Raw genomic sequence first — 72,089 nt, 5'->3', positions numbered from 1 at the left:
CAAATAAGGAATTTGTTTTATCTTAATAGATTATTAAAAACCCATTTAACTAGACGATTCATCCAAATATGAAATCTCTAATGATAGATTATTAAAATACCAAAAATCTAGACTTAAATAAATTAGATGATTGATCCAAATATAAAATATCCCTCGAAACATTAATTTAAGTTTAAAAACTCCTAAAACAAAGCAGCTTACTTACAGTTTATTGACATGTATGCTTATCCATTTCCAAAGGACAACACAGTTCGATTACAATTTATCGACATATATGCATACAATTCTCAGGCAAAGAGAACAGTTCGATTACAATTTGTTGACATATATGCATACAATTCTCAGGCAAAGAGAATGACTGAGTTATCTTTGTAGTAAATGATAAGAAAATGGGACAAATAACTAACTCTAAAATGTTTGACTTATGTTTGTAGTTTTTACTTCATATATACAGATAATACAGTATCAATTGTAGCCATGCTTTCAAAGGTGCTTTATAAAAGGTTGTAAAAGTTTTCCTAAATGTTTTCAAATAATCCATCAAAAGTATAGACTTTCTCCATTTTTAATGTTAAAGCAACATTTGATGTGCAGTCTGACAATGCTCATTTTGATTAAAGAGCATTCAACATCTGACTTGGGCCACTGGAGGCTTATTTTGGCAAGTATGGATTCTGTGGTTAACAAGAGATATATATTTCAGAACTCAAAATAACTGGTTATACACTTAGATGGTGCAAAAGCTATGTTATTTCCCTATAGAAGGAAAATTACCCTATAATTCTTATTGGTATAAATTCAAGGAGATCTTTCACCTCTTGCACAAGCTCTGGAGACTCTACATTACATACCACAACATCTCAGAAACTGGTCTGTGCAAGGTGATATTTGAAATTTTATATGCCTCCTCTCATATGCAACTCACAATTTACCATTATTGGCTTGTTAACTACACTGCCATGTTTCCAAGTAGGGTCTATAGGATTGCTACAACCTCTCCTACCTGTGCATGCCATTTTCAATTTTTTAAAAATGGAATGAAACCCTGGAAAAACAAAAAAATCAGAAAACAATCCTAGCAGCTGCTACAAACTAACCCAAAATCAGAAATAAGATGAGTACTAGAAATTTAGATTGAATGCTTAAAAAAACCTGGAAAAATTAAATACCTGTCAACTACGACTGACAAGTTTTCGATTTTTTTTTTAGGTTGACTGTAATATATTGTTGTTGACCATGTTTTGCATTTGGACTTGCTTTTCAGGCTAGTACTCTTTAAAATACTCAGTGGCAAGTTTGACCCACAAGTTCGTGCCAAGCCTATTTGACTTGCTAGTATTCCTGAGTCAGGCGAGTATTTTTTTTATTTTTAAACGACGGAGCAGTTGATAAAATGACGAGTAAATAAATCTGCATTTCACAAAAAATCAAGAGAACCAATTGTTCAACAGGCCTCAGCAGATATGGAACGACATAATTAATTGAATTCAACTAAAATATGCAAACACCAAATGGTTTTGATGGTGTAGAAAGACAAATCGGCATAAAGGATCTTTGTCTTTCCAGTCAGTGATGGTCTCACTTTACTGGTAGCAGTGTTCTTGCTCTATTGATCCTACTGGACCTTGACCTGGATTTGCCCTGAGTTCATGGAAAAATTGAGACTAAGATCCGAGCTCATGGATTCATTCGCATCTGAATATAGGGGACCCACGCTACTTCAAATTCAATGTAAATTAGAACACCGGGGTGACTTTGAAGGCTTAGATTGCTTTTACTTGGAAAAAAAGAAGAAGCAATACCAGAAATTTGATGGCTTATATTTAGAAAAAGAAAGAGAAAACCAGGTGACTTTCACAGCTTAGATCGCCCTTAATTACGAAAATAGAAATCAAATGCCAGATGATTTTAACAACTAAGATTATATTTATCAGAATAAAAAAGGAACACCGAGAGATTTTGAGAGAGTAGATTACCTAGCAATAGCATACAATGCAATTCAAATTGGAGTAAAAGAAAATGAAGCATTGAGATGGGTAGGAATTTTTTTCATAGCAAATTTTCCCCCATTCATGAAATCATATGTGGAATGGAGATCTTAGCTTGACATTATTTTTGACTGACTCTAGAAGTTGAAGCTCACACTTTGTCAATAATAATCGAGCCATTTCATCAAACAAGCGGTTTGCTATCACTCAGCCTCGATCTATTGGATGGCCGCTTAGAGGTCGGGTAAGACCGCTAGGGTTTACTGCAGTGAAAACATTAAAAACTAATAGGTATATTGGATTTTGGTTCTAGTTAAAAAGCTATACCAGGGCATGATGAATGTAGAAGGAGGCCTGCGATGCCCTCGGCGAGACATTTTCCCCGCTTCTTCAGCTGTACTCCATGACCCACACGATGCCGCTGAATAAATTTAAAAACATTATAAATTAATTTACGAATACCAAACTCTGCAATGTTGCAGACGACATTAATCCCAGACATTGAAATTCACGCGTTCTCTCACATAGGGAGACTACAAGTCTCTATTATCTCCTGTAAGGCCAATGATATGCCAACAAATTTATACGTAGTTAACTTCTGACCACCTCTAGAGTTCATAATTTAAAAGAGCAAAAGCTAGTTTCTGATTGGTAAAGAGAAAATGTTTTAATCACAAATTAAACACTGCCCCTCCGCAATAGTTCCATGGCAGGAACTAATAAAGTCTGTAAGCATCTTAATTTCTTGGTCGGCTGACAGCGCTTTCTTTAATGGCAAATTCGTATAAATCCAGAGGAAAATTGGAAACATAAGTACAATAACAGAATTTAAGTAACATCTGAGTCGACTGGAAGCCTTAGTCACAAGCAAGTCTTTCTCTTGGTAATTAAATATAAGTACCAACAACACACAAGTAGTTAATGCGACTCGTCGCCGGCTACTAAGGGAAGCATTTATCGAGGGCACTAACAGAGATTGAAAACATTCCACGCAGCTCACTAGTTCGCGACGGTATTTTGAGGACACAAAATTTATTATCCTTGAGTATCCAATCTGATGGAAAGGCGTAATACTTGTCCCGTCTGTAGAACTCGCTTAGTCCATCCGATAAATGGAACTCAAAATTCTCAGAGCGAGGAATTCGTTACATCCACAACCTCTAATAATGGCTAGCTTCTTCTACTGTTTAAATCTTTCTATTTTAATTATTAGTTAATGCCAGTAAGAGGTATACTAATGGATTTTTAAGATGGAATATCATCTAATTTATTATTTCGCACATCTGGTTGGAGAGGAATACTTAGATTTTGTTAATAAATTTATAGTTAATTTTTTATTTTTTATTGAAGGATATGTATATTAAGTTATGCCTCATTTAGCATATATATATATATGGGATGGATATTTCAAATTTGTCAATTTCAAAAGGAATAATATTGGTTTTATAAAAAAAATTATATAAGTTAAATCTAGGTATTAAGACAGTTTGTAAATGTTATATGTGGATAAAAAGTTAGAGCCAACACAAAAAACAATTATGGTTGCAATAGTAATGCTGCCTAAGAAACGGTTTGCATGGTCATATGTTGAATTAAGGGAATATAGGAAAAACTTCATTAAACATACCATTTTCTTCTATCTTAATGGAGAGACTATTAGATAGAGAAAAAAAAATACAATTTGAAGATAAGAAAATATGGTACCAGTAATTAAATTATGTATTTTTTAAAAATCTATTCTTGTTCCACATGAATATAAATATGGATATGAAGATGTCCATGCATTTGAAAAATATAAATATAAAATTACATGTTCATAATTATTCATTACCAATTCGGGACAATCTATTCCAAGAATTACTATTTGGAGTTTATTTTGAAGACTAGTGGATTTTTAGGGTATAATAATGTTGTTGGCAAAGATTCTAAAAAAATAAAAATAAAATATATGAGTTGTTCAGGAGCTTGTTTATATATATGACAATAATATTTGAGTTTAAATTGAGAGGTATATTTTTTAACGTTAATGGACATCTCCTTAATTGGTTTAATTGATGAGATTACTACCATCTCTTAATTACAATTTGCTTCAAGGATAGAACTTTTAACACCCCACTTCACACATAGCTAATACAATCCTAAACTACTACATTATTTTCATTCATAGATGGTTAGATAGATTGAGAAATTATAAATGAGATGAATTTACGGTAATATGCTTGGAATTACCTAGTAAATTTGATGAAAAAATGATAGAAAATAATTTGATTTATTATTGTTGTCTAACTATGCTTGTGAATAGGTAAGTTTGAAATGATGGTGAGCGGGAAGTGAAGCGCAGGGAGTGGGAAGCGATGTGTAGGGAGGGTTTCAGGTAAGGAGAAGGGATTGGAAGAAGCGGATGACCCAAACAATGGAGATGTAGAGATTACAATGGAAGTTATGTTGGGCTTGGCTCCTATGGCTCGCACAATGGAAAAAATAGTCTTGGAATGGGATTTGTTAGTGGGGGTGGCTTCAACGCCCTTTGCCTCTGTTCTTGGGTTTTCTCCTCCACTATTGGAGAGGGGTTTGGTTGTGTGGCAGGATCCTCTTTGGGCCTTATATTGCAAACTCAAGTGGTGTGAGGATCCGAAGCTTCTTGGTTATGCTTTGGTTGGAGTTTTGGTGTCCTCTTATAATGTGTTGGGGTTTTATCCTACTCGAGGGTTGGAGTTCTCCTCTCTTCCTTTGTTGGAGGCTTTACTCTTCAAATATTTTTCTATACCTATTTTCTCCTCTTTTCTTATTCTTTGGTCTGGCCATGGTGGGAGAGTCTTTCGTGGATGCGTTTGGGTTTCTGCACATGAGGAGGAGTATGAGGTAGAAGATGGTAGAAGATGATGAAGATGGAATGATGTTTGTTGTGCTCGGCGAGGTCTGCTCGCCCCTGCCTATCATGAGGCCAAGAGTTCATTCTTTATGCCTAGTGGTGGCAAGTCCTTCCCGGTGTGTTCTCCCTCTTGGCCTGGTTTCTTGTTGCTTTGCTGGTTGTGGAAAAGTTGTTTGGGACCCAGGTGGAGCTTCTGGTGTGCGGATCTTCTTTCAGTTTTTGGTTTCTCCTCTCCCCTTGGTTCATCTTTTTGCCTTTGGGAGGGTTCTACTACTGTAGGGAGCCTTTATGAGGGATGTCCACTTGCCTTTCTGATGTAGCCTTGTTGGATCTCTTCTCGATGACAGTGTGTGATTTTCTTTGCCTATTCTTTTCAAGAGGTTTTCTAGTGACTTTCAGGCTGCCATCTTACTATTTCTCTTAGTTTGTCCTATTTAGTTGGACCATTCTTCCATAGAAGGGAAGAGTTATAGGATGAGCTTTGTGGTATGGCTCCCACTGGGGGTTTTGGATGCCCTGTTGTTCGAGGTTGGGTGTGTTTTTCTTTCTCTCTCCTTGCTACTAGGTTTCTTCTCCTTTTCTCCTATAGAGGTGGAGATACTAGTGGAACTCATCTGCACGGTGTCTGTTTGGTTTAAGCCTCTTTTTCTGCTTAAGTTTCTGGGAGCCTTATTAAAATCCTATTTTGTTGCTAGATCTTATTTTGTGGTTTGAATCTTGGCTCTTTCTGCTGATGGTCTTCATCTTCTTAGCTCCTATTGAGGTGGATCCCTGTCCTATAGAGGTGGAGTGGTTATGGGAGCCATTATAAAATTGATCTCAAAGGTTAGGGATGCCTTTCAAAATCCCCCTTTTTTAGGCTTTTTCTATATGCTTATCCTTTTGGTGTCTGTTTTAGGTTGTGGGAGACTTTAAAACCCACAGGCGGGATCGATTCTAACACTTTTGAAGGGCCTAGTCTTGCCAGTTGTTGTTTCTGGTTAAGGATGGGTTTTTCTTTTGGTAGCCTGAGATCTATGTTAGAAGTTAAGGGAGCCTAGGAAAGCCCTTCTTTATTGGTTTTGGGTGCCATTTTGAAACCCAGGTTGAAGGTTAGGGGAGCCTTTCAAAACCTTATGCGTCCAGATTGTGAATGCATGATTATCTGTAATAATTTGGTGTTTCAAAGGTTATGGGTGCTTAGAATCACCCACGGTATATGTTGAAGGTTAAGAGAGCCTTATTAAAACCCTTGTGCATGTGATAGGCATTGTCTTTCTCTGTATAGCTAAGGTTGGGCTTCTAGTTGTTTTATGATTATTCTTCTTGGCAACGTGATATTGTGGGTTCCAAATCTTGGTAAAAATTGAGAGCTTTGAGTCCCTTCAAAACTTTTTGTTAGGGGTTTTGGGTCTTCGAAAAACCTATTTTTTCCTTAATTAAAAAATATTCTTATGAATGTGTTCGCTATGTTTTCGAACATAATGAGGACTATGAGAGAAAGGATAAACAATTATTCCTAATCCATTTCCTTTTCGAGAAGTTTTTAATTTAACTATATTTCTACTTAGAAGAAAATAAGGTTTTATTATTTCATATACTTTGTTTTATGAAGTTTGTCATTATCAATATTTAATGTGAGTTTTTGAGTCAATTTTATCTTTAAATTACAAAAATAGACCACTAGGGTGCATACCCTTGAGGTGGGGGCCCATTGGGCATGCAATAAAGGCCCTACTATTTGATTTCACTCTCCAAAAGTCCTCATTAAGATAAGTGATTAATTTAGAAGATAGATGAGTTGAGGGTACCAATTCCACCCTTGTTTTGCAAAATTGATATAGAGATGAGCTTGCATGGTTAATCTCTAATTTAAAGGGAATAAAATCTAATATAGGATTTTGATTGATTCAAATATGTAGGATCATGTTAATTCTTGTAGTGGTGATGTAAAAATTTGGATATTGTGTTATCTTTGGCTATGTTGTAGTATATGAGAAGAATTCATGAATTTGACATGGGCCTATGTAATAGTTTTCATGTTGATGGGTATTGCTAGATCCCACAAGATTCATGATGCCTTTATGGTTGGGTGGAGAGAAAGTGTATGTTAGTTATTTTCTATTGCAATACATCTAATAATAATTACATGTCTTTTATTTTAAAATGATAATTTGAGAGATACTTTATGACGTTTTGGTTGAAAATTTTATTATGTAATAAAAGAGAAAGCTTACCTCTTTGGAATATTTTCTTATATGCACTATTCAATGTTTTCCTTGCAGTTAGATTTTATGCATTCAAAGAAATTTATTGTGTAATGAAATTAGAATAAAAAATACAAAGATTTCTTTTGTCATTTGCAAAGGAGGAAAAGTAAAAGTTCTATTTATTTACAATAACAAATTAAATATTTCCATGCATTCTATTCATAAGCATTGTGAAAATGAGGAAAATTTGGTTTTGCATGAATGGTTAATTCTCCTAATTATGAAGTATGCTAAGCCTCATGAGGTTAAACCCTCCTTGGTTTTGAGAAACCCCAAAACCTTAGTTAGGCAGGATGTGCATGATGTTTCAGATACGGATTTTGGTTAGGAGGAGGGTGGGATTGCCATGGACTAGAATGACATCTATGTATCGGATGACTCTAAATATAAACCCTTACAGGATGAGGGTCCCCCACAGATGCCCACTCCTAGTACTACTAGTAGTAGGAAAAGAAGAAATCCACCTAGATGGGCAACGAAAAAGTTGAAAACCCCTATTTCTCAATCCCAAAATTCAGGCCTGCAAAATCTTAAAGAGTAGAAGATTGGGAAAATGGAAGAGACTCAATAAAAAGGGGAGTCTGAAAATAAACTCGATAGTCCCCTTATTGTGTACCCCAATGAGCTCCTAGGTAATTCATTTTCCAACCAGAAGAAATGTTTTCATTGGGTTTTTGGTGAAATTAATTTTTTAAAATAGGAGATCAAAGATATTATAGACTCTTTCACTAATAATCCATCACCTGATAAAATCGATAAACTCTTGAAGCTGACCCAAAAAATTATGAAATATATCAAGGTCATTAAAAGAGAGTATGAGGATAGGATTGATAGGCCGGAGAATGATGTTTAGGATTTAAAGGGTTAACTAAAGGGTGTGGTGCAGATTAGTAAGGAGGAAATGTATAACAGTGCTGAAGGACTGAAAAGAGTGAACAAGAGTATTGCCATCCAAAAAGATCAACTGATCAAATCTGACTTGTCCTCAAACATCAACTTGGACAAGAAGATCCAGGATGTGTAGACCTCTACAGAGCCCTCTACTAGGACCAGGAGCAAAAAACAAGAAAGAGGGAGTTTGAGATTTATCATGGAAGAACTCCAAGAGTTCAACAATAGGAAGATCCAGAAGAATGTCGAGCTCATGAAGGATCTCAATTAGTTATTTTTGGCTTGAGTTTTTTGCTTGCGTTGTGTTTTTTGTTGTTAAACTCTTTGGGGTGCTTCCCTTGGTTCTGTTGATGTTTAGAAGTTGTTTAGACTCTGGTTTAACTCTATTTTTTTTTGGGTGGATTTGGGTTTCGAGTTCCTGTAATACCCATTTATCTTAATAAAAAATAAATTAAATATTTTCAGGTTGAGAAATTAACATGATATAAATCGATCTTTATGACCTACATGTGAGAAATAATTAGTGTAGATTAGGAAAATCAGGATGATCAGAGAAATCAAACTAAAACATAATCTAAACATAAATCACAAACTTTACAATCAACAATGCTAATATATCCTAATCCTACCAATAGAGAAATTGAAGTAAAACATAAAAATAAAATGTAGATATCACCATTCCTTCAATGTAACTTTACTATTCTTTCTTTCTCCTCTAAATTCATGTCGCTCTCATCAGGCAAGTGAATGTATGAATATAAGCAAGGTGATTGCAAGGATAACTCAAAAGTGTGAATCTATGATTAAAGAAATTTTGACAAATTGATGATGTTGATTTCTAGAAGGCTAAGATGCATGAAAGTTAGATTGCTAATTTGATTGAATGAAAATGCATGAAATTTAATTGAATTGATTGAAAGAGAAGTCCCAATTTATAGAAAATTGGACACTCGTTGGACTGACAATATCAAAAATATTTTTAATTCGATGAATGAATTTGATTGAGCACACGAAGAGCTTCCATTCGAGGAAGGATGAAGGAGAAGAGGAACAAGTGGAGAAAGAGAAAAAAAAAAGATTTTTGAGGATGCATACCTCATTTTTTAATTTGGAATTAAGATATAATGACATATTTCCAAAAAGAGGGATTTTCAAAATTAAAGAGAATATTAGGGAAAATCTCATAAATATCTAAGATGTTGTTGCCATTTTGAAAAATAGGATGATAATTAGGACAAATAAATTAAACAAATAAAGATATTTATTTAGCTATCACATATTAGTTAGTTGATTAAATAATTTAAACAAATTATTCAATTATGGGAGATAGAAATTGAACATTTAATTAATTAATTAAAATTATTTAATTAAAGTGTGAAAGTGAAATTAATTAAACAATTAAATTATTTAATTAATATTAAAAGGGAGATGGTTAAATGATGAAAAAATAGTAAAAAGGGGCTTAATTAATTAAACAATTAATTAAATGTAAAAAGGGGGAATTAGTCAAACAGATGTTCGAAGACCTTAATTTGGTCAATTTAAGTAAATTAGGACAATTTGGGAAAAATTGGAATGAATTTGGAAGGTTCAAACATAAAATAGAAATATTTGAGTGAAAATGGGAAAATTAGGTCAAACCGGGTCAATAGACAAAAAGGTGATATATGTGACACCATGGGGCAAAATAAGTGGTCAAAATTGAACCCTAAAACAATAATAAAGAAAAAATGAAGCCAATGGGAAAAAAATAAGAAAGCGGGAAGAAGGAGGACCACAAAGGATGCTGAAAAACCTAATTGAGATCTAGTGGTTTAGGTAAAAAATTGGCATCACTCGATTGAGAGGGGAATGAAGCAACAACAAGGGGACAAAGCTAAGGAAAAAAAGAAATCATAAACTCAAAATGGGAAGAAAATGAAATGATCTGGATAGAAAATGGAAAAAGCAAAGCACTAGGATCATGCAAATAATAAATATTATATGCACAATTAGGTTAAAAATGGAGAATACAAATCATACCAATTTTTAGTGTCTACATTTTTCCACTCTTTGAGTCAATGTTATTGAGAATGTCATTTGAAAGAAGATATGAAAAAAATTCATACTCGAGTAGACCTCCTCGAGAGATTTTTTATATATAAAAGAAATGAATGATCTCTTGAAAGAAGAGAAGAATGTTAGATGAAACAGGAAAAATGATGAAAGATCAAAAAGTTAGTAAGAAACAAAAAGATTGGTTAGGTAACAATTAGTAATGATGAAACCTTGCTTTCATAAATGTACCTTACTTTTAAAGACCTTTATTTCATATGGTAAGTGGATACATCACATCGTGCCATATAAGGTCAAATAAATGATGTGATCCCTTTGTAGGAAAAGCTGAAATAGAATAGACAAGGAATGTTCCAATCCATTCTAAAATGAAGGGTCTGTGTGACAAGGGTTGAGTATGTGTGATAGTTACAAAGTGAACGTACCACTACAAACACTTGAAACATACTTTCCCTAGAATGCCATAACAACATCCCATAAGAAGAAAACAAAAACAAAAAGATCATAAACCATCCTGGCCACTCTCACCACTTTTGGATATCCTTGAGTAGCATAGGAACATGATCAAAGATAGATAAATGAAAAAAATAAAGACTCACTAGACCAAGTGAGTCAACAACCATTCTTATCTTGTTGTCAAATTTAATAGTTTGTCTAATAGGATGGTCATCATGTCTAGTTTTAGGAATGAAGTACCCCGTTTAAGACAAACATTGTCTTCTTTCGAGTATATACCACACCCTATATAAGACACATGATAGTTGATAAAGGACTAAAATGTTGATTGATTAATTGTTGATTGGATTGATAGGTTGTCTGTTGCTATGTGATTTGATAAGCATAGTGGTTTACAAGTTTTATATCCATGTCTACTCAAATGTCTACCTATAGCAAAGGATAAGTTCATTGGTGAAATGAAAATGATTATATTTTAGAGTTTTGATTATTTTGAAATGTTTAGGGGTTTCTTTTGTATTTGATTTTTTAAGTGATTTCTTCATAATGATTTTTTTAATATTTGTTTTGGATTTTTTTTGAAGGAAGCTATTATTTATAACTAATATTATCTCAATATCACATTTATTATGCCAAGTATGAGGAATCCAAGATTCCAATATTATCATAGAAAATTGGATACATTTGAATTTATAAATTAGAGCATGGTTTCTTAGGTAAGAAACATCCTACATTTGCAAGAATTGTTGGATACAAAAAACTTCATGATTGTGGCCCCTCTCCAAACATCTATTAATTATATTGACTTGTGGTGTACCACCTACTTATAAAGACTGTGTTGTTCTTGCATACATACCATGAGAGGAAACTCCCTACCCCAAAGAACATAAAACCACCAAACTTGAAGAAGCTCATTTCCCCTCCATTATAATCAGAAACACAAATTAGCAAAATATCACACAACAATGTAAAGACCCCCACAAACGAGCCAACAAGAACCAAACTCGTTGAAGACGAATTCATGAACCCTACAAAAAAATCATAATCTTATGAGATTCCAAAAAGAGATTTCACAAAAAACCCTACATAAAAAATGCCTTAAATTAAATGCCCCCTTACTGTAGTAATGATCCACGAATAGACCCCTGAAGTAGACCCCTTAACAAAAAAACAAAAGAGGAGAATTAATGAGTAGGGAAATCCCTAGCCCATGCAATTTAGAGGATATTCACTATATTTTCTTCATTCATTCATTCTCTCTCCCATCCAAATGATTATAAAAAAAAATATATAGAAGATAACTCAAAAGGTATAATTTTTCCTAAAGGATTCATGATAAATCCAAATGCTATTATCTACAAAGGCTTCAATCCTATAAAAGAATGTTGAATTGACCCTTAACTAAACAATATTAAACTAGATTTGTTTTGTTAATCTAACATTGAGAAAAAAAAAGGTCAGCAACATAATTAGGGTTTAATTACAATCACTAGTTGGGGCGAGAATAGAGCTGATGCATTCTAAGAATTTTTCCTCACAATAGCAATCATTGTTAACACTATTGTCATGATAGAGCTAATGAGAACAATATTGCACATGTTTCTTATTAGAAAAAATTCTAAAATAAAATTCTTCACAAAATTAGTTGTATATCACAATTCCTACAATTTCACAAAAGATGAAACCATGCAAGGGTTGGGTTAGTGGTAGGAATTTAAAAGGACTCAGAATGAGTATATGGAGTAATGATTTTTTTTATGGTTCGCAAACGACAAAAGATTCTTACCATAAAACTAAATTGCAAGCAAGCAATCATCTATATATCACTCTCTGAATTTGTATAAGACAAGTTTAGTAAAATAAATTGTAGGAAATTTATAAATGATTTGATTTGTTAAAAAGAAAATTTATTGAGGGAAGAATACTACTCTCTCATGCCATTCATTTAAAATGCTAAACAATGGGATCCCTATCAATGTACAAGTGACTCTAAGAAAACTTCCTTGCCTAGTCAAATGATTGCAAATTGATCTCGACCTACCTAGGACTGGCGTAATGCTATGTCTATTTGGATGCCTCATGTGTATGAGATAGGGCCTTTTTGTAGGAATAATTATTGTATGAGTTTACCATTATTTTTCTTACTGGTTGTTTTGAAAAGGAAACAAATAAAACAGAAGGAAAGAAAGGTTGACCATTCCTTACAAACTTGTTGCCCTACTTCCTTTGTTTAGTACATACATAGATGCTATGGAGTAGATTAGAGAAAATATTTATTTTACTAAATTGATTGAGGGATGATTTAGAAGAATTTTTCTACATTACAAGCTTGCATGTGTTCACTTTAGATTAATGTGTTGTTGTACCATGGAACCCTCCGACACCTTCTAATTTAGAAAAAGGAAAAATAGAATTCAAATTGAAATTATATGCAAATGAATAGAAGATATATCTACAAGGAGATTATGGCATAGGGCTTGAGTCAAATAACTGTAAGATTCTCGTGAATGAGCTAGGGCTATTCTAAGAGCTGATTTCTCTTGTATATGTAAGTCAATTTTTAGATCTATTCTACTCTATTCAGCATTTGGTGCTCCATCAAACTCACCACCAAAAGGTTGAGAAGGGTCTTGCCATGGAAAGGGTTGTGGGCTTCAATTTTGGAGATAATGCACCTCAAGAGTACAGTGTAGGGCATGAGGTACAATGCGGAGCATGAGGAAACAGGGGAGAATTTACTGGAAACTTAATGTGTCCTATTTTATTTCAGATCTTCGAATGCACCTACTTCTTTTGTTGCTTATTGCTTAGCTCAAAGATTTTTCTATAAATAGTTCCTGGCATAAGCCTTGTCTCTACATGTAGTTTTTAGAATAGTTATATATTGTTGAATATGTAGCTTCTACATGGTATTAAATTAGAACATTCTTGGTCTGCTAATAGTTCCACAGATTGAACAATACTCTATGAGTTAGTTTCATGTGGTTCATCTAGCTCTTTCTTTTGTAGTATTTTCAGCTAGTATTTTTTATTTCTACTAAGTAATATAGTTTATGTCTTAATGCTTTGCCCTTTAAAAAAAAATTAAAAAATGTTGATATTCTTTTCTTTTTTTTTTGGTGAAATGTATTATTTGTAATTTTTATACTTTTTATTTAAAAAGGACTTATATACATAACAACTAATTAGATATTCTATGTGCATCTACGTTAAAGATTAATATTTCTTAACATCTTTAAGATAGGCCTCTTTCAAATATCTATTCTAATATATTCACACACTTATAATATATGTATGTATTTAGCTACTAGACAAGTAATCTTATGGTTATTGATTGAGCTTCTTGAAAACAATCTTAATAGCTGTTTTTAATCATAAAGAATATTTCTATAATTTTTAGCCTACGCGTGTTATTCTTGATATATACAACAAGTAAATTGAATTTCAAATATGTAATTATTGTCATATATGCAGTTCCTAACACATACAATAAGAAAAATATGTTTTGATCTTCCACCCTTATTCATATATTTTAACCTCCTAATTATCTAATCTAGGACAAACCATATATATATAACGGTAACAAATTAATTCAAAACAAAAGATAGTAAAATTGGCAAATTAGGTTAATGAATTTTAAAAAATATATATATATTGAAAGAGAGCATAACTTGAAATGTAAGGGTTTTAATTTCTTGGTCGGCTGGCAGCGCTTTCTTTGATGGGAATATATCTGTATAAATGCAGGAGAAAATTGGAAACAAAAGTACAATAACAGCATTTAAGTAACATCTGAGTCGAGTGGAAGCCTTAGTCACAAGCAAGTCATTCTCTTAGTAATAAATATGAGTACCAACAACACACAAGTAGGTATCACTGCTAACCAGCGACTAAGGGACTCTATCGACTTTATATCGAGGGCACTAACAGAGCTTGAAAACGTTCCAGACAGCTCACAAACTCGCGATTATCAATCATGGACCACCTATTCCAAGAATTAATATTTGGAGTTTATGTTCATTATTCATGGATTCTTAGGGTATAATCATGTGGTTTGGAAAGATTCTAAGAAACCCAAAAATAAAATATATCACTTCTTTAGGACATTGTGCATATATATGAGAATAATATTTGAGTTAAAATTTAGAAGTATATTTTTGAATGTCAATGGACCTTTCCTTAGTTTCCTTAATTGACAAGATTACTATCATCTCTAAATTACAATTTGCTTTGAAGATAGAAATTTTAACACCCCACTTCACATATAGCTAATATAATCCTAAATTGCTACATTCTTTTCATCAATAGATGGTTAGGTAGATTTGGAAATTATAAATGAGATGATTTTATAGCAATATGCTTGTAATTACCTAGTAAACATTATTAAAATGTGATAGCAAATAGTTTGATTTATTATTGTTTAACTATGTTTGTGAATGTATTCAGTATGTTTTGGAATGCAATCAGGACTAAGTTTTCAGTTTAGCAATTTTTTATTTAGAATAAAATAAGATTTAATTATTTTGAAAATATTGGTTTTTGAGGTTTATCATTGTGTGTCTTTATGTGAGTTTTTTAGTCAATCTATATCTTTCAATTACAAAAACAAACCCCTAGGGTCTATACCCTTGGGGTGGTGGTCCATTGGGCATGCAATAAAGGCCCTAGGATTTGATTTCACTCTCCAAAAATGCTCATTAAGGTAAGGGATGATTTTAGAGGATAGATGAGTTGAGGGTACCAATTCCACCCGTATACCTCATTTATGAGGGAAGAGTTGGGGAATGGGGTGTCATAGTGTGTGTCCCCTCTTAACTGAGAAAAAAGGCCCTTACAAAGAAGTGGAGGGGAGTGTGGCAAGTGACACCTTTCCTATCCAAGTATTCGGTTTAAATATTTTTAGATCTTGTTGCAAAAATAAAGGATGAATTATTACACATTTATCCATTTTCAAGAACTCTTGTAGGAATTTAAGAACAGGGGAGAGATTTCAGAGGGTTCTTGGCATAAGAGATGGAGGCCACTAATGTGTAGGCTTGGAGACATAAGTCTTCCCTACTCTTACCCTTTCTATTTAAGTTTTACAAAATTGAGATAGAAATAGTTTTGTATGGTTAATCTCTAACTTGATGGGAACAAAATCTAATATGGGATGTTGAGTGAGTGGAATAGTTAGGATGGTATGAATTCTTGTAGTGGTCATGTAAAATTTTTTATATTGTGTTATCTTTGGTTATGTTTCAGTATATGAGAAGAATCCATGAATTTGGCATGGGCCTATATAATAATTTTCTTGTTAATGGGTATGAGTAGAGGCCACAAGACTCATGATGTCATTATCATAGGGCGGAAAGCAAGCATTTGTAAGTTATTTTCCATTTCAATGCATCTAATATTGATAACATGGGTTGCTTTCAAAATGATAATTTGAGAGATATGTTATGATATTTAGGTTGAAAATTTTATTATGTAATAAAAGAGACTTTACCTCTTTGGAATGTACCCTTCAATTTTCCCCCTACAATTAGATTTTATGTGTTTGAAGAAGTTTATTGTGTAAAGATAGTAGAATAAAAACTAGAAATCTTTTCCTTGTCATTTACAAATGGGGGAAATGTAAAAGTTCTATTTTTTTTACCGTAACAAATTAAATGTTTTCAAGATGAGAAATTGACATGATATAAACTTGTCTTGATGACCTTTTTGTGACAAATAGTTAGAAAAATAAAAATAAAAATAAGAATAAAAAAAGACAATTCAAAGATAAAACATAGCATAGTGGTTTACATTGTTTAGAATAGTTGTTTTTGATTAAAGGAAAAATAGGTTTTGAAGGGACCCAAAACCCCTTACAAAAGGAGATTGATTTGGACTCGACAATACATTAAGCCAAAACAAACCACAACAAAAAAAAAGCCCCATAGCTAAAGATATTCAAGAATAACCACTAAATGAATTTGAACTAAGACGAGTGGGAACAAAGCCAAGAAAGGGAATCGAAATAGACTAACCCCTCCAAAATGAAAAGTTGCCTTACAAATAAAAACATATGCATGGAAAATCTGTACGCAGTATGAGATCCAAAAGGAGATACATCGAGCAATAAAAAAGAAACAGCAAAATAAAGTTCGACTGCCCTAAGGGGTTTTAACAATAGGCACCCCCAACCTGGAGAAAACAACCATCATTAGTGTTTCCCTTTGGATTCCCTCTTTTGGGATCTAAGGGTCATGTCAAAACAAAGAAAAGAGCTTTGAGAATATTTTATTTTAACCAGAATCCATCCTTCGTCAACCTTAGTAGCCTTAACTTGCCAATCCAACGAATCCAAAGTAGGAAAACTAGTGCCCAAGGAGAGGCCATCAAACATCGAAGATCCAGCAGGACTAGTAGAGCTAGGGCCGGGCACATCCCTGGAAGAAGAAATAGACAATGGGATAGCTCTAGAAGATGCATCATAAGAAGAAATAGGTATAGGAGTAGCTCCAACAAACATACCATCCAGAATCCCAACACACTCAGATGCAAGGATAGATCCAACAAGTAATATATCAAGGCCACCAGATGGCTCTAAAGGAGTCAAAGAAGGAACACCATTTGAAACATCAGCAGAAGGGACAACAACAACAACAACATCCACTGAAGGAGTATTAGATCCCATCCTAGGGACCAAGGGGAAAGATCCAGCAGAATCGACCATGGGTACTTTAGAATAAATTTTGCACAGGAGTTTGAGTTTTGAATTTTTAACCAGCGAAAAAATATTGAGGGTAGGTTAGAGGTGGCCTAAATAAATTAATTATGTTCCCAATGATAATAAATGTGTGATTTTTGTTTAGGGATTTCAAGGAAGATGTATTTTACAAGTTTTCTTGATTTGTGTAAATAATGACTTTATGAAACATGTTAGCTATTGGCATACTTACATATAGTCCAATTAAAATTAATTAAGTTTTTACTTAGGAAATTTATTATTATTTCATTTATCAAGTGTGATGTGTAAAAAATATTGAGACAATTATTTCATGTACATTAGCCACTTGTTGACATATGCCAAGTATCCTCACAAGTGTCTAATGTTTGTACAATTAGTAAATTGTTTTATCCATCTTGTCTATCTCATCTACCTTTCTAATATATGCAAGTTTCTCTATGTAAATTATTAACAATCTTATTGTATATGATAGATATTTCTATTTTTACTATTTTCCTTTCAGTTATATAAAGTTTTTGTGCATTCTAATTCTTAGTAAATCCCAATCTCATATTAGAGAATTGCTTGCATATTTCTTCTTGTATCTAGGACATTTTTCACAAACCTCTAGAAGTGAGTGTCATAAAGTAAAATAATTATCACTGATGAGTCAAGAAAGTTACAGGTTACAAAAAAAACTATCCTTTGTTTGGTGAAAAATCGTATGTTTTTTTATTCCACTTTTTGTCCATATACAAAATTATATGTTCAAGAGACATTTATTTTTACAAAATTATAATTGATATAGAATAAAAATATATATACAGCACAAATCTTCCCCTTGCCAATTTCTTCAGTTGAATTAAAAATCCATATTTGGTGGAAAATTTGTCCCATTTTAACCTACTTGTAGGTTTTGTGTTTGGTTGTGAGCACATTTCAGTTGGGTATTATAATTATGTTTGTGAGTGTTTAACCATATCTAGGTAGATTATGGTCTATTTAGCATCTTGTAAAGCCTTTTCTATATTGAAAGAAACCAAAGTCAATGTCAATAAGGTGTTACTACATAATTCAATAAATATAGTTGCTAGTGTTTTATTTTTGGTCACATCTCACTCAATTGTTTTCTCATTTGTGGAAGCAGTGTGCTTCATAGCCCTATATGTCCTCCTACATAGGAAATCACAAAATTCCATATTAGATTGATTCATGTTTATGTGGGTCTCCATTGACAACAAGATCTTGACCTTTACATACACAAATTGATTGTAAATTTTGTGCAAAAATTGGAAGAGTATATTAATAGTGTTGAATTGATTATGCAAGTTGTGAGTAGGAGAAAATGTTCAATCAAGAGTTAGATTCTTTGTAACATCACTCTTGAGACATTGAAAGGTAGAACGCAATAAGAAAATATCTTTCATCACCTTGATTATAATATGTTGTTTTCTATCCAGTGTGGAGCAACATTCACATAGCAAGCCCTCTATATTCAATGATTTGCTTCACTTTTCTTAAACTTTGTAGCCCAAGAGCCACTCATGCTTACGTGTTCCATATGACTCCATCACTTGATAGCATTTAAATTTATTCTTAGGCATTTAGAGAGTCACATACATTCATCTAATATTTGCATGGTGTGATAGCTTATATTGATTGTCTATGTAATTGTTTTTAGAGATGATCCCGACTACCTACCATATGACCTACCATGTCTTAAATCCTTTGTATGCACATCATATCTGCAACAATATTTAAGAAAAAGATCGAAGGAAATTTTCTTTGGATTTAAATGGATTATCGTTTACTCCTCCAACTTGACCACTAATCTCTCTACAATTTCTACATTCCTTGTAGGTAGTCTAGTAAATACTATTTTATGTTTCCTTTTTGTCCACCATATGCAATATAAATTCTATATAATTTTTTAAGGAAGTCTTGAAAATACTATTTTACATATACTGTCTTTTTGTCGACCATTTGTTATGATATTTTTTTATAATATATGATGATGACTTTGTTCTACACTATCTTCCATGGCCAACTTTCTAGAGTTGTAAGAGGATATGAGTCTATTTGTAGTTGTGTTTGAATATATGAGAAGCCACTCAATTAGTCATATTGATGTAGTATTAAAATTTGTCCCATTTCAACCTACTTGTAGGTTTTGTTTTTGGTTGTGAGCACATTTCAGTCGGGTATTATAATTATGTTTGTGAGTGTTTAACCATATCTAGGTAGATTATGGTCTATTTAGCATCTTGTAAAGCCTTTTCTATATTGAAAGAAACCAAAGTCAATGTCAATAAGGTGTTACTACATAATTCAATAAATATAGTTGCCAGTGTTTTATTTTTGGTTACATCTCACTCAATTGTTTTCTCATTTGTGGAAACTGTGTGCTTCATAGCCCTATATGCCCTCATACATAGGAAATCGCAAAAGTCTATATTAGAGTGATTCATTTTTATGTTTGTCTCCATTGACAACAAGATCTTGACCTTTACATACACAAATTGATTGTAAATTTTGTGCAAAAATTGGAAGAGCATATTAATAGTGTTGAATTGATTATGCAAGTTGTGAGTAGGAGAAAATGTTCAATCAAGAGTTAGATTCTTTGTAACATCACTCTTGAGACATTGAAAGGTAGATCGCAATAAGAAAATATCTTTCATCACCTTGATTATAATATGTTGTTTTCTATCCAGCGTGGAGCAGCATTCACATAGCGAGCCCTCTATATTCAACGGTTTGCTTCACTTTTCTTAAACTTTTAAGCCCAACAGCCACTCATGCTTATGTGTTCCATATGACTCCATCACTTGATAGCATTTAAATTTATTCTTAGGCATTTAGAGAGTCACATACATTCATCTAATATTTGCATGGTGTGATAGCTTATATTGATTGTCTATGTAATTTTTTTTAGAGATGATCCCGACTACCTACCATATGACCTACCATGTCTTAAATCCTTTGTATGCACATCATATCTGCAACAATATTTAAGAAAAAGATTGAAGGAAATTTTCTTTGGATTTAAATGGATTATCATTTACTCCTCCAACTTGGCCACTAATCCCTCTATAATTTATACATGCTTTGTAGGTAGTCTAGTAAATACTATTTTATATTTCCTTTTTGTCCACCATATGCAATCTAAATTCTATATAATTTTTGAGGGAAGTCTTGAAAATACTATTTTACATATGTTGTCTTTTTGTCGACCATTTGTTACGATATTTTTGTATAATATATGATGATGACTTTGTTCTACACCGTCTTCCATAGCCAACTTTCTAGAGTTGTAAGAGGATATGAGTCTATTTGTAGTTGTGTTTGAATATATGAGAAGCCACTCAATTAGTCATATTGATGCAGTATTATAATTTATGTAGTATTATAAGAATAATATGTTTATAATGTATTATTCATGTTTCATCAATACAATTTTGTTTTTCAATTTGCATTCTATTTTTTTCAAATGTATTATTTATTAAAATATCTTTTCTGAATTATCCAAAATATTTTTCAGACATTAGTGAGAATGTCTTAATTTTCATGCTTTCATTGACCATTTCTTCTATGAGGTACATAATAGTTTATCAAGTGAATTTTTCCCATACAACAATATCTCTCTTTCTTCATCATTTTCAATAAAGATGAAGCATATTATGGAAAACATCTTATCAATGTTTTGATTTAGATTTCTTATTAACTTCTAGCTAAAAAAATTATATTTAGTATTAGTCTTTTTAAAAGAAATTAATAATTTAGAAATCAATAATGCAATTTTATAAAAATGGATTTCACTAAAGGAATAATTAACTTGACTTGTCACCTCATAATAAAAACAAGATATTATGATGGTTATAATAGTCCTCAATATAAGATGAAAGATGATAGAACTTGTCATGCTTGTGATAAATAACATAGATCTCATTATCAATGGTAATAAGTTTGATTCAATGACTAGTTCTTGTCAATCAATTATAGATAGTGAATGATTATAACTTGTCATGCTGAAATAAGTAACATAAATTTCACTATCAATAAAAGCAATTATAGTATAATTACTAGTCTTTCTCATTGTCAAAGTATTCGAATTTTGATGTTGACAAATATAAAGAATATTACTAATGTGATCAAAACCATTTCCCTTTTTTTTAATATTAAAAATTATTTTCATAATACATTTTAAATTATTAACATCAAAATTTAATTGTACAAAAACATATTATTTTGAAAAAATTCAAAAATGGGCGATGGTGCGAAAAACCTTTAAGTGGCGACGGTGGTACTGACTCGGCTAAATACTTGGCGACTGTGGAGGAGGTTTCCCTCCTCCACATGATTTGATTTCTCTATCTCTACTCTCCACCTGTCATTCTTTGTTTTCGCGTGCTTTCTTCTTTATCTGTCTTTTCTTTTAGGGTTTATTTCCCCCATGTTTGCATTTACTCCTTCTCTGCATCGACTCTCCTTATGGAGTCCGGCTTGGATGGTGCATTCATTGCACCATCATCGCTTTCTCCTGTTGCCCTCTCTATCTCTCCTAACCCTAGCACCTACAACCATGGACAACTCCCTCCCGCTGGGTCGTCGACCAATTACAAGGATGCCGTGGCAAATCCTGCTCAAGCATTGCCTGACTAGGCGGTCTTCATGGCAGCTGGAGATCGCGGTGAAGGATCTGGTTTGGGTAAGACCCCTCACGATGACCTTGACTCTTCTTTCCTTGCTCCTAGTGAATGTCTCCTAAATGAAATCATTTCTGAAAAGAATAGGCTAATGGATTGTGCTATCTTCTTTGCTGCTATTGAGATAGATAAGGTTCCACCCAGGAAATTTTTGGATGATTGGTTTCATAACTTCTGGAATAATAAATTAGGATTTTGTATCTCCTTCTGTTGTCAGATCCAGAAGGGTCTTTTTGTTATATTCTTTGATAACCACTCAATGCAGAGTGAAGTCTTGAAAAAACAATATTGGGCTATTGGGAAAACATCCTTCCGTGCCCTTGGTTGGACCCCAGAGGCTATCTCAGAAGAAATTTTGGCTCTCTCGAGCCCTAGGTGGATTCTGATTAAGAATGTTCTGCCTTTTCTATGGAAATTTATCCCTCAAATTGTGGATTCGATTGGCAAAATTGTTAGAATGGACAATTCGTCCAGACTGGTTGCTAATATGGATGCTAGGGTTCTGATTTCCTTGAATCCTGGAATTGATATTCCTAGCAACCTCAACTTTGTTATACAAGATGAAATTTTTTCGTGCCCTATTGAGATCCTAGGTGGATTGAATGCTTGCTTCCTCTGTAAAAGAGAAGGGCACCTACATAAAAATTGCCCGATTGTTCTCAAATCAAAACCCCACCCTAAACCTAATCCTTCTCCCCTTCATTTTGTCACTGGGTCCCCAGGAGATGACTTTCAGTTGGTTGCTGGAAAATCAAAAAAATGTCGGAGAAAAAACACCCCCATATCTGATAAATGCCCATCTGCCAGGAAATCAAAGACAACGGCTAAGAAACAGGATATCCCTGAGCTTACTATGACGACCAGAGGCTCTGCTGGAAAGACCCATTCTAGCTCTGTGGTTAAAAGTATTGTTCAAGCCATCAAGGATGGTGTTTGCTCCAGTAGGGATACCATCCTTGGTTCAGGCCTTGCTAGGCCAGCATTAATGCATGGCCTTCTAGAGGTCGTTAATGACGTTCTGGTAGAACCTCCCGCTAATGGTGGTGTCAGTACTGGTGTGAACATCCCTACGATTGAATCATAGTTGAAGGAAATTGGTGACGAGTTTGTTATTAATGTCATCCCTGCGAATCCTAATGATCAAGACTATTCCTCACAAGTGCCATCCTCCCCGCTTGACTGGCAATCGATCCCTAATAATATGAATATCCACAATAACTTCTCATTGATGGAGAATCTTTTTGATGATGAAAATGACATCCCCCTTCCCCCTCCTAAACTGAAAGGTAGACCTACTGGCTCTAAAAATAAGACCCCCCCCGCCTCTAAGAAGAAACTGGGGAAGCATGACCCTCACTGTCAGACTCTTGGCTCATCTGGAGCACAGAACTCCGACTCACCTAATTTACCATGAAGTGTGTCTCCTAGAATATCCATGGTCTGGAAGCACCAGACAGAAAGCACATCATTAGAAGATCTCTCAACCCTGTCAACTCCATAGATTTCCTCATGCTTCAAGAGCTCAAGGCTACTTCTATTACTCTTGAGATCAATTTAGATTTTATTTGGAAGGACTTGATTAAAATTTGCACTAACCACCGCAAAGGTCGAGGAGGAGCAACCCTCCTCATTCACCCCAACTGGGAGCCCTTCATAACTTTACAAGGTGCCTCCCCCTGCAATAGAGCTGCTTGGGTTATCATTAAACATAATAGCTCCATATTCGGGGTTTGTTCTCTGTATGCCCCCAATGATCATAGGGAGAGGGCCAAATTTTGGCAGTTCCTAGCCTCCCTCCCTGATGTGCCCTGGATCTTTGGTGGGGACTTCAACATGATTGAATATCCTATGGATAAGATTGGTGGTAATACCTTCTGTTGAAAGGCTGATGAAAAGCCTAACTGGGATAGCTTTAAGCATAGTATGTCAATATGATGAAGTATGAACCAGTATGTTGACGTAATGAAGCTTGATGACTTTAGGATCTCTGCCAATAGAAAAATCTCTGAATTCATCAGAGAACTCGTGATCCATCACACTTGAACTAGAAGATTATCCAAATCCTTTCACATCTCCAAGATATCATCTTTGACTATCTAATCAATCCTGAATTGACAAGTCTAAATCCCATTCATTCAACCTTTTCCTGCAAGCTACAACTGGTGCCTCCAAAATCCCTCCAAAATTCTCATTTGAAACTCAGTCACAGATCTCATCCAACTTGGCAAATTGAATGGTCATTTCTTGTTGACTTAGCACTTTGACTTTCCATCTTTATCCGTGGACCCAAAAAATCTTTATTGAAAAGTGTCATATCATCCATCGACCAAACTAAGTCAACAACCTCTCCATAAGTCTATAATCTCCCTGCAACATCCATCGTGGAAATATGAGGGGAGTCTGATTTGTTCAATCTATCACTTTGCATACTGCTCATTAAGTCTTTCAGGACTTAAAATTTGAGCACTTTTTATCTTAGGATAAAACATCTCCATTCATTCTGAGCACGTGAAAATTGATGGGGCTATTAGTAGACTGACCTTTACCACCTGCAAAGTGGTATCACAATGCTTTTCAAATAGTTACACTACTAAGCCTGCCGGTTTCCGCCAATAACACACGACACAATCTCGCGATGTCGCGGTCATTAAAATCTTTGCATATTTGATCACAGGGAAGCGCTAGGAATTGGATCCATCCTATTTTTAACAAATGGTCAGAGTACTTAGGGTTCTTCGGACTTAGGAAAATACAAGCGTGGGCTTAAATATTTTAAAAGGAGACCGGTAATAGGAATGTTATACACATGACTTTGGGAAATTATTATTTCACAAACCTGTTGATCATCACCTTTTTTAGGGAATAAGATGGCTCGGCTCATGGAAAGGGTACCCACGACTTTAAGTGGAAAAAAGTAACAACAAAATATATCATTTCTAGGGTTTTCTTCACAAAAAGTAAGAAGTTTTGATAAACCCTAAACTCTAGACCTTGGATCGTTCACAAAGGATACAAGTAAAACTTGAAAATCAATGTTTTGAGCTCAAAAATTAAAAATTTCATGCAATAAATTTTTAGAGATATCAGTGGCTCTAGTTGGGGACACTCATTTTACAAGAATGAAGCAAGAGACTAGAATCTTTGAGTTGAAGTAGATCAACTACAGGGCAGACCAAAAAGAAATTACCTGGATAGGGTAACTTCAATAGAAAATAAACTACACTACCAAAGCAAACCTAACTAATTCTCATGGATAACAGCTACTTTAAGAAAAGTAGAACCTCCAAAATTGTCCATGAACAAGCAATAAAAGAGGGGATTTATTTATAATTCCATTGGGCATAGAGTCAAAGAAACTTACTCTACCCCAAAATGCTTTGTGGCCTGTGGGATCAAACCACATAGGATGGCCCAATGCCATCAGCCAATGTGAATCAATATTTTCCCCTGTCAAAAATATAATTCTCTTCTAAAAGCATCAAATATAATCTAATAACATAAGTGGAAAACCATTTTTCAAACTTGCTGGCTATTTTTATCTGTCCACTGTGATTAATTTTATCACTACAATTACTACTCAGAATATGAAACTTGTGCAATGATATAGAGTATTTGTCATTTTGTGAGTATCCGTCCAAGCTATAATTGACCTTCTAACCGAACAAAGAGATAAAATCAACTTCTTGGAACAATCAATGCAGAACCTTAGGGAAAGGCAGAATGACTTTGAAAATAGAAGTGGTACCGAAAATGAAAACCCTGGTAGCAATCAAGGGAATATGGTGGGTAATAGAAAGGAAAATAACATATTGGAACTCTCCAAGGACTCAAAGAAAAACACCCCTCCTAAGTTCGATGGGAGGCAAATTGGTGAAGGAGCTGAGAATTGGCTAAATGAAATGGAAAAGTATTTTGAACTAAGAGATTTTAGCAAAACAACCAAGGCTTTATGGGGTTCCTATCAACTCACAGGGGAGGCAGCTAGTTGGTGGGCCAACACCAAGGAACAAAATGGGTATAGCAGGGATACAGTCACATGGGATCAATTTGTTCACCACTTCTGAGATAGGTGGCTCCCTCAATTGTTCTTTGATGAGAAGGTGACAGAATTCCATAATCTACATCAAGGGCCCCTATCCATTCAACAATATTGGGATAAGTTTGCCAAGTTACTTAAATATGTACCTATGTACTAGAAAGATGAAGAAGGCCAAGTAAGGAAGTTCATTCTAGGGCTAAATACCAACATAGGGGAAAAGGTTGACATTCATGGACTCAAAAACATGAATGAAGTACTTGAAAAGTCCCTAAGGCAAGAGAGGAAGATTCAAACACTGGCAAGGTGGAACTATAATGGGAACCACTCATTTAAAAGGAAATAGGAATTCAATGGAAACACTAATTTCGACAAAGGTCAAAGGAATAATTCTTCCGAATGAAGGCCACCTCCTAATCAATATCAGAGGAATGGAAATAATAATAATAATAATAGGGGCAATAATAACAGAGGCAACTATAACAGGAATGACTAGCAGAACATGGTAACTTATCCACCCAGGGTCAATGAAACAAGGAATGATCCCCCTAGCAATTAAGGTAGGAGGGGTCCTCCAGGTGGATGCTTCATGTGTGGGGGAAACCATTTTGTTAGAGAGTGCCCCAGGATGCAAGGGCAGATTAGGGCCAATCAAACCCAACAAGGGCCCCAACAAAGGATTCATGCAGTAGTTAGGAACCGAAGAGGAAGATACCAGAATGTTCCCATGGAAACTACAGGTACACTATTTGAACAACCAATTTTAATTCTAATTGACACTGGATCATCTGAATGTTTCATCTCACTTGAATTAGTAAGCAAATATGCATTAAAAGTTAATCAAATGGAGTAATCATGGACGGTTCAATATGGGGATAAGGCAACTAGGGAAGTAACTAAGTGTTTGCCGAGGGCAAGGGTACAATTTCCTGAGATTGAAACAAGGGTAGATCTCTATGTGGCACCCCTAGGATTATATGATGTAATTATTGGAATGAGTTGGTTAACAAACCATCAAGCTAATGTAGATTGCTATAACAAAGTTGTTGAATGTTTGGATGATGGGGGGAAAAAGGTCAAAATCCAAGGAAAGTTTAAACCAATTAATATAGAAACCATATCAGCCATGCAATTAAAGAAGGAAAGAAGAAGAGGAGGCCAAATCTATATGGTTGAAATTGATGAAGGAAAAGAGGAAAATACACCAACCTTTGAGAATACCCCTTGCTTAAAAGAATTCAAGGACGTTTTTCCAGAAGAATTACCAGGCTTACCCCCTAAAAGGAAGTTTGACTTTTCTATTGAAGTACTCCCAAGAGCTGAACCAATATCAAGGGCACCTTACCGAATGAACACAACTGAATTACAAGAGCTCAAAATTCAATTAGAGAAACTCTTAGCTAAGGGATTAATAAGGCCAAGTGTATCACCATGGGGAGCGCCAGTCTTATTTTTTAAGAAGGATGGAACCTTAAGACTATGCATCGACTATAGGATGTTGAACAAGGTCACAATAAAGAATAGGTATCCCTTACCTCACATAGAGGATCTTTTTGACCAAATGAAAGGAGCAGCAGTTTTCTCAAAGATAGACCTCCAGTCAGGGTACCATCAACTCAAAATTAAGGAGGAAGACATTCTGAAGACAACTTTCAAGACTAGATATGGGCATTATGAATTCATAGTAGTTCCTTTTGGTGTAACCAATGCCCCAGCTGCATTTATGAACCTAATGAATAGTGTACTCCATGACTACTTGGATAAATTTGTTTTGGTATTTCTAGATGACATATTGATTTACTCTAGGAATGAGGAGGAACATTTTGGGCACCTACAAATTGTTTTGCAAAAGTTGAGAGAACATAAGTTATATGGGAAACTGTCGAAATGAACCTTCTTTGAGGAAAAGATTCACTACCTTGGGCATATAATATATAAGGAAGGAATAGCAGTTGATCCAGATAAGAAAGGCAATAGTAGAATGGCTGATCCCTAAAAATGTTTCAGAGGTAAGAAGCTTTATGGGGCTAGCAGGGTACTATAGGAGGTTTGTGGAAGGATTCTCTAAGATAGAAAACCCCATCACCTCATTACAAAGGAAGGGTAAAAGGTTTGTGTGGACAGAACAAAGTGATAAGGCATTTCAAATTTTGAAAGGGAAACTAACTTCAGCACCCATTCTAAAGGTACTAGATCCGAATGGACACTTCACAGTCGTAACAGATGCTTCTATTGAAGGTTTAGGAGGAGTACTTGTCCAAGATGAAGGGGTAGTAGCTTACAAATCTAGAAAGCTAAAGACTCATGAATTAATTATGCACCCCATGACTTAGAGTTAGCAGCGATTGTGCATGCCCTATAGAAATGGAGACACTTCTTACTAGGGAAGCCCTTTGAGTTAAAGTCAGATAACCAAGGACTAAAGTACATCTTTACCAAACCCCACTTAAATGCCATACAAAGAAGTTGGTTAGAGTTTCTAACTGAATATGATTTTGAAATTGAATATATTAAGGGGAAGGAAAATAGAGTGGTAGATGCCTTAAGTAGGAGGAGACACTTGATGACTATAACAACATTCAAAACTTCTTTCAAAAGGCAAGTAATGGATGAACAAGGACATGACCCATGGTATGAGAAAGTCAAATTGACTCTAGAATATGATCCAACCGATCCTAAGATTGGAGGGTATACATTAGACGAAGATGGGTTGCTCAGATACAATAATAGAATCTATATTCCTAATTTAGGGAATTTAAGAGAAGTAGTCTTGTCGGAGGGTCACAATGCCCCTTATTCAGGGCACCCAAGAGTTAACAAACTTTATGCCGATCTAAAGAAGTTATACTTCTGGCAAGGGATGAAGAATGACATTGTCAAGTATGTGGCTAACTGTTTGGAGTGTCAAAGAGTAAAGGCAGAACATAGACATCCAGCCAGATTGTTATAGTTACATGATGTACCTCAACACAAGTGGCAAGTTATTAGCATGGATTTTGTGCAAGGGTTACCCATGTCACCTTCTAGGCATGATGCAATAATGGTGGTAATTGACAAACTCACGAAGGTGGCACACTTTATACCAGGGAACCTAACGGATGATGCACCTACCTTGGCTAGGCGCTTTGTTAAGGAAATATTTAGGTTGCATGGAATACCAGAGAAAATCATATCAGATAGAGATGCTAGATTCACTTCAAGGTTTTGGACCACTCTTCAATTAGCTCTAGGAACTCAACTAAATTTTAGCACTGCATACCATCCTGAAACTGACGGTTAGATAAAAATGACAAATCGGATTATGGAAGACCTACTTCGCATGTATTGCATGGACCAACAGAAGAAATGGGAAGGGTGCCTACCCCTAGTAGAGTTTTCTTACAATAATACATATCAAACATCTTTGGGAATGGCACCTTTTGAAGCTTTGTATGGTAGACCATGTCAAACACCTTTGAGTTCAGATAGTCTTGAAGATAGAATAATTGTTGGACCAGAGATGTTGAAAGAGATAGAGAGGAAAACTAAGGAAATTAGGCAAATATTGAAGGAAGCCTCAGATAAGCAGAAAAGTTATGCAGACAAAAATAGGATACTAAGGGAGTTTGAGGTGGGAGAGAAAGTCTTCCTAAGGGTTAGGCCACACAAGAGCTCCAGAAGATTTGGGAAAAAGACTAATCTTTCACCTTGTTATATTGTACTCTTTGAAATATTGGGAAGGATTAATCTAGTTGCATACTGGTTGGCCTTGCCTCCCCAATTGAGCCAAATCCATGATGTCTTGCATGTATCTCTTCTTAAGAAGTATGTACCTGATGAGAAACACATTTTGAATTGGGATGCTTTACAGGTCCAAGAAATGGGAGGAATAATGATAGAGCCATTCAAAATCTTGGAGATGCACCAGTGCCAGTTGCGCAACAGAGAGGTTGATTAGTGAAAAGTACAATGGGACCAGTATAATGAAAAGAATGCCACGTGGGAAGATACTAAGGAAATACAGCAGTTGTTTTCTTTTTTCTTTTAATCATGAACTATAGTGCATCAGGACAATGCACAAATTAAGGGAGGGAGGATGTGACAACCCTCCCTTATCACTTTTGGATTTAAAATACAATTCTATTATACTTTTGATAAGCTATTTGAATGATTCAATAAATGTTATAAAAATAATGATAATAATAATACACACACACACACATGGAAAATATACATTATTTTTATTTATCTATTTTCCACATCCAATTATGGCACATGTTGTAGGAAGAATAAGAAGCTTCTAGAGGATTCTCCACCACCTTGCATGTAACTCCTCCACTAAGTCTAATCAATTTGCATGAAGTCCAAAATTAGGAAAGAATCTCCTTTTTAATTAAATTTTCTAGATAGTGGAATGGAGGGAATTTTCTTATAAAATGGTATGCAAGTTTCAAAGAAGGGAGTTGATTATGTTTTGAAAAAAAATCTCAAGTTTTAGAAGTAGATCTTCTTTGGTAGTCTTTTTTTTTGTTGTAGGAATTTTTAAGTTGTTGTTGAAGGATTTCACTCAAAGTTTCAAGGAGGGATCAAAAGGATAACTAGTGGATTCAACATCAAGCTCGATAAACCAGGTTCTCTCCTTGTTGCTTATCTTACATTTACTTGTGAGGAATTCATAATATCAGAAATAGTTATAGATCTTCCTTTATATAAAGAAATTCTTTTATTAGATTTTAAATCTTTTATTTGGAGATAAATAATAATGATAATTCTTTCATATAGTGCATGCAAAGGATAATTATTTATTTTATTTTCCTTAAGAAGATATGCACATGATCTTGTTTTTTGTTTTTTTTTGTTTTGTTTTTTAGCAAAAGGAAAAATCAAATTCTTTTATTTGTTTAAAATCTCTCTTTTTGAGATTTAAAATTTCTTCCCTATGTGATTTGAATCTTTTTCAATCCTTTGGTTCTTTGAATGAAAATCTAAATCTCATTCTCTAATCTCTCTGAGATTATTAGTTAAACAATTCTTTTCTGTAATTATTACTTAAACAAATCTCTTTGTGAATAATGATTAAAATAAAATCTCTATGAAATGAGTTGAATAAAATCTCTCTGTGAATATTGGTTGAACCTCTGTGATTATCAGTTGAATAAAATCCTCTTGTGAATACTGGAAATAAACAATCCCCCTATGAAATTTGGAAATAAACCTCCCTGTGAGTTGAAATAAGATCTCCCTGCAAATATTAGTTGATTAAACAATCCTCCTGTGAATTATGGAAAATATTAACCTTTTGGTTACTGAAAACCAATCTAAAAGAATTGTTCATTTATCTATCTTATTCATGTTCTTATTTTCATAAGTAAATACTCCTTTGTTATATATATATATATATATATATATATATATATATATATATATATATATATATATATATATATATATATATATATATATATCATTAAATAATTATATATTAATGTCGAAGATTAATGGGCGGTCAAAGAAAATAATTTTAAATTTTGCACGGCGTACGGGGAGGGGAGCGATTATTGTAACTGCTGAGGAGTTGGGGGGGGGAGGGCGTGGCGTCCCCTCAACCCTATGGCCCTGCGCATGTAGGACTGTAGGGGACGATGGGACCTGTGGTCCCCACCCCCCCCCCCGCCCCTATTTGCTATTAAACAAAGCAATTTTGCTTTGTTAGTTATTATACTTTTTGAAATTGCAAATTTTAAGTTAATTTTTAATAATTGTTTTAATTAAATTTTAAGTTAATTTTTTTATGATCGTTTTTAGTTAAATTTTTAATAATTTTAAGTTAATTATCAATGATTGTTTTAGATACATTTTTTTTTAATTGCTAACAATTGTTTAGTTAAATTTTAAGTTAATAAATTAGCAAAAGATTGAAATAAAAAATTATTGTCTCAATCCCTTTAGGGATTTATTGGACTACTTGATCAATGATTTTGGCTCACTTAAAAACAAATAAGTCTTATTATTACGATTTGATCTAAAATTTCCAAAAGTATAAGCTAATCACTCATTTGGAACTAGTAACTCTATAATTTAAATATTCTCACGATCGATGTAAACATTACTTAATCTCGTATGTAAATGTCACTATTTTTACATCATCCACATTACTTATATGTTAAATTGCATTCATTGATGAGCAAGTTACCTTCCCATTATCTTCATACAAGTTACATGTTTTAATATATGAGTTCATAATTGCCTTTATCATACCATTATATATTAATTAGTTGAGTTGTAGAAGAATGGTATTTCTTTTTATCAAATGGTACTTGGTTGCCATCAAAGTAGTTATTCAAATAATTAACTTCGAAAGGTCAAATTATGTACATTCATTTTGTGATTATTTTCAAGCATGATGTTTTCATAGCTCTTAGTTAGAAAACTAAATAAAGGAAGATGGAAACCAAAACCTAGTAGCATTCGGTATATACGGTGCCTTTGGGTCACGCTTATGGGTAATGTCATCGTGTTGAACTACTGCACTTAACACCTAATAAAGATACATCAACGAAGTCTATGGCATCATCTCTATAAATCATCGGGGAGTAATAAGGGACACTTGGAAGCTAAAATCCAAGGGGCGGGTAATCCCCCTTGGATCGATAATCTAATCAGATAATTTTCAAATAATTTTACATCTGTTGAGTTAATTATGGTGGGTAATTACAGCTTGTGTATATATATGACAATAATATTTGAGTTTAAATTGAGAGGTATATTTTTGAGGGCTAATGGACATCTCCTTAATTGGTTTAATTGATGAGATTACTACCATCTCTTAATTAAAATTTGCTTCAAGGATAGAACTTTTAACACCCCATTTCACACATAGCTAATACAATCCTAAACTGCTACATTATTTTCATCCATAGATGGTTAGATAGATTGAGAAGTTATAAATGAGATGATTTTATGGTAATATGCTTGGAATTACCTAGTAAATCTGATGAAAAAATGATAGCAAATAATTTGATTTATTATTGTTGTCTAAGTATGCTTGTGAATGGGTAAGTTTAAAATGATGGTGAGCGGTAAGCAAAGCGCAGGGAGTGGGAAGCGATGTGTAGGGAGAGTTTCAGGTAGGGAGAAGGGATCGGAAGAAGCGGATGGCCCAGACAATGGAGATGTAGATATTACAATGGGAGGTTGTGTTGGGCTTGGCTCCTATGGCTCAAACAATGGAAAAAAAGTCTTGCAATGGGAGTTGTTGGTGGGGGTGGCTTCAGCGCCCTTTGCCTCTATTCTTGGGTTTTCTCCTCCACAATTGGAGAGGGATTTGGTTATGTGGTAGGATCCTCTTTGGGCCTTATATTGCATAATCAGGTGGTGTGAGGATCCGAAGCTTCTTGGTTATGCTCTGGTTGGAGTTTTGGTGTCCTCTTATAATGTGTTGGGGTTTTATCCTACTCGGGGGTTGGAGTTCTCCTCTCTTCCTTTGCTGGAGGCTTTTCTCTTAAAATATTTTTCTATGCCTATTTTCTCCGCTTTTCTTATTCTTTGGTCTGGCCATGGCGGGAGAGTCTTTTGTGGAGGCATTTGGATTTCTACAAGTGAGGAGGAGTATGAGGTAGAAGATGGTAGAAGATGATGAAGATGGAATAATGTTTGTTGTGTTCGGTGAGGTCTACTCGCCCCTGCCTCTCATGAGGCCAAGAGTTCATTCTTTATTCCTAGTGGTCGCAAGTCCTTCCCGGTGTGTTCTCCCTCTTGGCCTGGTTTCTTGTTGCTTTGTTGGTTGTGGAAAAGTTGTTTGGGACCCAGGTGGAGCTTCCGGTGTCCGGATCTTCTTTCGGTTTCTAGTTTCTCCTCTCCCCTTGGTTCATCTTTTTCCCTTTCGGAGGGTTCTACTACTACAAGGGGCCTTTATGTGGGAGGTCCTCTTTCCTTTCTGATGTATCCTTGTTGGATCTCTTCTCGAAGACAGTGTGTGAGTTTCTTTGCCTATCTTTCAAGAATTTTTCTAGTGACTTTTAGGCTGCCATATTACTATTTCTCTCAGTCTGTCCTATTGAAGTAGACCATTCTTCCATAGAAGGGAAGAGTTATGGGCTTAGCTTTGTGGTATGCCTCCCGCTGGGGGTTTTGGATGCCCTGTTGTTCGAGGTTGGGTGTTCTTTTCTTTCTTTCTCCTTGCTACTAGGTTTCTTCTCCTTTTCTCCTGTAGAGGTGGAGATACTGGTGGAACTCATCTACACAGAGTCTGTCTAGTTTAAGCCTCTTTTTTTTCTGAAGTTTCTGGGAGCCTTATTAAAACCCATCTATCCAGCAAAGCATTTAGAGTCATTTTTTTGGTTGCTAGATCCTATTTTGTGGTTTGAAGCTTGGATCTTTTTGTTGATGGTTTTCATCTTCTTAGCTCCTATTGAGGTGGTTCCCTATCCTATAGAGGTGGAGAGGTTATGGGAGCCATTATAAAATCAATCTTGAAGGTTAGGGATGCCTTTCAAAATCCCCCTTTTTTTGGCTTTCTGTCTATGCTTATCCTTTTGGTGTCTGTTTCAGGTTGTGGGAGACTTTAAAACCCACAGGCTGGATGGATGCTAACACTTTTCAAGGGCCTATTCTTGCCAGTTGTTGCTTCTGGTTAAGGATGGGTTTTTCTTTTGTTAGCTTGAGATCTATGTTAGAAGTTAAGGGAGCCTAGGAAAGCCCTTCTTTGTTGGTTTTGGGTGTCATTTTGAAACCCAGGTTGAAGGTTAGGGGAGCCTTTCAAAATCCTATGCATCCAGATTGTGAATGCATGATTATCTATAATAATTTGGTGTTTCGAAGGTTATGGGTGCTTAGAATCACCCACGGTATATTTTGAAGGGTAAGAGAGCCTTATTAATACCCTTGTGCATGTGATTGTCATTGTCTTTCTCTGTATAGCTAAGGTTGGGCTTCTAGTTGTTTTATGATTATTCTTCTTGGAAATGTGATAGTATGGGTTCCAAATCTTGGTAAAATATAAGAGGTTTGAGTCCCTTCAAAACTTTTTGTTAGGGGTTTCGGGTCTCCAAAAAACCTATTTTTTCCTTAATTAAAAAATATTCTTATGAATGTGTTCGCTATGTGTTCAAACATAATGAGGACTATGAGAGAAAGGATAAACAATTATTCCTAATCCATTTCCTTTTCGAGAAGTTTTTAATTTAACTATATTTCTACTTAAAAGAAAGTAAGGTTTTATTATTTCATATACTTTTTTTTTATGAAGTTTGTCATTATCAATCTTTAATGTGAGTTTTTGAGTCAATTTTATCTTTAAATTACAAAAATAGACCACTCGGGTGCATACCCTTGAGGTGGGGGCCCATTGGGCATGCAATAAAGGCCCTACTATTTGATTTCACTCTCCAAAAGTCCTCATTAAGAGAAGTGATCAATATACAGGATAGATGAGTTCAGGGTACCAATTCCACCCTTGTTTTGCAAAATTGATATAGAGATGAGCTTGCATGGTTAATCTCTAATTTAAAGGGAATAAAATATAATATAGGATGTTGGTTGATTCAAATATGTAGGCTGATGTTAATTCTTGTAGTGGTCATGTAAAAATTTGGATATTGTGTTATCTTTGCCTATGTTGTACTAATGAGAAGAATTCATGATATTGACACGGGCCTATGTAATAGTTTTCATGTTGATGGGTATTGCTAGATCCCACAAGATTCATGATGCCATTATGGTTGGGTGGAGAGAAAGTGTCTGTTAGTTATTTTCTATTGCAATACATCTAATAATAATTACATTTCTTTTATTTTAAAATGATAATTTGAGAGATACTTTATGATGTTTTGGTTGAAAAATTATTATGTAATAAAAGAGAAAGCTTATCTCTTTGAAATATTTTCTTATGCACTATTCAATGTTTTCCTTGCAGTTAGATTTTATGCATTGAAATATATTTATTGTGTAATGAAATTAGAATAAAAAATACAAAGATTTCTTTTGTCATTTGCAAAGGAGAAAAAGTAAAAGTTCTATTTATTTACAATAATAAATCAAATATTTCCATGCATTCTATTCATAAGCATTGTGAAAATGAGGAAAATTCAGTTTTGCATGAATGGTTAATTCTCCTAATTATGAAGTATGCTAAGCCTCATGAGGTTAAATCCTTGGTTTTAAGAAACCCCAAACCCTTAGTTAGGCAGGATGTGCATTATGTTTCAGATACAAATTTTTGTTAGGAGGAGGGTGGGATTGCCATGGACTAGAATGACATCTATGTATTAGTTTGTGCCACAAGGCAAGTTAGTGGTAGAGTCTTGTGTCAATGTTTTCCTTTCGTCGAATTGCTTGAGTATGTGAATGTATGTTTTCTATTTAATTTAAATTATAGAATAATGTTATTATTTAAGGTTTGGATTAATTTATCCTATAATATGATTATTGAATATGTATTTGATTATTTTATTAATGGATGATTATTTATAATGAGAATTATATTTAATCAATTGAGATTAATTTAATTAATTTAATTAATTTATTATTCATTTATTTTGATATATTTTTAATGGTTTATTTAGAATTTCTTTAACAATTTATTTGTTATTTGATTTATTATAAATTTATATTGATTTATTGTTGAATCATTAATTTAGTTATTTATTGTTTCTTTATTTTATTTAATTGATAATTTTTTAATCAATTTTTGATTTATTGATTTTATTAATTTATTTATTGGTTATTAATGATTTTATTTTATGTTTTATTGTGGAATCCTATTTATATGGCTTTATTCATTTAATTCATTTATTTGTTTTTTATTGTATAATGGATTATTATTTATTGGTAATCAAATATATTATATAGTTTACCTACCTATGCATGTGATTGGTTGATTTTAAATTGGTAGGTAAAAAATTTGGAAAATATGTATTTCTCAAAACTATACCATATAGGTAAAATATATTTTTCTTTGGAATTTTCTGATTGTTTGGTTTTGCACTGTACTTTGAGTTTAATTCTTATTTAAATTGCATTCTTCAAATGTTGTTAGGTTAATCAACTAACTAATTTCTAGAAATTGGTTTCGATTTGGATTTGGATTGAGGATTGGATTGAAGGTTTGGATTTGTTGTTGATTGCTCTTCTTCAATTTTTCAGCCTTAATTGGATTGCAGTTACAGGTTGGTTTATCCTACCTTTGAATTTTGATTTCTGGAAATGTAGTGTAATCTCCATCACTATGCAATTGCTTGTTGGATTTTACTTAAATGTTTTTTTGGGAAAATTGGTTTTGGGAGTTGAGGAATTGATTGATTTGAAAAGGAATTTGGGAAAGGGGAATTTACAGATTATTAATTTCAAGTTTTGAAAAGTTTACTAGAAATTTTTTCTTTGTATTCTCTACAAATGTTTATAATTTCAATTCCCAATGTTTTGTGAGGTTATTGTTTTGTCTTTAGGAGTTATTCATCTCCTTGTGTTGTATTCTTTGTATCTTCCTTGTTTAGAGTCGGATTTGGAGACCTATATCTCCCTATGGTTGATGGGAGTTCTCTAAAACTATTTAAGATTGTGCCTTTGGATTTTAAACCCCTTTTGGAAGAATGTAGAGGTTGCATTAAGCCCTATGGATTCTATGAATTATCTCTTGAGAGTGTTGTCAGAGTATTTTATCTCCCCTTGATTCTATGTCTTCTTAGTCTCAATCTAAGTATTGTGGCAGAAGGGTTGCCTAAGTAGTTTTCTCTCAGTGAGTCAAGTATTTGTGTATGAGAGTACCCACTTTAATTTTTGGACCTATCAGTCCCTTTGAGTTGAGTGTTGCTGTTATTTTTGACCGCTTTGCTGATCTAAGGAAGTACCCTTACTTCGTAAGTTAGTTTTTCTTGTTTTCTTGCATTCTTCCCTTGAATGTTATAGGAACTACAAGGAGCACCACCATACCAAGGGTAGTGGGGAATTTTCCAAGAGAGCTGAAGTCCTGAAAGTGAGAAATTGAGTAAAACACCCAAATCTCTACCAAATGCACCGAAAACACAACCATATGGTCCCAGATTTTTATGGAATGGTCTAAAAATACTATGGTACATACCAAAAATGCTACCCTACAAACCAGGAGTGTTGAACTACTCTGGAGGTCCTAAAAAGATGCTTTTGAGCACTATTTGATATGTTTTTGGGTTTGTGATTTCTCCAGAGGAATTTGCAAATTGTGATGACAATTTTTAGAGTTGTCTTTCATGCATTTAGATCATTCATGATTTTCCTTGTCCTCCGATAAGAGGATCCATTCCTTACAATTGAAGTGTTTCATATGTGATGTGTTGCTCTGGCGAGAGTGAGAATTCTTCTCTATTGAGAGATTGATTGTATGACTCCATTGGGATGTGTTATGCCTCAATGTAGAGTATTTGATATGGATTTGGTTTCACTTTTGGATTGCATTCATGATTGGTTTCTCCTTGTGTGTTGATTTCATGAAGGCTCTCATCCATGTGAATGGCCAAATGTTCTCTATTATGGTTGGATTGTACTTAGGTTGTTATGATATTTTATTATGTTCTTTGGATGTACGTTTCACCCTAAGCCCTAGGAGCATGGTTAAGGAGATTGAGCTTCCATGAGTTGTCGAGGACATGAGGAATGGATTGCTAGGATTCCTTGTGTTGTGAAGTTACGGTCTAGACCGTCTAGATATATCATTGGAGGTTATTTGTAATGATCAAGTGATAATATAATAAATTAATCATAGGTGGGTTGGGTAGTAGTACCCCATCTTAATAAGATAAGAATTATGTATGTGTTTCTCCATCTCATGGCTTGATTTATAGTGTAGCCAAAGTGAGGTGGTAGATCTGGTAACCAGATAGACTGAACTCCCTTGATTTCCTCAAAGGTTGAGATGGTCGTGCATGTGCATCATGGATGCCGAAACTGAGTTCTAGGATATCCTCTGATAACATGTGATGACAATCTTCCCTACATGTAAGTCCTAACTTCTTAAGCGTTGATTTGTTGTGAACCCTCTAGAGGTCTTATGTTTATGATTGGATTTATTTTAGCTTTGTGTTGTGATGTGATTCATTATTTTCATTGTCATGATGAGTCCATTGGTTGTTAGGTGTCAACCTAGGTCCAGAGAGTGAGTTAGTACCCCATGTCATCTCCTAGCATGGGGGGTGGTTCGTATTGGTTCCACATGGTTGGGTGGTTGAGTGCCTTCTTCCATTGGGATGCTTTTCATGTGATTCGTGAGTGTGTGGATATGGATTCTTGGATTCTTCATTATGTGGATATTCTCTTGGACTCGATTTCTATGTACTTGGAATAAGGAAATATGGTATCGTGATGATTTGTATATGTAAAGGAGATTATGTATCTTTGTTATATGTATCTTCATGTATTTGTAGATGATATTGTAATAGGATAGGATATAGTGGTTAGGAGAAGTATTCGATGAACACTATTTGATGTATCGGATAATCCTTATTTAATACAAGTTTATGAGTTCTATGTGAAAAGAAAAGAGCTAGCATATATGTATTTGTGTTGCATTTGAATTCATGAAATAGAATTGTGATGTGCAATCTTATGGAATGAATGATGGAAAGGATACTCACTATGGTTAAAGATCTTATTTGAGTAAATGGGAGTTATCTAGATGAAATGGTTAGATAAATATATGATGCATTATAATAAATGAAAATATGAAAAATAGGAACATTTGATTAGTGTATCAAAATGAACCGAAGGAGATCTAATATGAAAGTGTTATGCATAGTGTTAATATTTGTCCTAAATGCATGGAAAGTAAATTATCAGTTGAATGATAGAATTATGTCAAGGAGTGACGTTGAGATACATTAGGGAATGGATATATTGCATAATATTGGTTAGTGATATAACAACAATTATATGATTTATTCCACTTGCATAAAATGGATCTATGGTTATGTTCATGTCGGTTTAATATGATCTTGTAAAATAGTTAATGTTGCATTAATACATGTTAGTGGTAACATAGAAGTAATGGATGTTTTAAAAAAAAAATTAATTACATTTGTTAGTAGATTTTAGATTATTTCTCTAGGGTATTTTGGCAGGCATTACAAAACAAATCATAAATCCATGGCAAAGGATATCAGTTCTTCACTGTCACCTTATTAAGCTATATATAGTCAATACACAACCTAAGAGGTCCACCTTTCTTCTTCACAACAACATAGGCACACCTTGCTTATAGACACTGGGGTGAATGAATGCCTTAGCCAACAAATCCTACAACTCCAATCTGAACTCACTCAACTCCTAAGTAGTCATCTGATAGAATAGTACTTTAATAAGATATAGTAGTCAATATGGGGGCTTATTCTCCTATTGAAATCAGGCAAATCCAACCAAGTTGATTGAAGGAAAATATATTGGATGTAGATGAGATATCCATAAGCCGATCTCTCTTGTCTATATTTTCAAACTAGTACAAGAGAGTTGTCTTCTATAGCAGTATTTACCCAGGAGATTTTTTCTTAAATAAAACTAAAATGTTATTTGTTTAAGAATCAAATAAAATAACTCTTAATTGAAAATATTATTTTACTTTAAAATAACAAAATTCTTAAAGTGATTCTAACAATTTTATGTTTTTTTTATTTACTAAATAAACTAAAAGGAATTATTTGTTTTCACTACACTATATATACAATGATAACTTAAATTATCCAAAAAATTTTCACTTGTATAAAAATATCTCATAAGCAACTATTTGCTAATATCCTTTCTATTTTTTATTTTTTCCTTAAATGAACTATTTGTAAGTTTTATACTTTTTTATTTCTAAAGCTTTTATTTGGAGAAGAGTTACATACTATTGAACTAACTAGATATTTTATGTACAACTAATACTTTTAGTTATTGATTGGGCCCTTCGACGACAATCTTAAAAAACATGTTTAAAATCTCTAGGATATACTTATTTTTCTTGGTATATAAGTTTTGATCTTTTACCATTGTTTACATATTTTAACATTTCAACTGCCCAATCTACAATATATATAAATATATATATATAACATAGCATAACTTAAATAAAGTTTCTTTTGTGTAACGTCGACATCCATTCTCTCACAAATGTAAGCGTTTTAATTTCTTGGTCGGCTGGCAGCTATTTCTTTGATGGCAATATATTTGTATAAATGCAGGACAAAATTGAAAACATAAGTGCAATAACAGCTTTTCAGTCACATCTGACTCGAGTAGAATCCTTAGTCACAAGCAAGTCATTTTCTTCGTAATTAAATATGAGTACCAACAACACACAAGTAGATAACGCGGCTCTTCGCCAGCAAGTAATGGAGGCTATAGACCTTATATTGAGGCCACAAACAGACCTTGAGAACATTGCAGACAACTCACTATTTCGCCACACTATTTTTAGGGCACAAACTTCATTATCCCTCCTTATCCAATCTGATACAGAGGATGTTGAGTTATCGCAAGTTGAGTTGCCATCTGATAGAGAGGATGTGGAGAAGCTAACTCAAATAATAATTGCAGCTCATCATGTTAACGCAGAATCAGAGTGTTCGATTTGCACCGAGCCTTTCCAAGTCGGGGATGATGCTCGACAGATGCCTTGTCATGAATCCCACATATTCCATGCTCGCTGCCTTGTTCAATGGCTGGAAAGGCGTAATACTTGTCCCATCTGTAGAACTCGCTTGCTCCGTCCGATAAATGGAAGTCCAGATTCTGAGAACGAGGAATTTATCACATCCACAACCTCTATTAATGGCTAGCTTCTTCTACGGTTTAAATCTTTTTAATTTTTATTAGTTGATGCTAGTAGGAGGTTTAGTAATGGGTATTTTAAAATTACGAAGATGTGAATGCATTTGAAAAAAAAATGAATCTTGAATTTATAATGGATAATTAACCATCTACTCCAAGAGTTACTACTTTTGAGTTTATGTTCATGACTAATGGGTTCTTAGGGTGTAATATTGTGGTGGCAAGGATTATAAGAAACACAAAAATAAAATATATGACTTCTTTGAGAGCTTGTATATATATAGGAGAATAATATTTGAGCTTAAAAATTTAGATGCATATTTTTAAATGTTAATGGACATTTTCTTAGTTTGTTGGACAACTCAGATTACCATCTTATCTTAAATTCAACATACTCCAAGGATAGAAATTGTAACACCCTACCTCACGTATAGCTAATTCAACACTACATTGTTACATACATTTTTTAAGTAGACGGTTACATATATTGGGAGATTGGAAATTACTTAATTTTATGCAAATATGCTTGGTATTACCTAGTAAACTTGATGAAAAATTGATAGCAAATAATATATCATTATGGGTCCTATTAGTAAAGTATGTTTGAGAAATAAGTCTAGACAATCTGTAATCATAGGAACCCACTCAGTGGCCACAAATATCATAACCACATATTAAGGACTAATCTTTGGCTCAATTAAGGTTTTATAATTTGATATATGTGTGCTTATTAGGTTTATCATTGTAGATTGGTAATGTGTTCTTTTTTGTCAATTTCCATGTTTAAATTACAAAAGTAGACCTCTAAGGTCTATACCCTTGATGTGGGTTCCTATTGGACATGCCATAAACACCCTACCTTGATTTCAATCTCCAAAAATCCTCTGGAAGATGATTGAAGCATTTAGAGGATAGATGAGTCGAGGGTACCGAGTCGACAACTATACCTCATTTATGGGGGAAGAGTTAGGGAATGGGTTGTCCTTGTGTATGTCTCATCTTAATTGAATAAAAGACACTAATGAAGGAATTGAGGGGAATAAGACAAGTGACACCTTTTCCATTGAAGGATTCAAGTTGAAACTTCTTATACCTTGTTGCAAAAATGAAGGATAGCTTGTTACCCATTTCTCCATTTTTTAGAGCACTACTATGTTATCTGTCGGGAAAAGACAAAGAGGAAATAAAGAGAATTATCAAGAAAACTAGGAATATTTTGGTTGGTGAGGAGGATTCTACTTCAACAAATGCAAACATGGGATCTTCTTATGTTTGAAGGTGGTGGACTAGAAGATATAACTATTTTGAAGAAACATGAGGAATGACAAACATATATCAATCCTTCTATGACAATAAGAAAAAATGATGAAGGTATAGAAAAAGGACTAAAGAAAATAGTTATCACAACAAGAAGGGATTGATTATGAAGAAACTTTTTCTCCAGTTGCAAAAACTGAAGCTGTTAGACTGCTACTTGCTTATGCTATTTGTAAAGATTTCAATTTATATCAGATGGATGTCAAATTTACATTTTTGAATGGTGATCTAGAGGAAGAAGTTTGCATTGAGCAACCTGATGCATGTTCACTATCGAATGATGGAGACATGGTATGCAACTTGAAGAAAACACTTTATGGATTGAAACAAGCTCCTAGAGCTTGGTATGCTAGATTAGACAAATATTATTTTGAATTTGGGATTTACTAAAGGTGTTGTTGACACTAATTTGTACTTTAAAATTAAAAATGATATTATTCTGATTGTTGAGGTCTTTGTTGATGACATTATCTTTGGTGCTGATGATAATATGAGTATGAAGTTTTTTGGTGATATGCAAAAACAATTTGAGATTCTTGTGATTGGTGAGATGAAAATTTTCTTAGGTTTGCAGATTGCATAGACCAAAAAAGGTATCTTTATATCTCAAACTAAGTATGTGAAGGAACTGTTAAAGAAGTTTGGACTAGATGATTCCAAACTGGTCAGAACTCCTATGGTGACTAGTTGTAAACTATCTAAAAGTGATGAATCCTTGAAAGATAATCAGAGCTAATACATGTCTATGGTTGGTGGACTACTATATCTTATGCAGACTAGGCTTGACATTATGCAAGTTGTGTCTATGGCTCCTAGATATCAAGCTGATCTGAAGGAGAGTCATGGCAGTGTTGTTAAGAGCATATTCAGATATCTAAAGGGAACTATGGATTATGGTTTATGGTGTCCAAAGAATGATGATTTCATATTATGTGCTCACACTGATGCAGATTGGGCTGGTGATGTAGATGACGAGAAGAGTACTATCGATGGAGCATTCTTCTTTAGTAAGAAATTGGTGTCTTGGGAAAGTATGAAATATGATTCAGTATCTCTATCTACTACTAAAGGTGAGTACATTATTGTTGCTAGTAATTGCGCTTAGATAATTTGGGTGAAGAAAATATTGAAAGATATCACAGTTATTCATAATGAACCTGCTTTTATATACTGTGATAATTCCAGTGTTATAAAAAAGTCAAAGAATCTGGTGCAACATTCAAAAACTAAACCTATATCAATTAAATATAATTACTTGATAGAGAAAGTTATTGAAGGGAAGGTAAAGCTAGAATATGTATCTACAAAGGAACAAATTGTTGATATTTTCACTGAGCCTTTGCCTGTAGATACATTTGTCTACTTGAGAGACAAGTTAGGGGTATCCACCCCTCCTAATGAGAATTAGATGCATTGAGTTGCATCGATCCGGTGGATTTTAGAGCCTTATGCTTTTATCTGGACTGATGAGTTGGTGTTGCTCCTCTGCTCCAGTAGTCTATTGAATTGGTTGTATATTTCTAGGGAGAGCGGTCCATGTTTCTATTTTGAGGAATAGTTAGATTTTGTTAATAAATTTATAGTTAATTTTTTATTTTTTATTGAAGGATATGTTTGAAACTGGGCACTAGACACTTAGGTTTAAAGCTGATATTAAGTTATGCCTCATTTAGCATATATATATATATATGGGATGGATATTTCAAATTTGTCAATTTCAAAAGGAATAATATTGGTTTTATAAAAAAAATAATATAAGTTAAATCTAGGTATTAAGACAATTTGTAAATGTTATATATGGATAAAAAGTTAGAGCCAACACAAAAAACAATAATGGTTGCAATATTAATACTGCCTGAGAAACGCTTTGCATGGTCATATGTTGAAATAAGGGAATATAGGAAAAAATTCATTAAACATACCATTTTCTTCTATCTTAATGGAGAGACCATTAGATAGAGAAAAAAATACAATTTGAAGATAAGAAAATATGGTACCAGTAATTAAATTATGTATTTTTTTAAAATCTATTCTTGTTCCACATGAATATAAATATGGATATGAAGATGTCCATGCATTTGAAAAATATAAATATAAAATTACATGTTCATAATTATTCATTACCAATTCGGGACAATCTATTCCAAGAATTACTGTTTGGAGTTTATTTTGAAGACTGGTGGATTTTTAGGGTATAATAATGTTGTTGGCAAAGATTCTAAAAAAATTAAAATAAAATATATTAGTTGTTCAGGAGCTTGTGTATATATATGACAATAATATTTGAGTTTAAATTGAGAGGTATATTTTTGAAGGTTAATGGACATCTCCTTAATTGGTTTAATTGACGAGATTACTACCATCTCTTAATTACAATTTGCTTCAAGGATAGAACTTTTAACACCCCACTTCACACATAGCTAATACAATCCTAAAATACTACATTATTTTCATCCATAAATGGTTAGATAGATTGAGAAATTATAAATGAGATGATTTTATGGTAATATGCTTGGAATTACCAAGTAAATCTGATGAAAAAATGATAGCAAATAATTTGATTTATTATTTTTGTCTAACTATGATTGTGAATAGGTAAGTTTGAAATGATAGTGAGTGGGAAGTGAAGCGTAGGGAGTTGGAAGCGATGTGCAGGGAGGGTTTCAGGTAAGGAGAAGGGATTGGAAGAAGCGGATGACCCAAACAATGGAGATGTAGAGATTACAATGGAGGTTATGTTGGGCTTGGCTCCTATGGCTCGCACAATGGAAAAAAAAGTCTTGCAATGGGATTTGTTAGTGGGGGTGGCTTCAACGCCCTTTGCCTCTGTTATAGGGTTTTCTCCTCCACTATTGGAGAGGGATTTGGTTGTGTGGCAAGATCCTCTTTGGGCCTTATATTGCAAAATCATGTGGTGTGAGTATCTGAAGCTTCTCGGTTATGCTCTGTTTTGAGTTTTGGTGTCCTCTTATAACGTGTTGGGGTTTTATCCTACTTGAGGGTTGGAGTTCTCCTCTATTCCTTTATTGGAGGCTTTACTCTTCAAATATTTTTCTATGCCTATTTTCTCCTCTTTTCCTATTCTTTGGTCTAGCCATGGTGGGAGAGTCTTTCGAGGAGGCGTTTGGGTTTCTACACATGAGGAGGAGTATGAGGTAGAAGATGGTAGAAGATGATGAAGATGGAATGATGTTTGTTGTGCTCGGCGAGGTCTGCTCGCCCCTACCTCTCATGAGGCCAAGAGTTCATTCTTTATGCCTAGTGGTGGCAAGTCCTTCCTGGTGTGTTCTCCCTCTTGGCCTGGTTTCTTGTTGCTTTGCTGGTTGTGGAAAAGTTGTTTGGGACCCAGGTGGAGCTTCTGGTGTGCGGATCTTCTTTCGGTTTCTGGTTTCTCCTCTCCCCTTGGTTCATCTTTTTGCTTTTGGGAGGGTTCTACTACTACAGGGGGCCTTTATGAGGGATGTCCTCTTGCCTGTCTGATGTAGCCTTGTTGGATCTCTTCTCGATGACAGTGTGTGAGTTTCTTTGCCTATTCTTTTTAAGAGGTTTTCTAGTGACTTTCAGGCTGCCATCTTACTATTTCTCTCAGTCTGTCCTATTTAGGTGGACCATTCTTCCATAGAAGGGAAGAGTTATGGGATGAGCTTTTTGGTATGGCTCCCGCTGGGGGTTTTAGATGCCCTGTTGTTCGAGGTTGGGTGTGCTTTTTTTTTCTCTCTCCTTGCTAGTAGGTTTCTTCTCCTTTTCTCCTATAGAGGTGGAGATATTGGTGGAACTCATATACACGGTGTCTGTCTGGTTTAAGCCTCTTTTTTGACTTAAGTTTCTAGGAGCCTTATTAAAATCCATCTATCCAACAAAGCATTTAGAGTCATTTTTTTGGTTGCTAGATCCTATTTTGTGGTTTGAATCTTGGCTCTTTCTGCTAGTGGTCTTCATCTTCTTAGCTCCTATTGAGGTGGTTCCTTGTCCTATAGAGGTGGAGAGGTTATGGGAGCCATTATAAAATCAATCTCAAAGGTTAGGGATGCCTTTCAAAATCCCCCTTTTTCAGGCTTTTCCTATATGCTTATCCTTTTGGTGTCTATTTCAAGTTGTGTGAGACTTTAAAACCCACGGGCAGGATGGATGCTAACACTTTTTAAGGGCCTAGTCTTGCCAACTATTTTTTTTGGTTAAGGATGGGTTTTTCTTTTGGTAGCCTAAGATCTATGTTAGAAGTTAAGGGAGCTTAGGAAAGCCCTTCTTTGTTGGTTTTGGGTGTCATTTTGAAACCCAGGTTGAAGGTTAGGGGAGCTTTTCAAAACCCTATGCGTACAGATTGTGAATGTATGATTATCTGTAATAATTTGGTGTTTCAAAGGTTATGGGTGCTTAGAATCACCCACAGTATATGTTGAAGGTTAAGAGAGCCTTATTAAAACCCTTGTGTATGTGATAGGCATTGTTTTTCTCTGTATAGCTAAGGTTGGCCTTCCAACTATTTTATGATTATTCTTCTTGGCAACGTGATATTGTGGGTTCCAAATCTTGGTAAAATCTCAGAGGTTCGAGTCCCTTCAAAAGTTTTTGTTAGGGGCTTTTGGTCTCCGAAAAACCTTTTTTTTCCTTAATTAAAAAATATTCTTATGAATGTGTTCGCTATGTGTTCGAACATATTGAGGACTATGAGAGAAAGGATAAACAATTATTCCTAATCCATTTCCTTTTCGAGAAGTTTTTAATTTAACTATATTTCTACCTAGAAGAAAATAAGGTTTTATTATTTCATATACTTTGTTTTATGAAGTTTGTCATTATCAATCTTTAATGTGAGTTTTTGAGTCAATTTTATCTTTAAATTACAAAAATAGACCACTAGGGTGCATACCCTTGAGGTGGGGGCCCATTGGGCATGCAATAAAGGCCCTGCTATTTGATTTCACTCTCCAAAAGTCCTCATTAAGATAAGTGATTAATTTAGAGGATAGATGAGTTGAGGGTACCAATTCCACCCCTATTTTGCAAAATTGATATAGAGATGAGCTTGCATGGTTAATCTCTAATTTAAAGGGAATAAAATCTAATATAGGATGTTGATTGATTCAAATATGTAGGCTCATGTTAATTCTTGTAGTGGTCATGTAAAAATTTGGATATTGTGTTATCTTTGGCTATGTTGTAGTAATGAGAAGAATTCATGATATTGACACGGGCCTATGTAATAGTTTTCATGTTGATGGGTATTGCTAGATCCCACAAGATTCATGATGCCATTATGGTTGGGTGGAGAGAAAGTGTCTGTTAGTTATTTTCTATTGCAATACATATAATAATAATTACATGTCTTTTATTTTAAAATGATAATTTGAGAGATACTTTATGATGTTTTGGTTGAAAATTTTATTATGTAATAAAAGAGAAAGCTTACCTCTTTGGAATCTTTTCTTATATGCATTATTCAATGTTTTACTTGCAGTTAGGTAGGATGTGCATGATGTTTCAGATATGGATTTTGGTTAGGCAGGATGTGCATGATGTTTCAGATACGGATTTTGGTTAGGCAGGATGTGCATGATGTTTCAGATACGGATTTTGGTTAGGAGGAGGGTGGGATTGCCATGGACTAGAATGACATCTATGTATCAGATGACTCTGAATATAAACCCTTAGAGGATGAGGGCCCCCCACAAATACCCACTCCTAGTACTACAAGTAGTAGGAAAAGAAGAAATCCACCTAGATGGGCAACAAAAAAGTTGAAAACCCCTGTTTCTCAATCCCAAAATTCAGGCCCGCAAAATCTTAAAAAGTAGAAGATTGGGAAAAGGGAAGAGACTCAATAAAAAGGGGAGTCTGATAATAAACTTGATAGTCCCCTTATTGTGTACCCCAATGAGCTCCTAGGTAATTCATTTTCCAACCAGAAGAAATGTTTTCACTGGGTTTTTGGTGAAATTAATTTTTTTAAATAGGGGATCAAAGACATTATAGACTCTTTCACTAATAATCCATCACCTAATAAAATTGATAAACTCTTGAAGCTGACCCAAAAAATTATGAAATATATCAAGGTCATGAAAAGAGAGTATGAGGATAGGATTGATAGGCCGGAGAATGATATTTAGGATTTAAAGGGTTAACTAAAGGGTGTGGTGGAGATTAGTAAGGCAATGTATAATAGTGCGGAAGGATTGAAAAGAGTGAACAAGAGTATTGCCATCCAAAAAGATCAATTGATCAGATCTGACTTGTCCTCAAACATCAACTTGGACAAGAAGAACCATGATGTGTAGACCTCTACAGAGCCCTCTACCAGGGCCAGGAGCAAAAAACAAGAAAGAGGGAGTTGGAGATTTATCATGGAAGAACTCCAAGAGATCAACAATAGGAAGATCCAGAAGAATGTTGAGCTCATGAAGGATCTCAGTTAGGTTTTTTTGGCTTGGCTTTTTTGCTTGCGTTGTGTTTTTTGTTGTTAAACTCCTTGGGGTGCTTCCCTTGGTTCTGTTGATGTTTAGAAGTTGTTTAGACTCTGGTTTAACTCTATTTATTTTTTGGTGGATTTGGGTTTCGGGTTCCTATAATACCCATTTATCTTAATCAAAAATAAATTAAATATTTTCAGGTTGAGAAATTAACATGATATAAATCGATCTTAATGACCTACATGTGAGATATAATTAGTGTAGATTAGGAAAATCAGGATGATCAGAGAAATCAAACTAAAACATAATCTAAACATAAATCACAAACTTTACAATCAAGAATGCTAATATATCCCAATCCTACCAATAGAGAAATTTAAGTAAAACATAAAAATAAAATGTAGATATCACCATTCCTTCAATGTAGCTTTACTATTCTTTCTTTCTCCTCTAAATTCATGTCACTCTCATCGGGCAGCTGAATGTATGAATATAAGAAGAGTGATTGCAAGGATAACTCAAAAGTGTGAATCTACGATTAAAGAAATTTTGACAAATTGATGATGTTGATTTCTAGAAGGCTAAGATGCACGAAAGTTAGATTGCCTACTTATAAAAACTGTGTTGTTCTTGCATACATACCATGAGAGGAAACTCCCTACCCCAAAGAACCTAAAACCATTAAAATTGAAGAAGCTCATTTCCCCTCCATTATAATCAGAAACACAAATTAGCAAAATATCACACAACAAAGTAAAGACCCCCACAAATGAGCCAACAAGAACCAAACTCGTTGAAGAGGAATTCATGAACCCTACAAAAAAATCATAATCTTATGAGATTCCAAAAAAAGATTGCACCAAAAACCCTACATAAAAAATGCCTTAAATTAAATGCCCCCTTACTGTAGTAATGATCCACGAATAGACCCCCGAAGTAGACCCCTTAACAAAAAAGCAAAAGAGGAGAATAAATGAGTAGGGAAATCCCTAGCCCATGCAATTTAGAGGATATTCACTATATTTTCTTCATTCATTCATTCTCTCTCCCATCCAAATGATTATTAAAAAAAAATATAGAAGATAACTCAAAAGGTATAATTTTTCCTAAAGGATTCATGATAAATCCAAATGCTATTATCTATAAAGGCTTCAATCCTATAAAAGAATGTTGAATTGACCCTTAATTAAACAATATTAAACTAGATGTGTTTTGTTAATCTAACATTGAGAAAAAAAAAAAAAAAGGTCAGCAACATAATTAGGGTTTAATTACAATCACTAGTTGGGGCGAGAATAGAGCTGATGCATTCTAAGAATTTTTCCTCACAATAGCAATCATTGTTAACACTAGTGTCATGATAGAGCTAATGAAAACAATATTGCACATGTTTCTTATTAGAAAAAATTCTAAAATAATAATCTTCACACAAATAGTTGTATATCACAATTCCTATTATTTCACAAAAGATGAAACCATGCAAGGGTTGGGTTAGTGGTAGGAATTTAAAAGGACTCAAAATGAGTATATGGAGTAGTGATTTTTTTCACGGTTAGCAAAAGACAAAAGATTCTTACCATAAAACTAAATTGAAAGCAAGCAATCATCTATATATCACTCTCTGAATTTGTATTAGACAAGTTTAGTAAAATAAATTGTAGGAAATTTATAAAGTGATTTGATTTGTTAAAAAGAAAATTTCTTGAGGGAAGAATACTAGTCTCTCATGCCATTCATTTAAAAGGCAAAACAATGGGATCCCTATCAATGCACAAGTGACTCTAAGAAAACTTCCTTGCCTAGTCAAATGATTGCAAATTGATCTCGACCTACCTAGGACTGGCGTAATGCTATATCTTTTTGGATGCCTCTTGTGTATGGGATAGGGCCTTTTTGTAGGCATAATTATTGTATGAGTTTACCATTATTTTTCTTACTGGTTGTTTTGAAAAGGAAACAAATAAAATAGAAGGAAAGAAAGGTTGACCATTCCTTACAAACTTGTTGCCCTACTTCCTTTGTTCAGTACATCCATAGATGCTATGGAGTAGATTAGAGAAAATATTTATTTTACAAAATTGATTGAGGGATGATTTAGAATAATTTTTCTACATTACAAGCTTGCATGTGTTCACTTTAGATTAATGTGTTGTTGTACCATGGAAACCTCCGACACCTTCTAATTAAGAAAAAGGAAAAATAGAATTCAAATTGAAATTATATGCAAACGAATAGAAAATATATCTACAAGGAGATTATGGCATAGGGCTTGAGTCAAATAACTATAAGATTCTCGTGAATGAGCTAGGGCTATTCTAAGAGCTAACTTCTCCTATATATGCAAGTCAATGTTTAGATCTATTCTACTCTATTCAGCATTTGGTGCTCCATCAAACTCACCACCAAAAGGTTGAGAAGGGTCTTGCCATGGAAAGGGTTGTGGGCTTCAATTTTGAAGATAATGCACCTGAAGAGTACAATGCAGGGCATGAGGTACAATCCAGGGCATGAGGAAACAGGGGAGAATTTACTGGAAACTTAATGTGTCCTATTTTATTTCAGATCTTCAAATGCACCTACTTCTTTTGGTGCTTATTGCTTAGCTCAAGGATTTTTCTATAAATAGTTCCTGGCATACGCCCTGTCTCTACATGTAGTTTTTAGAATAGTTATATATTGTTGAATATGTAGCTTCTACATGGTATTAAATTGGAACATTCTTGGTTTGCTAATAGTTCCACAGATTGAGCAATGCTCTATGAGTTAGTTTCATGTGGTTCATCTAGCTCTTTCTTTTCTAGTATTTTCAGCTTGTATTTTTTATTTCTCCTAAGTAATATAGTTTATGTCTTCACGCTTTGCCCTTTAAAAAAAATAAAAAAATGTTGATATTCTTTTTTTTTTTTTTTGGTGAAATGTATTATTTGTAATTTTTATACTTTTTATTTAAAAAGGACTTATATGCATAACAACTAATTAGATATTCTATGTGCAACTACGTTAAAGGTTAATATTTCTTAACATCTTTAAGATAGGCCTCTTTCAAATATCTATTCTAATATATTCACACACTTATTATATATGTATGTATTTAGCTACTAGACAAGTAATCTTATGGTTATTGATTGAGCTTCTTGAAAACAATCTTAATAGCTGTTTTTAATCATAAAGAATATTTCTATAATTTTTAGCCTACACATGTTATTCTTAATATATACAACAAGTAAATTGAATTTCAAATATGTAATTATTGTCATATATGCAGTTCCTAACACATACAATAAGAAAAATATGTTTTGATCTTCCACCATTATTCATATATTTTAACCTCTTAATTATCTAATCTAGGACAAACCATATATATATAACGGTAACAAATTAATTCAAAACAAAAGATAGTAAAATTGGCAAATTAGGTTAATGAATTTTAAAAAATATATATATATTGAAAGAGAGCATAACTTAAAATGTAAGGGTTTTAATTTCTTGGTCGGCTGGCAGCGCTTTCTTTGATGGGAATATATCTGTATAAATGCAGGAGAAAATTGGAAACAAAAGTACAATAACAGCATTTAAGTAACATCTGAGTCGAGTGGAAGCCTTAGTCACAAGCAAGTCATTCTATTAGTAATAAATATGAGTACCAACAACACACAAGTAGGTATCACTGCTAACCAGCGACTAAGGGACTCTATCGACTTTATATCGAGGGCACTAACAGAGCTTGAAAACGTTCCAGACAGCTCACAAACTCGCGACGATCTTATGAGGGCACAAACTATACTATCCTTTTGTATCCTTGCTCAAATAATAATTGCAGCCGATCATGTTAACGCAGAATCCGAGTGTTCGATTTGCACTGAGCCTTTTCAAGTGGGGGATGATGCTCGACAGATGCCTTGTCATGAATCCCACATATTCCATGCTCGCTGCCTTCTTCCATGGCTGAAAAGGCGTAATACTTGTCCCACCTGTAGAACTCGCTTAGTCCGTCCGATAAATGCAACTCCAGATTCTCAGAACGAGGAATTCGTTACATCCAGAACCTCTAATAATGGCTAGCTTCTTCTACTGTTTAAATCCTTTTTATTTTTATTAGTTAATGCTAGTAGGAGGTTTATTAATAGATTTATTAGATGGAATATCATCTCATCTATTTATCGAAGATAATACAATTTGCAGTTTTATTTTTATCGAAGAATTTCAAATATAAAATTTTATGATTTTGTTTATAAAATTTGTAGTTAATTTGGTTTTTTATTGAAGTATATGTTTGGAATTCTGCATTACGCACTTGCTTTAAAGCTGGTATTAAGCTATGCGTCATTCAGGCAATCGATATTTTAAATTCGTCAATTTCAAGAGGAAGAATACTGATTTTATATAAAAAAAAATTATATAGGTTAAATCTAGGTATTAAGGCAACTTTTAAATGTTATACATGGAGAAAAAGTTAGAGCAAATACAGAAAACAATAATGGTTGCAATATTAATGTTGTCTAAGAAATCCTTTGCATGTTCATATGTCTAATTAAATGAATATAGGAAAAACTTCATTCAACATACTATTTTCTAGCTTATGGAAAGACCATTTGATAGAGAGAAAAACAAAAAATTTGAAGAGAATATGGCATCAATAATTAAATTATGCATTCCGTTTTTTGTATCTACTCTTGTTCCACTAGGATATAAATATGGATATGAGGATGTCAATGCATTCGAAAAATATGAATATAAAATTACAAGTTGATAATTATTCATTATCAATTATGGACCACCTATTCCAAGAATTAATATTTGGAGTTTATGTTCATTATTCATGGATTCTTAGGGTATAATCATGTGGTTTGCAAAGATTCTAAGAAACCCAAAAATAAAATATATCACTTCTTTAGGACATTGTGCATATATATGAAAATAATATTTGAGTTAAAATTTAGAAGTATATTTTTGAATGTCAATGGACCTTTCCTTAGTTTCCTTAATTGACAAGATTACTATCATCTCTAAATTACAATTTGTTTTGAAGATAGAAATTTTAACACCCCACTTCACATATAGCTAATATAATCCTAAATTGCTACATTCTTTTCATCAATAGATGGTTAGGTAGATTGGGAAACTATAAATGAGATGATTTTATAACAATATGCTTGTAATTACCTAGTAAACATAATTAAAATGTGATAGCAAATAGTTTGATTTATTATTGTTTAACTATGTTTGTGAATGGGTTCAGTATGTTTTGGAATGCAATCAGGACTATGGGAGAAGGATTAAACAGCTATTCCTAACACATTTCCTTTATGAGAAGTTTTCAGTTTAGCAATTTTTTATTTAGAATAAAATAAGATTTAATTATTTTGAAAATATTGGTTTTTGAGGTTTATCATTGTGTGTCTTTATGTGAGTTTTTTAGTCAATCTATATCTTTCAATTACAAAAACAAACCCCTAGGGTCTATACCCTTGGGGTGGTGGTCCATTGGGCATGCAATAAAGGCCCTAGGATTTGATTTCACTCTCCAAAAATGCTCATTAAGGTAAGTGATGATTTTAGAGGATAGATGAGTTGAGGTTACCAATTCCACCGGCATACCTCATTTATGAGGGAAGAATTGGGGAATGGGGTTTCATAGTGTGTGTCCCCTCTTAACTGAGAAAAAAGACCCTTACAAAGAAGTGGAGGGGAGTGTGGCAAGTGACACCTTTCCTATCCAAGTATTCGATTTAAATATTTTTAGATCTTGTTGCAAAAATAAAGGATGAATTATTACACATTTATCCATTTTCGTGAACTCTTGTAGGAATTTAAGAACAGGGGAGAGATTTCAGAGGGTTCTTGGCATAAGAGATGGAGGCCACTAATGCATAGGGTTGGAGACATAAGTCTTCCCTACTCTTACCCTTTCTATTTAAGTTTTACAAAATTGAGATAGAAATAGTTTTGTATGGTTAATCTCTAATTTGATGGGAACAAAATCTAATATGGGATGTTGAGTGAGTGGAATATTTAGGATGGTATGAATTCTTGTAGTGGTCATGTAAAATTTTTTATATTGTGTTATCTTTGGTTATGTTTCAGTATATGAGAAGAATCCATGAATTTGGCATGGGCCTATATAATAATTTTCTTGTTAATGGGTATGGGTAGAGGCCACAAGACTCATGATTTCATTATCATAGGGCAGAGAGCAAGCATTTGTAAGTTATTTTCCATTGCAATGCATCTAATATTGATAACATGGGTTGTTTTCAAAATGATAATTTGAGAGATATGTTATGATATTTAGGATGAAAATTTTATTATGTAATAAAAGAGACTTTACCTCTTTGGAATGTACCCTTCAATTTTCCCCCCTACAATTAGATTTTATGTGTTTGAAAAAGTTTATTGTGTAAAGATTGTAGAATAAAAACTAGAAATCTTTTCCTTGTCATTTACAAATTGGGGAAATGTAAAAGTTCTATTTTTTTTACCATAACAAATTAAATGTTTTCAAGATGAGAAATTGACATGATATAAACTTGTCTTGATGACCTTTATGTGATAAATAGTTAGAAAAATAAAAATAAAAATAAGAATAAAAAAAGACAATTCAAAGATAAAACATAGCATAGTGGTTTACATTGTTTAGAATAGTTGTTTTTGATTAAAGGAAAAATAGGTTTTGAAGGAACCCAAAACCCCTTACAAAAGGAGATCGATTTGGACTCGACAATACATTAAGCCAAAACAAACCACAACAAAAAAATAGCCCCATAGCTGAAGATATTCAAGAATAACCTCTAAACGAAGTTGAACTAAGATGAGTGGGAACAAAGACAAGAAAGGGAATCGAAATAGACTGACCCCTCCAAAATGAAAAGTTGCCTTACAAATAAAAATATATGCATGGAAAATCTGTAGGCAATATGAGATCCAAAAGGAGATACATCAAGCAGTAAAAAAGAAATGGCAAAATAAAGTTCGAACTGCCCTAAGGGGTTTTAACAATAGGCACCCCCAACCTAGAGCAAACAACCATCATTAGGATTTCCCTTTGGATTCCTTCTTTTGGGATCTAAGGGTCATGTCAAAAGAAAGAAAAGAGCTTTTAGAATATTTTATTTTAACCAAAATCCATCCTTTGTCAACCTTAGCAGCCTTAGCTTGCCAATCCAGCGAATCCAAAGTAGGAAAACTAGTGCCCAAGGAGAGGCCATCAAACATCGAAGATCCTGCAGGACTAGTAGAGCCAGGGCCGAGCACATTCTTGGAAGAAGAAATAGACAATGGGATAGCTCCAGAAGATGCATCATAAGAAGAAACAGGTATAGGGGTAGCTCCAACAAACATACCATCCATAATCCCAACACACCCAGATGCAGGGACAGATCCAACAAGTAATATATCAGGGCCACCAGATGGCTTTGAAGGAGTCAAAGAAGGAAGACCATTTGAAACATCAGCAGAAGGGACAACAACAACAACAACATCCACTGAAGGAGTATCAGATCCCATCCTAGGGACCAAGGGGAAAGATCCAGTAGAATTGACCATGGGTACTTTAGAATAAATTTTGCGTAGGAGATTAAGTTTTGCATTTTTTACCAGCAAAAAAATTTTGAGGGTAGGTAAGAGGTGGCCTACATAAATTAATTATCTTCCCAATGATAATAAATGTGTGATTTTTGTTTAGGGATTTCAAGGAAGATGTATTTTACAAGTGCTCTTGATTTGTGTAAATAATGACTTAATGAAACATGTTAGCTATTGGCATACTTACATATAGTCCAATTAAAATTAATTAAGTTTTTACTTAGGAAATTTATTATTATTTCATTTATCAAGTGTGATGTGTAAAACATATTGAGACAATTATTTCATGTACATTAGCCACTTGTTGACATATGCCAAGTATCCTCATAAGTGTCTAATGTTTGTATGATTAGTAAATTGTTTTATCCATGTTGTCTATCTCATCTACCTTTCTAATATATGCAAGTTTCTCTATGTAAATTATTAACAATCTTATTGTATATGATAGATATTGCCATTTTTACTATTTTCCTTTCAGTTATATAAAGTTTTTGTGCATTCTAATTCTTAGTAAATCCCAATCTCATATTAGAGAATTGCTTGCATATTTCTTCTTGTATCTAGGATATTTTTCACAAACCTCTAGAAGTGAGTGTCATAAAGTAAAATAATTATCACTGATGAGTCAAGAAAGTTACGGGTTACAAAAAAAACTATCCTTTGTTTGGTGAAAAATCGTATGTTTTTTTATTCCACTTTTTGTCCATATACAAAATTATATGCTCAAGAGACATTTATTTTTAGAAAATTATAATTGATATAGATTAAAAAAATATATACAGCACAAATCTTCCCCTTGCCAATTTCTTTAGTTGAATTAAAAATCCATATTTGGTGGAAAATTTGTCCCATTTCAACGTACTTGTAGGTTTTGTGTCTGGTTGTGAGCACATTTCAGTTGGGTATTATAATTATGTTTGTGAGTGTTTAACCATATCTAGGTAGATTATGGTCTATTAAGCATCTTGTAAAGCCTTTTCTATATTGAAAGAAACCAAAGTCAATGTCAATAAGGTGTTACTACATAATTCAATAAATATAGTTGCTAGTGTTTTATTTTTGGTCACTTCTCACTCAATTGTTTTCTCATTTGTGGAAACAGTGTGCTTCATAGCCCTATATGCCCTCATACATAGGAAATCACAAAATTCCATATTAGAGTGATTCATTTTTATGTGGGTCTCCATTGACAACAAGATCTTGACCTTTACATACACAAATTGATTGTAAATTTTGTGCAAAAATTGGAAGAGCATATTAATAGTGTTGAATTGATTATGCAAGTTGTGAGTAGGAGAAAATGTTCAATCAAGAGTTAGATTCTTTGTAACATCACTCTTGAGACATTGAAAGGTAGATCGCAATAAGAAAATATCTTTCAACACCTTGATTATAATATGTTGTTTTCTATCCAACGTGGAGCAGCATTCACATAGCAAGCCCTCTATATTCAACAATTTGCTTCACTTTTCTTAAACTTTGTAGCCCAAGAGCCACTCATGCTTACGTGTTCCATATGACTCCATCACTTGATAGCATTTAAATTTATTCTTAGGCATTTAGAGAGTCATATACTTTCATCTAATATTTGCATGGTGTGATAGCTTATATTGATTGTCTATGTAATTTTTTTTAGAGATGATCCCGACTACCTACCATATAACCTACCATGTCTTAAATCCTTTGTATGCACATCATATCTGCAACAATATTTAAGAAAAAGATTGAAGGAAATTTTCTTTGGATTTAAATGGATTATCGTTTACTCCTCCAACTTGGCCACTAATCCCTCTATAATTTCTACATGCTTTGTAGGTAGTCTAGTAAATACTATTTTATGTTTCCTTTCTGTCCACCATATGCAATCTAAATTCTATATAATTTTCGAGGGAAGTCTTGAAAATACTATTTTACATATGTTGTCTTTTTGTCGACCATTTGTTATGATATTTTTGTATAATATATGATGATGACTTTGTTCTACACTGTCTTCCATGGCCAACTTTCTAGAGTTGTAAAAGGATATGAGTCTATTTGTAGTTGTGTTTGAATATATGAGAAGCCACTCAATTAGTCATATTGATGCAATATTATAATTTATGTAGTATTATAAGAATAATATGTTTATAATGTATTATTCATGTTTCATCAATAAAATTTTGTTTTTCAATTTGCATTCTATTTTTTTCAAATGTATTATTTATTAAAATATCTTTTCTGAATTATCCAAAAGATTTTTGAGGCATTAGTGAGAATGTCTTAATTTTCATGCTTTCATTGACCATTTCTTCTATGATGTACATAATAGTTTATCAAGTGAATTTTTCCCATACAAAATTATCTCTCTTTCTTCATCATTTTCAATAAAGATGAAGCATATTATGGAAAACATCTGATCAATGTTTTGATTTAGATTTCTTATTAACTTCTAGGTAAAAAAATTATATTTAGTATTAGTCTTTTTTAAAAAAATTAATAATTTAGAAATCAATAATGCAATTTTATAAAAGTGGATTTCACTAAAGGAATAATTAACTTGACTTGTCACCTCATAATAAAAACAATATATTATGATGGTTATAATAGTCCTCAATATAAGATGAAAGATGATAGAACTTGTCATGCTTGTGATAAATGACATAGATCTCATTATCAATGGTAATAAGTTTGATTCAATGACTAGTTATTGTCAATCAATTATAGATAGTGAATGATTATAACTTGTCATGCTGAAATAAGTAACATAAATTTCACTATCAATAAAAGCAATTATAGTATAATTACTAGTCTTTCTCATTGTCAAAGTATTCAAATTTTGATGTTGACAAATATAAATATTACTAATGTGATCAAAACCATTTCCCTTTTTTTTAATATTAAAAATTATTTTCATAATACATTTTAAATTATTAACATCAAAATTTAATTGTACAAAAACATATTATTTTGAAAAAATTCAAAAATTTAGAATATTGTATTTATCTTATTTTTTCATACATATCAAAAACTGAAATATATGTAACTAACATTTACATAATCAAGAAACAATCCTTCCTATCAAACTAATCTATAACATAATACATAATACATAATTAAGCATGTCTTCATCTTGTAAGTAATATTGGTTTGTCATGTGCAAACTAATCTATAACCTGCATTTAAAACAGTAACCACAGTTTTAATTTCCCAAACTGAATTTGTTTCACTTCTTAACAAATAAACAAGGACTTTTTCTATTAAAATTAAGTTAGAGTAGATAAAGACAAGAAAAGGAGTATTAAAAGTAAACATTAAAATATTTTTTGTTCGGTAAAAAAAGCTGAAAAAATAATGTATAAAAAGGAGGTTTAAGACAAGAAACCCCATGGGAAAGACTTGTGAGTGGATTCGTCCCTTTTAAATTTAATATGGTACTCTGCCTAGGACTTGATTCCTAGGACTTGAATGTGTACAACAACCGAGTATTAATGAATATAATATCAAGTGACATAAATGCTTTTACCAGTAAGTAATGTCAGTAATGATGTTAATGTAAAAATTTATAACTTTTTTTAAAAGATTGATATTTTTTTATCGGTTAAAAGATTGATTTTTTAATTTATCATAGTCCATAGCAAAAAAGGAAAATGATATTTTTAGATCATTTTAAATAAAAATTAAAAATAAACTATAAGATTTTTATTCAAAAAATTTAATTCTTTGTTATGATTGGTTAAACTAATTAGAAAATAAAAAAAAATGGATGCAATAATATTCTATTCTGACAAGAACTAAAAATGTGTTTTCATCTTTGACCATTATTTATATATTCTAACATTCTACAATAAACATCTCTTACCACTTAAAACATTTCTACTTAATAAAACATTAACAAATTAATTCAAAATGTAAAAGATAAACTTTCCAAATCAGGTTAATGAGCTTTTAACAAATATATATACTGAAAGAGAACATAACTTAAACAAGTGTTGTTGGAGAGCAGTGAAGTTCCTGCCAAAAGTGCAAGAACTTTTTGTGTTTGTTTTGTTTTATTGATGAAAGACTTGTAACATTGTAGTTATGCATTGTATCATGGCAGAAATAGATTGAATACACTTTATACATCTCTGCTAATGTGAATTGATTGAAGATGTTGATAGTAGGTGCTTCTTATTCCTTTTCTCAATTGGTTGGCTACATCAAGCTTAAATTGTAAAAATAACAGAGGAATATAACCATTCCTAAATCTTCATTATGTTTCTGCATTTAGTTATTTCTTTTTTAAGAAACCATCCAATGCAAAATGTGGATATCTACAAGCAAAATAGACGGAGAAAGTGAACTACATTGAAGTTGCAATATGAAGTATATGATGTAGCAAAATCCTTTTCACAAGGATTCAAATTAGTATCATACACCTAGAAATAGCCGAGTGCCCTGAATTCATGACAAATTAAAAACAAAATGATCTGATATGATAAGAGCCCAAAATCCAGGAAAAATATAGATCAGAAACAATGACATTTTTAATTTAAATCTTTTTCATCTAAACTATGATAAATTAATTTTCCAATACATACTCTTGTGCAAGATAAAACATGATTATGATTCCAGTTGTTGTCACCTACACTTCCGCTAGTCATGAACACAGCCTCCAACACCAAAATCTAAAAAAATGACCTCATAATTAGTCTCGTGCTGAGTATGCACAAAAGAACCTCTAAAAGAAGAGATATACAAAAGTTAAGGACGGCGTCTTTTATTACCATTCAGTGTTGAAATGTTTTAGCTTAAACAAAAGCAAGGAATTTTAGATTAGTGGATGCATATATCACTATCTATAAATCAGAAGGTAAATTGACTATCACTTTATTACATTTGAATAAATTAGCTCTCCCCACATCTGATCTTATTTGCATTCCTCCTACGTTATAAGTTGATCTGTAAGCTAAGATGAATATTCCATATGCTAAACAATAGTTCACAAGTTGGACTTGACTTGGACTCAACAAATTAAAAATATTCAACTCAGGAAAAACTTGGCAAAAGCTAGGAATTAAAAAAAAAAAAAAGAGAAAGGCAACAAGTTCTATGCAAGCACTTAAGGGCACCAAACACTAATTGAGGGAGCAGTTTGTAAAAGGTTAAAAAAGGTTTAATAATTTTTTTTGGAAATATTTCAAAAATGTGGTTTCAAACAGATTTATGTGGCTTTAGAGGCATGTTGTAGCCTTTGTTCAAAGGTCAAGCCAAGATAAAGAACCAACTACTTGAAAGTGCTTAAGAACTATCCTTGCACCTTGTAGTCTTCTCACAACCAAGGCTAATGCTGCCTGCAAATGGGCCTAGCCATTCACCTGCAATAATAATGCTCCTGCAAACACCAGACCTAAATACCTATCTAGTGAGAAGATTGATCCAAATAAGGAATTTATTTTATCTTAATAGATTATTAAAAACCCATTAAACTAGATGATTCATCCAAATATGAAATCTTTAATGATAGATTATTGAAAAACCAAAAATATAGACCTAAATAAATTAGATGATTGATCCAAATATGAAATATCCCTCGAAACATTAATTTAAGTTTAATATTTGGATTTTTCAAGAAATTATCATACTCGTGATGTTGATTTATCATAGAAGTTTTCAATCAACTACTTGAGCACTTTTTTGACAGAAAAACTAATCCTATAAAACGCGTGGAAATTTAGGTTTTAGTTTCACAAGTGCATTCAGAAAAATCAGATTTCTCTAACATTATTTATTTCTTTGTTACTTCTTTGTTACAGGGAAATGTGATCCCTTAAATGCAAAGGAAAGAAAGGAGAGTTGCACTAGGAATGGTTAGGTTGGGTCAATCCCGTTGTTCAACCGGTCGATGATCGCATTCCAACTCGTTAGTCCTCTAAAGATATCATCCCAACAATTAATAACTCCTAAAACAAAGCAGCTTTCTTACAATTTATTGACATGTATGCTTATCCATTTCCAAAGGACAACACAGTTCGATTACAATTTATTGACATATATGCATACAATTCTCAGGCAAAGAGAATTACACTTACAATGGACTTACAGACTCCTGTATTATATGGCAACCAAATTTTGTAACCAAATCCTATAAGCATCAGCAATTTCCTTGGTGAATTAATACACCCTGGTGATCAAGAATTGCTGAAAAAATCCAATATGGTCCTGGTCGAGTATAGATAAAAGTAAACAGCTACGCAATTATAACTCTAACAAAATAAGATTAGAAAATAAGCACGAATATAATTTAGTCTTCAACTAACATAAAATCCATTAAGTGTGCCATCTCTCAAAATTGTCAAAAATCTTAGAAGCCTAATATATGGTACAGAAATGATTACTAGGGATGTATAAATTTCCTTAAATAGGTATAGCTTTTAATCATGTAATAAACATTATAGAAAAGACTTGATAGTTATCTAAATGCATGCCATATAATCCATAATGTTTATATGTAGCAGCATGGTCTATGGAGGTTTTGCTTACAAGATGAGCATTTTCACATATAACTTCAGTATCCACGCCAAGGCCAACACTGGGGAACACTGCAACAAGCATAAGAGCAGCTCATTTCCAAACAGATGTACAATTACAGTATACAAATTGGTTATACACCAAGCTCATCTTTCGTAGGCACTTTGAAAAATTAATCATCGAACACATTGGTAGCAACATCAGCTAACAAAGAAGGAAACTAAGAAAGGATCTTGCATTCATTCTTCTATATATATATATTAAACCGGGGTAGCCACTTGCAGCAAGTGCATCAGTGCTAATAGTCGAATATATTCAAATAATAAATATGAAAATTAAGGACGTATATTTTGGAAATAGAAGCCTAAATAAAACTATGAAAATAGAAAAAAAGAAGTTCGCAACATTAGAATTATACTGTCTTTAGACATTATAAAAAGCTAGGGAATAAACGAATTGAAGGGAATTAAAAGTCTTGGCAAAATTAAAACATTTAACAAAACAAAGTAGCTTGGCAACTAGATTAAATCTTAGGTCCACCTTGCTAACATTTTTCATTTCTATTGAAACTTTTCAAGTTCAGTAATAGTGCGTTGGCTTTCACCCAAGAATTGAATTTACAATAGGATGTAAGATTCTGTAAAATAACAACTTATGAAGTCCCAATGTTAAAGAGCAGTCAGTTTCACGAGGTTGGTAAGAAAATACTGAATCTATAAAAGGTTACTTTATTGAGTTGAGTTCCAATGGCCAAAAAAATCAGTTTCACCTGGTTGACAAGAAAAAACAAATCATAAGAGAAAGCATGCCAATTATAAAAGTTTTGTGGCTAAGGGTAGATTTTCATTTAACTCAAAGTAGAAATTGCAGCGAGAATCAATACTATACTTTATTCACTGTCCACATACTTAAAACAACATTTCTTGCATACATTAAGGGAATTGAACGTTCAACATTTGAAATGAGCATATGATGACAAGCACATGGTATACATTTGTGCTGCGTATTATGACTGAGTTATCTTTGTAGTAAATGATAAGAAAATGGGACAAATACCTAACTATAAAATGGTTCACTTCTGTTTGTAGTTTTTACTTCATATATACAGATAAATATAGTACCAATTGTAGCCATGCTTTCAAAGGTTCTTTATAAAAGGTTGTAAAATTTTTCCTAAATGTTTTCAAATAATCCATCAAAAGTATAGAACTTCTCCATTTTTAATGTTAAAGCAACATTTGATGTGCAGTCTTACAATGCTCATTTTGATTAAAGAGCATTCAACAGCTGACTTGGCCCACTGGAGGCTTATTTTGGCAAGTATGGATTCTTTGGTTAACAAGAGATATATATTTTAGAACTCAAAATAACTGGTTATACACTTAGATTTCCCTATAGAAGGAAAATTACCCTCTAATTCTTATTGGTATAAATTCAAGGAGATCTTTCACCTCTTACACAAGCTCTGGAGACTCTACATTACATACCACAACATCTCAGAAACTGGTCTGTGCAAGGTGATATTTGAAATTTTATATGCCTCCTCTCATATGCAACTCACAATAATTACAAATTACCATTATTGGCCTGTTAACTACTCTGACATGTTTCCAAGTAGGGTCTATAGGATTGCTACAACCTCTCCTACCTGTGCATGCCATTTTCAATTTTTTAAAAATGGAATGAAACCCTGGCAAAACATAAAAAATCAGAAAAAAAACCTAGCAGCTGCTACAAACTAACTCAAAATCAGAAATAAGATGAGTACTAGAAATTTAGATTGAATGCTTAAAAATCTGGAAAAATGTTAAATACCTGTCAACTACGACTGATAAGTTTTTGATTATTTTTTTGGGGTGGACTGTAATATATTGTTCTTGACCATGGTTTGCATTTGGACTTGCATTTCAGGCTAGTACTCTTTAAAATATTCAGTGGCAAGTTTGACCCACAAGTTCGTGCCAAACCTATTTGACTTGCTAGTATTCCTGAGTCAGGCGAGTATTTTTTTAATTTTTAAACGACAGAGCAGTTGATAAAATGACGAGTAAATAAATCTGCATTTCACAAAAAATCAAGAGAACCAATTGTTCAACAGGCCTCGGCAGATATGGAACGACATAATTAATTGAATTCAACTAAAATATGCAAACACCAGGTGGTTTTGATGGTGTAGAAAGAGAAATCAGCATAAAGGATCTTTGTCTTTCCAGTCAGTGATGTTCTCACTTTACTGGTAGCAGTGTTCTTGCTCTATTGATCCTACTGGACCTGGACCTGGATTTGCCCTGAGTTCATGGAAAAATTGAGACTAAGATCCGAGCTCATGGATTCATTCGCATCTGAATATAGGGGACCCACGCTACGTCAAATTGAATGTAAATTAGAACACCGGGGTGACTTTGAAGGCTTAGATTGCTTTTACTTGGAAAAAAAGAAGAAGCAATACCAGAAATTTGATGGCTTATATTTAGAAAAAGAAAGAGAAAACCAGGTGACTTTCAGAGCTTAGATCGCCCTTAATTAAGAAAATAGAAATCAAATGCCTCGATCTATTGGATGGCCGCTTAGAAGTCGGATAAGACCGCTAGGGTTTACTTGAGTGAAAACATTAAAAACTAATAGGTATATTGGATTTTGGTTCTAGTTAAAAAGCTATACCAGGGCATGATGAATGTAGAAGGAGGCCTGCGATGCCCTCGGCCAGACATTTTCCTCGCTTCTTCTACTGTACTCCATGACCCAGACGATGCCGCTGAATAAATTTAAGAACATTATAAATTAATTTACGAATACCAAGCTCTGCAATGTTGCAGACGGCATTAAACCCAGACATTGAAATTCACGCGTTCTCTCGCATAGGGAGACTACAAGTCTCTACTGCCTCCTGCAAGGCCAATAATATGCCAACAAATTTATGCGTAGTTAACTTCTGACCACCTCTAGAGTTCATAATTTTAAAGAGCAAAAGCTAGTTTCTGATTGGTAAAGAGAAAATGTTTTAATCACAAATTAAACACTGCCCCTCCGCAATAGTTCCTTGGCAGGAACTAATAAAGTCTGGTTTCTGAAAAGTCATCATCCATTTTCACAAATGTAAGCATCTTAATTTCTTGGTCGGCTGACAGCGCTTTCTTTAATGGAATATTTGTATAAATCCAGAGGAAAATTGGAAACATAAGTACAATAACAGAATTTAAGTAACATCTGAGTCGACTGGAAGCCTTAGTCACAAGAAAGTCTTTCTCTTAGTAATAAAATATGAGTACCAACAACACACAAGTAGATGATACGACTCGTCGCCGGCTACTAAGGGAAGCTATAGACCTTTTATCGAGGGCACTAACAGAGATTGAAAACATTCCAGGCAGCTCACTAGTTCGCGACAGTATTCTGAGGGCACACAATTTATTATCCTCGAGTATCCAATCTGATAGAGAGGATTTTGAGTTGGCAGCTGATAGAGAGGATGTGGAGAGGCTAACTCAAATAATAGTTGCAACCGATCATGTTAACGCAGAATCTGAATCTGAGTGTTCGATTTGCACCGAACCTTTTCAACTTGATGAAGACGCTAGACAGATGCCTTGTCATGAATCCTACATATTCCATACTCGCTGCATTCTTCAATGGCCGGAAAGGCGTAATACTTGTCCCCTCTGTAGAACTCGCTTAGCCCATCCGATAAATGGAACTCAAGATTCTCAGAGCGAGGAATTCGTTACATCCACAACCTCTAATAACGGCTAGCTTCTTCTACTGTTTAAATCTTTTTATTTAAATTATTAGTTAATGCCAGTAAGAGGTCTACTAATGGATTTTTAAGATGGAATATCATCTCATCTATTATTTGGCACATCTGGTTGTAGAGGAATAGTTAGATTTTGTTAATAAATTTATAGTTAATTTTTTATTTTTTATTGAAGGATATGTTTGAAACTCTGCACTAGACACTTAGGTTTAAAGCTGATATTAAGTTATGCCTCATTTAGCATATATATATAAAGTTGATATTGAGCTATGCCTCATTTAGCATATATTAGCATATATATATATGGGATGGATATTTCAAATTTGTCAATTTCAAAAGGAATAATATTGGTTTTATAATAGAAAATTATATTAGTTAAATCTAGGTATTAAGACAATTTGTAAATGTTATATATGGATAAAAAGTTAGAGCCAACACAGAAAACAATTATGGTTGCAATATTAATGCTGCCTAAGAAATGCTTTGCCTGGTCATATGTAGAATTAAGGGAATATAGGAAAAACTTCATTAGACATACCATTTTCTTCTATCTTAATGGAAAGACCATTAGATAGAGAGAAAAAAAATACAATTTAAAGATAAGAAAATATGGTACCAGTATTTAAATTATGTGTTTTTTTTAAATCTATTCTTGTTCCACATGGATATAAATACGGATATGAAGATGTCCATGCATTTGAAAAATATAAATATAAAATTACATGTTCATAATTATTCATTACCAATTTGGGACAACCTATTCCAAGAATTGCTGTTTGGAGTTTATTTTGAAGACTGGTGGATTTTTAGGCTATAATAATGTTGTTGGCAAAGATTCTAAATAAAGCAAAAAATAAAATATTTTAGTTGTTCAGGAGCTTGTCCATATATATGAAAATAATATTTGAGTTTAAATTGAGAGGTATATTTTTGAAAGTTAACGGACATCTCCTTTATTGGTTTAATTGACGAGATTACTACCATCTCTTAATTACAATTTGCTTCAAGGATAGAACTTTTAACACCCCACTTCACACATAGCTAATACAATCCTAAACTGCTACATTCTTTTCATCCATAGATGGTTAGATAGATTGAGAAATTATAAATGAGATGATTGTATGATAATATGCTTGGAATTCCCTAGTAAACCTGATGAAAAAATGATAGCAAATAATTTGATTTATTATTGTTGTCTAACTATGCTTGTGAATAGGTAAGTTTGAAATGATGGTGAGCGGGAAGTGAAGCGTAGGGACTGGGAAGCGATGTGTAGGGAGGGTTTTAGGTAAGGAGAAGGGATCGGAAGAAGCGGATGACCAAGACAATGGAGATGGAGAGATTACAATGGAGGTTGTGTTGGACTTGGCTCCTATGTCTCGCACAATGAAAAAAAATTTCTTGCAATGGGAGTTGTTAGTGGGGGTGGCTTCAACGCCCTTTGCCTCTATTCTTGGGTTTTCTCCTCCACTATTGGAGAGAGATTTGGTTGTGTAGCAGGATCCTCTTCGGGCCTTATATTGCAAAATCGGGTGGTGTGAGGATCTGAAGCTTCTTGGGTATGCTCTGGTTGCATTTCTGGTGTCCTCTTATAATGTGTTGGGGTTTTATCCTACTCGAGGGTTGGAGTTCTCCTCTCTTCCTTTGTTGGAGGATTTACTCTTCAGAGCTTTTTCTGGGCCTATTTTCTCCTCTTTTCTTATTCTTTGGCCTAGCCATGGTGGGAGAGGCTTTCGTGGAGGCGTTTGGGTTTCTGTAGGTGAGGAGTAGTATGAGGTAGAAGATGAGGAAGATGATAAAGATGGAACGACGGTTGTTGTGCTAGGCGAGGTCTAGTTGCCCCAACCTCTCGTGAGGTTGAGGGTTCATTCTTTATGCCTAGTGGTGGCAACTCCTTCCTAGTGTGTTCTTCGTCTTGGCCTGGTTGCTTGTCGCCTCGCTGGTTGTCGAAAAGTTATTTGGGACCCAAGTGGAGCTTCTAGTGTGCGGATCTTCTTTTGGTTTCTGGTTTCTCCTCTCCCCTTGGGTCATCTTTTTCCCTTTGGGAGGGTTCTTCTACTGCAGGGGGCCTTTATGTGGGAGGTCTTCTTGCCTTTCTAATGTAGCCTTGTTGGATCTCCTCTTGATGATAATGTATGAGTTTCTTTGCCTATTCTTTTCAAGAGGTTTTCTAGTGACTTTCAGGCTGCCATCTTACTATTATTCCTAGTTTGTCCTATTGAGGTGGACCATTTTTCCATAGAAGGGAAGAGTTATGGGTTGAGCTTTGTGGGATGGCTCCTGCTGGGGGTTTTGGATGCCCTGTTGTTCAAGGTTGGGTGTACTTTTGTTTCTTTCTCCTTGCTACTAGGTTTCTTCTCCTTTTCTCCTATAGAGGTGGAGATACTAGTGGAACTCATCTGCACAGAGTCTATTTGGTTTAAGCTTCTTTTTCTACTTAAGGTTCTGGGAGCCTTATTAAAACCCATCTATCCAGCAAAGCATTTAGAGTCCATTTTTTGGTTGCTAGACCCTGTTTTTGTGGTTTGAAGCTTGGCTCTTTTTGTTGATGGTCTCCGTCTTCTTAACTCCTATTGAGGTGGTTCCCTATCCTATAGAGCTAGAGAGGTGTTGTTCTGGAAGGTGGATTTTGATCAGATGTTGCTTGGTAGCGAGCTACTTTGTGTTGGTTATGCGAGCCATTATAAAATCGATCTTGAAGGTTAGGGATGCCTTTCAAAATACCCCTTTTTTGGCTTTTTCTCTATTCTTATCCTTTTGGTGCCTGTTTCAGGTTGTGGGAGCCTTGCAAAACCCACAGAGAGGCTAGATACTAACAGTTTTCAAGGGCCTAATCTGGCTAGTTCTTGTTTTTGGTTAATGTTAGATTTCTCTTTTGGTAGCCTGAGATCTATGTTAGAAGTTAAGGGAGCCTAGGAAAACCCTTCTTTGTTGGTTTTGGGTGTCATTTTGAAACCCAGGTTGAAGGTTCGGGGAGCCTTTCAAAACCCTATGCATCTAGATTGTGAATGCATGATTATCTGTAACAATCTAGTGTTTCGAAGGTTATGGGTGATTAGAATCACCCATGGTATATGTTGAAGGTTAAGAGAGCCTTATTAAAACCCTTGTGCATTTGATAGGCGTTGGCTTTCTCTGTATAGCTAAGATTGGGCTTCTGGTTTTTTTATGATTATTCTTCTTGGCAACGTGATATTTTGGTTTCCAAATCCTGGTAAAATCTTAGAGGTTCGAGTCCCTTCAAAACTTGTTGTTCAGGGTTTCGGTTCTCTGAAAAACCTTTTTTTTCTTAATTAAAAAATATTCTTGTGAATGTGTTCACTATGTGTTTGAACATAATGAGGACTATGCGAGAAAGGATAAACAATTATTCCTAATCCATTTCCTTTTTGAGAAGTTTTTAATTTAACTATATTTTTACTTAGAAGAAAATAAGGTTTTATTATTTCATATACTTTTTTTTATGAGGTTTGTCATTATGAATCTTTAATGTGATTTTTTGAGTCAATTTTATCTTTAAATTACAAAAATAGACTACTAGGGTGCATACCCTTGAGGTGGGGCCCATTGGGCATGCAATAAAGGCTTTAGTATTTGATTTCACTCTCCAAAAGTCCTCATTACAATATGTATTTGGTGAAATGTATTATTTGTAATTTTTATACTTTTTATAAAAAGGACTTATATGCATAACAACTAACTAGATATTCTATGTGCAACTACGTTAAAGATTAATATTTCTTAACATCTTTAAGATAGGCCTCTTTCAAATATCTATTCTAATATATTCACACACTTATTATGTATGTATTTAGCTACTAGACAAGTAATTTTTTTATTATTGATTAAGCTTCTTGAAAACAATCTTAAGAAATGTTTTTAATCGTAAAGAATATTTCTATAATTTTTAGGCTATACATGTTGATATATACAAGAAGTAAATCTAACTTCAAATATGTAATTATTGTCATATACGCAATTTTAACGCAGAATCTGAGTGCTCGATTTGCACCCAGCCTTTTCAAGTGGGGGATGATGCTCGACAGATGCCTTGTCATGCTTGCTGCCTTCTTCCATGGCTGGAGAGGCGTAATACTTGTCCCATCTGTAGAACTCGCTTAGTCCGTCCGATAAATGCAACTCCAGATTACCAGAGCGAGGAATAATGGCTAGCTTCTTCTACTGTTTAAATCCTTTTTATTTTTATTAGTTAATGCTAGTAGGAGGTTTATTAATGGATTTGCTAGATGGAATATCATCTCATCTATTTATCGAAGATAATACAATGTGTAGTTTTACTTGTATCGAAGATTTTCAAATATAAAATTTTATGATTTTCTTTATAAAATTTGTAGTTAATTTGTTTTTTTATTGAAGTATATGTTTGGACTTCTGCATTACGCACTTGGTTTAAAGCTGATATTAAGTTATGCATCATTTAGCATAGATATATATGCAATGGATATTTTAAATTCGTCAATTTCAAGATGAAGAATACTGATTTTATAAAAAAAAATTATGTAGGTTAAATCTAAGTAATAAGGCAACTTTTAAATGTTATACATCGAGCCAATAAAGAAAACAATAATGGTTGCAATATTAATGTTGTCTAAGAAATCCTTTTCATGTTCATATGTCAAATTAAAGGAATATAGGGAAAACTTCATTCAACATACTATTTTCTAGCTTGATGGAAATATCATTTGATAGAGAGAAAAAAATAATAATTTGAAGAGAATATGGCATCGATAATTAAATTATGCATTCCTATTTTTATCTACTCTTGTTCCACTAGGATATAAATATGGATATGAGGATGTGAATGCATTTGAAAAATATGAATATAA

General features: G+C 33.6%; 3 protein-coding genes across 3 annotated transcripts; all 3 read left to right on the top strand.

Annotated features, from left to right (window-relative positions):
- Positions 1 to 41,207: 41,207 nt before the first annotated feature.
- LOC131028378 (uncharacterized) lies at positions 41,208 to 41,705 on the top strand. Its single transcript, XM_057958645.2, has one exon. It carries the CDS (start codon positions 41,208 to 41,210, stop codon positions 41,703 to 41,705), a length of 498 nt encoding a protein of 165 aa, XP_057814628.2.
- An 11,352-nt stretch (positions 41,706 to 53,057) lies between these two features.
- Positions 53,058 to 53,483, top strand: LOC131028386 (E3 ubiquitin-protein ligase RDUF1-like). The gene has a single exon (XM_057958655.2). It carries the CDS (start codon positions 53,058 to 53,060, stop codon positions 53,481 to 53,483), a length of 426 nt encoding a protein of 141 aa, XP_057814638.1.
- Positions 53,484 to 66,752: 13,269 nt separating this feature from the next.
- On the top strand, positions 66,753 to 67,241 carry LOC131858125 (uncharacterized). Its single transcript, XM_059211132.1, has one exon. It carries the CDS (start codon positions 66,753 to 66,755, stop codon positions 67,239 to 67,241), a length of 489 nt encoding a protein of 162 aa, XP_059067115.1.
- Positions 67,242 to 72,089: the final 4,848 nt, after the last annotated feature.

The sequence above is a fragment of the Cryptomeria japonica genome, chromosome 1 (genome assembly GCF_030272615.1).
Source record: "Cryptomeria japonica chromosome 1, Sugi_1.0, whole genome shotgun sequence".
NCBI lineage: Eukaryota > Viridiplantae > Streptophyta > Pinopsida > Cupressales > Cupressaceae > Cryptomeria > Cryptomeria japonica.
The sequence above is the reverse complement of the archived record's forward strand: the minus strand, read 5'-3'. Positions and strand labels throughout refer to the sequence as shown.

Excerpts from the sequence above, each read along its gene's own strand:
- LOC131028386 (XM_057958655.2), top strand. The coding sequence starts at position 53,058 with ATGAGTACCAACAACACACAAGTAGGTATCACTGCTAACCAGCGACTA.
- LOC131858125 (XM_059211132.1), top strand. The coding sequence starts at position 66,753 with ATGAGTACCAACAACACACAAGTAGATGATACGACTCGTCGCCGGCTA.
- LOC131028378 (XM_057958645.2), top strand. The coding sequence starts at position 41,208 with ATGAGTACCAACAACACACAAGTAGATAACGCGGCTCTTCGCCAGCAA.